Genomic DNA, 72,089 nt, shown 5'->3' with positions numbered 1-72,089 from the left:
CATTTCCTCTCTATGCCCCAATTTCATCATCTATGAAATGGGAATTATAAATGGTAACTGACTTAGATGGACAAGGGGGAGACCGAATGAGATTCATGCATGCCCTGCATTTCCACGATGTTGGAACATAATAAAGGACCAAGACATGTTTGCTATAATCTTTCTTCTTCCTTGTGTCACTCACCCCGCTGAACACATTATTTACGTTATCTTTGGTCCTCCCATCTCTATGAAGGTCCTCCCATGTCTATTATTCCACTTTAATAGATTAGGAATCTAAGGGTAAGACCTGGATCTTGAACAAGGGTACTCAAATATCTCCTCATGTGGAAGACATTGGTGTTCCGGGACCAGTCTGAGAATCATCCATCTAGGTGACTCTGTTTTATTCATACTTCTCTGAAAACACTATGCAATTTGACGTGATTAGGCTTTCTGCACTCTTTACTTTCATGTGTTCTCCTGTATGCATTCACCCATCCATCCACTGAACTACAGATTCAGTTCAATAAGCATTTATTGAATGCCTACTTAGCGTCAGGAACATCAAAAAATCACTTCGATTCTCTGAAGATTAAAGAGCCCTTCAGGTAAAGCATGGGTGTTAAGATGAACTACAGTGTAGGATTTTTACATAAAATGAAATAGATTATCTCAAAAGGTTTTGTCACCTACAAGTGTTCTCTCCATATTAGGACTTCTTAGAGATAAAGAAGCATATACTTCGGTTTGCTTGGACATTTCTGGCAGAGTTATTAGCAGCATCCTTTTTATTCTCAAAAAGGTCCTGTTTGTAAGTTAAATCCTAGAGTCACCCTAGATGTGAAGATGGTCATAATGATCGTGTATATTTATGTAGGTTCATCTAGAAGAAGGGACTACTTGTCCCTCTGCAGAAGTTTTGAGACTAGATTAGGGATAAAATGGTTCTCTCTGTGTTTTGAAGTATGGGTTTCATGCCCATTAAAAAGATGGAAAATCCAGTCTGCTTCTCCGTAGGAGCATAGCAGCCTTACATTGTGAGGGCTTGGCAGCAGGGAGGGAAAGAATTTACAGCCAGCATTCCACCACCAGCAATAAGTGAGTTATATGGGAAAACTTTTTATAAACCAGTGTAACCTGATATTTAGAGCTTCCCTAGTGGCTTAGACAGTAAAGAATCTACCTGCAATGCTAGAGACGTGGGTTTGATCCCTGGGTCAGGAAGTTCCCTTGGAGAAAGGAATGGCAACCCACTTCAGTATTCTTATCTGGAGAACCCCATGGATAGAGGAGCCTGGTGGGCTATAGTCCATGGGGTCGCAAAGAGTCAGATACAACTGCATGACTGAACAGGCACACGCAACCTGATATTTAAAAACTCACATTTCCTGGAAAGAAGGGCCCCCTCCAAAGGATTTGAGGGAACCCATAAAAAAAAGTATTTCCCATGTGCTAATTAAAGAACATCATCAGCTATGTCTGCAAATTTACTCCTCTTCTCCAGGGCTCTTCCCCACCCCACATCGTTTCTTGATTGTCCTCAGTGACTGTTACTTCCTCCAAGCCACAGGGCTTCTGCTAACAGTACGGTTACTTCTGCCAGACATGGTGAGGTCTTCCCCAGGGCCCTTCTATCCACTCTTGGGGCCCCGAGATCCTACTCTGTCATCCTGGGTCCCAGAGCTTACAGAGTGGGAGCAAATGTCTCCCCTTCTCCTTTTATTATCACTTTCTTTCAGGGGAGCTCCACAGTCAGTTTTCTTGGGTCCTATATCTCCTGGCATCTTCTAGTCAAATAATTTTATCCATTCACACTCATCATAGGTTCCCAGCACAAGATTACAGACAGACGAGCCCACAGACAAATCTAAGACACTCACACGAGGAGGTACCCTCAAATAAGTCCCTAAATCATACTTCCTCAGTGTTTTATGGGACAAAGCTTGGTAAACCTGACATCCTATGTCTATGCGATGAGTTCACTCCTGGGAGGTTCCCTAGGATTTCATTCAAGGAGATTTGAGCCAGCTTTTCTGTTCTATAAAATATAGCACTTAAGAATACAGGCTCTGGGGGCAGATACATATGAACCTAATTCCAGGCTGGGCGTCTTACTCACTGTGATCTTGAGCAAACTGCAAGCCCCTCTAAGCCTCAGTTTCTTCATCTGTGAAATGGGAATAATAAAAGCACCAATCAGTTAGGACTGTCATGATGGCTATAGTACACATTCCTGTAAAGTCTTTGAACAATGTCATGAAACAATACACATTCATCTTTATTTTGATGTCTTCATTATTATCATCCTAATAGCAAGTCAATCTTAGTCTGCAATCGGAAGGATAGGTGCTCTCCTATGAAAGGCAGAGGGCTTCCCTGATGGCTCAGTGGTAAAGAATCTACCTGACAAGCAGGAAATGTGGGTTCAATTTCTGGGTCGGGAAGATCCCCTAGAGAAGGGAATGGCAACCCACTCTAGTATTCTTGCCTGGGAAATCCCATAAACAGAGGAGTCTGGCAGGTTACTTCTACGGGGTCCCAAAAGAGTCAGACACACTTAGCGACTAAACAACAAGAATGAAAGGCAGAACAAATGTGTTTTCTTTCTTTTTTTTTTTTTCAGCCCTCAAGCCTTAGCCCCAGAGCAAGCTACTCTCCAGAACTCAGATTTCATGGAAGCAAGGCAGAATATTGACTTCCTTCTGTCTTTCCACTGAAAGTTCATTCTGTAAGGGGGTGTAGGTGCCCTCCCCACCACGTCCATCTAAATATTTCAATTTCTGTCTGAATGTTTGCCAGTCCATTAGGAGAGCATTGATAACAAGGAAGATAAAACATGTATTTAGAAAGAATGTGAGTGAGTGTGTGTAGATGTACAGGAGTTTCTAGACATCTGTGTAAATGAACTCCTGATTCAGGGTATGTCTGTGCTGGGGGCAAAGGCTGTCTTACGCAAGTCTCGTTAAGAGAGTGACTGGTTGAAAGCCAGACCTGGATTATCACAAATGGATGCAGAGGGAGGCTGAAAATCAGGCCTCCTGCCCACTCAGCAGTTCTCAGCACTGGCCCCATCTCAGCCATCTAATGCTGTTCCTGCATTAGATGCTGCAAACACAATTGACTTCTATTACTTATAAAGCCAACCACTTTACTTCATTTAAACATTTAGGCTGAACTTGAGAGATTTCTGAGGCGCTGGACAGCACAACCAGCCCCAACCAGTCCAGTGCTCCAGCTCCCACTCAGACTACATAACAAGAGAAGAATATTCCTTCATTCTACAGTCAGCATCCAGTCTCCATTAGCAGATGGCTTTAAAGGTTGTTATTTCTGCACTTGAAAGATCTGATCCAAATACACATCCTCAAACACATTGTTCATTTCATTCATTCATTAGACCCATGTTCAATGCACCAGGTCTCCATTGGGCCCAGGAATATATGCAGAGATCATATATCAAAGAAATCTTTAGGATGCTCACAGTCGATCACAAGAAATAGAGGGCAAAGAAATGAGAAAGATATAGCAGTATTAATGCTGTATGTGATGATTGCAAAAAAAAAAAAAGGAAAGAAAGGAAAATAGTACTGCTGCTGCTGTTGATAAGTCACTTCAGTCATGTCCAACTCTGTGTGACCCCATAGACAGCAGCCCACCAGGCTCCCCTGTCCCTGGGATTCTCCAGGCAAGAGCACTGGAGTGGGTTGCCATTTCCTTCTCCAATGCATGAAAGTGAAAAGTGCAAATGAAGTCACTCAGTCATGTCCGACTCTTCGCGACCCCATGGACTGCAGCCTACCAGGCTCCTCCATCTAGAACTCAGCAAAGAAAGTATGAGATAAATCAAAATGGCTAGAGAGTTGAGGACATGTTCAAACTAAACCCTGAGGAATGCTTTGTTTTTCAGGAGGAATATGGAATGAAAGAGATGGGAATACCAGACCACATGACCTGCCTCTTGAAAAATCTGCATGCAGCTCAGGAAGCAACAGTTAAAACTGAATATGGAACAACAGACTGGTTCCAAATAGGAAAAGGAGCACACCAAGGCTGTATATTGTCACCCTGCTTATTTAAATTATATGCAAAGTACATCTTGAGAAACGCTGGGCTGGATGAAGCACAAGCTGGAATCAAGATTGCCGGGAGAAATATCAATAACCTCAGATATGCAGATGACACCACCCTTATGGCAGAAAGTGAAGAGGAACTAAAAAGCCTCTTGATGAAAGTGAAAGAGAAGAGTGAAAAAGTTGGCTTAAAGCTCAACATTCAGAAAACTAAGATCACGGCATCTGGTCCCATCACTTCATGGCAAATAGATGGGGAAACAGTGGAAACAGTGACAGACTTTATTTGGTGGGGTCTCCAAAATCACTGCAGATGGTGACTGCAGCCATGAAATTAAAAGACGCTTACTCCTTGGAAGGAAAGTTATGACCAACCTAGACAACATATTCAAAAGCAGAGACATTACTTTGCCAACAGAGGTCCGTCTAGTCAAGGCTATGGTTTTTCCAGTACTCATGTATGGATGTGAGAGTTGAACTATAAAGAAAGCTGAGCACCAAAGAATTGATGCTTTTGAACTGTGGTATTGGAGAAGATGCTTGAGAGTCCCTTGGACTGCAAGGAGATCCAACCAGTCCATCCTAAAGGAAATCAGTCCTGAATGTTCATTGGAAGAACTGATGTTGAAGCTGAAACGCCAATACTTTGGCCACCTGATGCGAAGAACTGACTCTTGAAAAGACCCTGATGCTGGGAAAGACTGAAGGCTGGAGGAGAAGGGGAGACAGAGGATGAGATGGTTGGATGGCATTACTGGCTCGAAGGACATGAGTTTGAGCAAGTTCCAGGAGTTGGTGATGGACAGGGAAACCTGGCATGCTACAGTCCCTGGGGTCACAAAGAGTCAGACACGACTGAGTGACTGAACTGAACTGATGGGATGAAAAATGCTCTAGGCAGAAGATATTGGAGAAGAGGCACAGACATGGGGTTCAGGCAGATCTTTGGTTAAATTACATGACTACTTGGTGGACCTCGGGCAAGTTATTCCATCTCCCAGAGCCTCAGCTGCTTCTCCATAAAACCGAGCTGATTGAGCTCCCTCCCATTATGGTGGAGCTCAGACAGCTCATATCAGCAAATGGCTGAGAGAATGTAACTTACGGTGGATATTCATGACATGATGCCTGTTTAATATGACTAGAACTGCAGGAGGGGCAGACTATAAAGAGTCTTAGGGGGACTGATTCTGCAGACAAAAGGCTCCTGTTGATGGTTTTAAGCCAAGGAGTAACACAGCCATTATTGGCTTAGAATAGATGTCATTGATGGTGAGGTTAAAGATGACCTGAAGGTACTGCCAAAGGAAGCAGGTGACAAAACCTGGAAAATAGTCAGGAAAAGTAAATAGTAAGGAAAATAGGCAGCTTATCCTTGGTTGTTAAAGGGTAAATTTCCTAAATAGAAACCTTCAGTCACAAGATCTTTATTCTTCATCATGAAGCAAGCACCCATCTACCTTTAAGGTTGAAGCATAAATCCTGTTGCAGGGCTTCCCTGGTGGTGCTGGTGGTAAAGAATCCACCTGCCAATGCAGGAGATATAAGAAATGCTGATTTGATCCTCAGGTCAGGAAGAGCCCCTGAAGAAGGGCATGGCAACTCACTCCAATATTCTTGCCTGGAGAATCTCATAGACAGAGGAGCCTGGCAGGCTACAGTCCACAGGGTTTCAAAGAGTCACATATGACTGAGCGACTTAGCACACATGCATAAATCCTGTTACATGCTTTGATCAACATCTGAATTTCATTCTTCTCACAGAAAAATGGACTTATAAATCAACATCAAAGTCATGAGACAAGAGTCACTTTCTACTCAGTATTTCACCCTCCCTGCTTCTTCATTCCAAAGCCTACTTAGAGTCAGACAAACAACACTGATTGAGAGAAAAGACATTTTTCCTGACATTGTGCTCCTTACCTTTTAAAAGTCTCAGTGGGAGAACCAAGGAAAAATGTTCTCCCAACATTTCCCCATTGTATCCTCCCTGCAAAGAAAAAAATAAATTGTAAAGACAGTGTATGTGCCCAAGTGTGATGATCCTCCACCTTGGAGTTCAAACATCATCTCCTGGGAAATAATCAACCCAAGCCCAGATGACCACTCCCTCCCCTGTGGACCTACCACCTACCCTTCATTGGTTGCATGGTATCAGTCTTCTCAAGTGGCTCAGTGATAAAGAATCCACATGTCAAGTAGGAGACACGGGTCCAATCCTGGATCAGGAAGATTCCCTGGAGAAGGAAGTGGTAACCCACTCCAGTATTCTTGCCTAAGAAATCCCATGGACAGAGTAGCCTGGCTACAGTACATGGGATCACAAAAATGTCAGACACAACTTAGTGACTGAACAGCAACAGCATTGCAATTAATTCCCCATTCTTGTCTGTCCCCATAAGTAAGCTAAGAGCTTGTCTAAGTCTGAGATAAGATCTTATCTACATCCTTATGTCCCCCACTTGGTACAACACCTGTTACCTAACGGATAGGTGGCAAGGTTTGCTGAGTGCATAAATATGGATCTAATCTCATTTCAAAGTCTCCTAACTTCCAGTTTTCTCTAGAGTGATCTGGGGCCTTCATGAATACACAAGTCATAGATATGAATACACATGTCAGGGAACTCCAAGGGGCAAGACAGGATTCTAATGACTCCACCCGCCACTGACTGTATACGTGAATAATCTGTTCACTTACTGAGCCCATGTGGATTAGTCAAGACTAGATATGTGTAAATTCTATTTCTGGCAGCAACTCAGGATCTGTAGGGAGGTTGCTCTGTGCATCCTTCATGCCCTCAGTCACCCAGGGGTAGGGCTACGTAAGTTGTATTTGAATTTACCAGGTTCGTCTGGGAAGGAGGTGTTCTCCATGTATATATATGAGCTTCCTTTTGTTGTTGCTGTTTTTTAGTTGCTCAGTCATGTCCCACTCTTTTGAGACCCAATGGACTGTAGCCCGCCAGGCTCTTCTGTCCAAAGGATTTCCCAGGCAAGAATACTGGAGTGGGTTGTCATTTCATTCTCCAGGGGATCTTCCTGACCCGAGGATCAAACCCACATCTCCTGCATTGCAGGCAGATTCTTTGCCACTGAGCCAGCAAGGAAGCCCTATGAACTTCCCTTGAATCTAGGTATATTTATGTCTGTATTCTCTCTGTGGAGAGCTGTTTCCTCAACTTTTTCACTTCCCAGAACAGGTGTCAACAAACCATGGTGTACAGGTCAAATCAAATGCACAGCTTATTTTTAGAAATAAAGTTCTATTGGAACATAGCAACCTTCATGTCTCCATAGATTGTCAGTGGCTGTTTTCATGTCAGAACAGTAGAGTTCAGTAATTTGCCATAGAGACTGCAGGTGCTGCAAAACCTGAAATATATACTCTCCAGGCCTTTACAATAAACATCTGCAGCCCCCGTTCCAGGGTTTAACTTCAGTGGCAGTAGTTGTAGTAACCCGTGCAGGCTCAGTGCTAAGCAACTGAGACCCACAGAGCTCAAAGGTGGCCACTATGGGGACTTCCCCAGCAGTACAGTGGTTAAGATTCCACTTTTCAGTGTAGAGACCACAGATTAAATTCCTGGTGTGTGAACTATTTAATAAGAACACATATGCAGAGAGGTAGGCCCCCCCAAAATTTTTAAAGGTGGCCACTGCCATGATGCCCATTTCATGGATGAGGTCACTCAGCCTGCACCTCACTTAGCTACGCACTGATGCCATCACAGCAAGCAAGGCACACATGATGCCCACCTCAAGTCGGCTCCCAATCTTGCTTCACTGGTTCAAGGCCTCTGAGCTGCGGTCCAGAATTCTTCTCATGTATCACCTTTTGCTAACTCCTCCAAATGACCCTGTATATACTTCTTCTGACCGCCTGTTCCCTCCTGCCTCCCAAGAGCCTGAATCAGAGCCAAAGCACTCATGGAAAATCCACGAATTTCCAAACTTCCTCCATGAGATGTTTAGGCTGTGGGAGAAGCATCCTTCTCCAGGTTGTGCTGCAGCCAGAGCTCCTCCCATTCTATAAGTGGGTGTGGTCTGGTCCACACCCATCTGCCGGGCCAGGGTCAGACCCGTGGGTCACCTCCACCCAGAGGCTGATGACGCTCTGGGACTAGGAACTGAGAAAGTGCCCTGGCTGGGTCTCCCGTAACAGTGGCTGGATCTCTGGGCGCCACTCAGGGCAGGGTCTTCCGCTGGCTCTTGACAGGTAAAGATATTAAACAAGGCCTGCATCCTTCCAAGGGGGCGTGGCCGGGACGTCTTCCATCAGCAGTGCTATGGGTTTGGGCTTCTCTTCCCTTCCTCCAGAGCATCCCCGGGAGCCCACTGTTCTTTCTCTGTTATTTTAAATGGGCCACGATGAAAAATGCTCACGATGGGACTCTGCTGCACAGGAGGAAGACCACGGAGGGACAGAAGGGCCACAGAAAAGTCCTGACCGCCCCAGCTCGGGCGGCTCCGAACGGATCCTAATTAGGAGAAGGGCCGAGCATCTCTCTGCAGGAAGCCCGGATCGTTAGCGCTGGCACCGCATACACTCTGCCTGCGGTCTGCTGCCATGCGACCGTGCTGGCACCACGCAGGCCCTGCTGTTGGCTGCCGCATCAGAACAGATGTCCAGAGAGGGCTTTCGTCTTTGTTTTTCGTTTCTTGTGTTTGAGAGAATTTTTTTTAAGCATTACATGACCCTCTGCCAGAGACTTCTTGTGCCAGGATAATGAGTTTGGCTGGGTCAGGAAAGCATGACAAGAGGGATTTCAACAGGGCTTGTGTGGGCTCTCGGGGTGAAAAACAGTGAGATGTGGAAAGAAGCTGGATTGCTCCCTTGCAGTTTGAGAAGTCGACCGAGAGGTGCCTTCCGGCATTGTCCTTAGCAGCCACCAGACTCCTCCTGCAGAGCCCACCCCTCTGTATAAACCACTAGACCCACAGTCCAAGGCACTGATGTTGTATTGTGTATCTACAAGGGCTTGGCAAGGATTCATGGCAATAGTGTGTTCTTGAACACACAGACACAGTGTGTTAATAAGTGTGTGTGTTCACACATCTCTAACACGTGGTAGATTTACCCAGAATGCCTTCCCCCAGCAGCAGAAAATGACACAGTGACTCCTCTGTTTTATCAATGGGACACCTGATGAAAAGTGCCATTGTATGTTTTAGAGTAAATGGAACCAGATCCAAAATTTCAATGTAGGCTTTCTCATTCTTTTTGGGATTCCATGTAAATATGGACTGTGACAAAAAATTGGGATGTGTCAACTGGCCAGCAAAAGGATGGATTTAAAAAAAAAAAATCAGGGCTATTGGGGAAAATCCAAGATATACCATTTCTGTAACTATAACATTAGAATTTAGCAAATTTTCTGCAAGTGGATTGAGACAGTAAACCCACCCACACAATCTGGCCTCGAAATTCAAGGTGTGGAACTTCTATTTGGGGACTGGCTTTGAAAAGAAGACCACATGACATCAAAACGTTCAATTAAAATGCCGTTGGTCCAGATGTTTGGCCATACAATGCCAACAACTAGTTTGACTGTTTTGAATTTAATTGACCAGATGTTTTCGTGGTAGGTGTCTTAATGAGTAGGAGAAATGTTTGCAGAGTTGAATCAAATTTCTCTGGGAAGAGCCAGACTCCCTGGAAACAGGGACTTAAATGCTATCACTGCCATTAACCAGAACTTGTCAGAAGTTCCAAAACTGTCTCACCCCCTTCTTACCTAGTCCTTTAGGATACTGTGCTCTTCTGTTGGCTAAGCTCAGAGAAGATGGACAGTGCCTTAGGATTCTCCCAGAAGCAGATCCTAAAACAAAAAGGCAAAGGCAAATTTAGAAGCAACTGGTAAACCAAGCACAGATTAAACACAGGCAAAACAGTTTTTCAAAGAGTAGAAAGTGGATGGATATGAGGGTAGAGGTCTCAGATTCAGTGTCAGGCCTGCTGCTTTCTTTGAATGTGATGATAGAAGCAGCAGCTTACATGGAGGGCTTACTCTGCGCCCAGCACACAGCATCCTTCACCTGTTTCACAGATGAGAATGTCCAGGACCTGAAGCATTAAGTCATGTGTCCAAAGGTACCCAGCTGGGAAGTGTCAGAAGTAAGATTAGTTCTCAGACATTGGCTGGGAGCCGGGGCTGTCAGCCACCCCTCTATACTGTGTGATTCAGAACTTGTTAGAATGTCAGTTTCCCCACCTCTAAGTCCAATGTCTGTCTTAGAGGGCAGTCGTAAAGGGGTTAAACAGGACAAACTAGGAGAAGATAGAGAGTTTGTAAGGAACTCCATTCTTTGTGAGTTGAGTTCCCCACAAGTGCTAGTTATGACACCCTTAAAAGAGCTGATTGTCAACTTATATGCTCCTGCCTCCTCTTTACAAGGTCTCTCCACGCAGATGGCATGACATGGATCCCTGAGACGCAGTAGCTCTTCCTTTAACATAAAAGCACCTCTCCCTTTGAGACTCAACACTGTGGCAGAGGAAACCAGTGGCCACCCTCCCATGTCTCCACCCTCAGCAGCTCCTGCTTTTTCCACAACCTTGGGTTTCCCTAGCCATCCGCATGATTCATATTAATGTGGAGAATTAGGACGCACAGGCCTGGCATGGCCAGGCAGCCTGAAACCCGCATACACACAGGGTGGATTAGTCTCTAGGACAAAGCCAGGTGGCCAGCCAGTGAGAGCCAGGATCCAAGGTGAGACCCCCAGGAGGTACCAAGGGGCATGTGGAACCTGCTCTGGGAGGCACAGGGCAGCCTTATTTGTAAGTCTGCACAGGTCTGAGATCTCAGGAGCTCTTCCCACTGGATTCACCCACTTTTATTTCTCTATTCTCCTAATTATGTGCTGGGCAGGAGGGAAAGGTCAGTAGTAAATGAGGCTCCCTCTATATCAAAGGCCAGGCCAGACAACACACAGGACTTTTGTTGTTAATATATCCACTAAGATGATCCAGAAACACAGCAAGAATTCTGTCTTTACTCTAAAATAAACAATCCTTGCAAACTTATGGTTACCAAAGGGGAAATGTGTGTGTGGTGGGGGCAGGGAGGGGGAGTCGTGGAGGAGGGATAAATCAGGAGCTTGGGATTGACATACACCCATTACCATATATAAGATAGATTGCCAACAAGGACCTACTGTGCAGCACAGGGAACTCTACTAGATATTCTGTTATAACCTATGGAAAAAGAATCTGGAAAAGAATGAATGTTTGTATATGGATAACTGAATCACTTTGCTATACACCTGAAACTAACACAGCATTGTCAATCAACTATCTTGCGTGTATGCTCAGGGGCTTCAGTTATGTCCAACTCTCTGTGACCCTATGGACTGCGGTCCACCAGCCTCGGAGATGACTCTTGCTTTCAGGCTGTGTGGACTGCGTTTGTGCAGAAGCCTTGTTGGGGCCAGTGAGGCTGTGTAGGCCAAGAGTCCCTCTATGGGAAAGATCGGTTGAGGATTTCTCTCTGGTCTAGAATGTGAGGGGAGGGAGGAAAAGAGTTATCTTCTTGGGAGCTGCCCCCTGGGGGCCCTCTGGAACATTTAACATGTGACAAGGGGATGAGGTGGAAGATCAGAGCAGCCACCAACACTCTGTTCTAGTAGGAGGGATGAATCTAAAGCACCAGGACTTCTCTCTTGTTCCTCAGGGAGGAGCTGCCTTTTCAGGATAGAACTGACCTGATCAGGGCTCTTTCTCCTAGGGCCCTGATCTGAGAAAATAGCATTTATCCCACATCAGGCAGGAGCCTGAATCCCCATCTCTTCACAGCCTGATGCTCCTCCAGATCAGGGATCTGGTCATCTAGAAGGTTCCCTGGCAGTCCCAGTGGACCTCTGCCAAATGCTCATTTGCTGCAAAAAGATATAAGAATAATTTTCAAAACCTTTGAATATGTCTCAATATTTTTTGTCTCTGGGATGTATACTGCTTCCTTAAGTTATGAAGGTGTCTTTCAGCCAACAGAGCTTTCATTATCTGAGCTTTTCTCTCATGGGAAATAAGCTGGCTTTCATAATAGCCAGAGATGCTTTCAAATTTTTCTGAAAGAATTTTGATTTGCATCTTATAGGTGCCCAGCTCATCATGTACATTGCTGAGCTTGTCACCTGCTTTTGAAAGATTCTTTTCTACTTTACAGGGTGAAACTGAAAGTTGCTCAGTCGTGTCCAATTCTTTGCAACTCCATGGACTGTCTCCAGGCCAGAATACTGGCGTGGGTAACCTTTCCCTTCTCCAGGGGATCTTCCCAACCCAGGGATCTAACCCAGGTCTCCCACATTGCAAGTGGATTCTTTACCAACTGAGCCACAAGGGGAGCCCAAGAATATGAGAGTGGGCAGCCTATCCCTTCTCCAGCGGATCTTCCCAACCCAGGAATTGAACCAGGGTCTCCTGCATTGCAGTCAGATTCTTTACCAACTGAGACATCAGGGAAGCCCTTTACAGGGTAAATTCTCTCTAACTCAAATATTTGGTGAGAATTTTTTCCACCTTGATGCGGTTCTAAGAGAACTTGAAGTACCCATAGAAGCTGTTATCTCTATTTTCTGTTTTTGTTTTGTTTTTCTGTGTAAAGCTTTATCAGTTTAGAGACTTTGCATATAATTTTCAGTTCAGTTCAGTTCAGTCGCTCAGTCATGTCTGACTCTTTGAGACCCCATGAATCGCAGCACACCAGGCCTCCCTGTCCATCACCAACTCCCGGAGTTCACTCAGACTCACGTCCATCGAGTCAGTGATGCCATCCAGCCATCTCATCCTCTGTCGTCCCCTTCTCCTCCTGTCCCCAATCCCTCCCAGCATCAGAGTCTTTTCCAATGAGTCAACTCTTCGCATGAGGGGGCCAAAGTACTGGAGTTTCAGCTTTAGCATCATTCCTTCCAAAGAAATCCCAGGGCTGATCTCCTTCAGAATGGACTGGATGGATCTCCTTGCAGTCCAAGGGACTCTCAAGAGTCTTCTCCAACACCATAGTTCAAAATCATCAATTCTTCGGTGCTCAGCTTTCTTCATAGTCCAACTCTCACATCCATACATGACCACTGGAAGAACCATAGCCTTGACTAGACAGACCTTTGTTGGCAAAGTAATGTCTCTGCTTTTGAATATGCTATCTAGGTTGGTCATAACTTTCCTTCCAAGGAGTAAGCGTCTTTTAATTTCATGGCCACAGTCACCATCTGCAGTGATTTTGGAGCCCAGAAAAATAAAGTCTGACACTGTTTCCACTGTTTCCCCATCTATTTCCCATGAAGTGATGGGACCGGATGCCATGATCTTCGTTTTCTGAATGTTGAGCTTTAAGCCAACTTTTTCACTCTCCTCTTTCATTTTCATCAAGAGGCTTTTGAGTTCCTCTTCACTTTCTGCCATAAGGGTGGTGTCATCTGCATATCTGAGGTTATTGATATTTCTCCCAGCAATCTTGATTCCGGCTTGTGCTTCTTCCAGCCCAGCGTTTCTCATGATGTACTCTACATATAAGTTAAATAAGCAGGGTGACAATACAGAGCCTTGATGTACTCCTTTTCCTATTTGGAACCAGTCTGTTGTTCCATGTCCAGTTCTAACTGTTGCTTCCTGACCTGCATACAATTTTAAGAACATCACTTATTCAATCTTTGTCAGTGAGTTTAGCATATATTTCATTTCCTTATTTTTCGAGAGTTTTTAATATTTAACTCAATCACATGAATCGCTGATTTCAAAACTTGGTTTTTCACTCATTCTATGTGTTCTCTGTATGCTGATGAATCCCAAGCTCCCACCACACTGTCTCCTCCAGGACCTGCTGCACAAGCTCTCATACTCTTGGATTCCAATGTCTACCCAAAGACTTGGCCTGACTCTCCTTAGAAGTTTCTGATATTCTCTTCTGTATAGTAAATTTATCATTCTCCCTTTCATTCCTTCAGCTTCTCATGAAAGAAGGTTTAGACATCCCTTAAAAATTGGAATCTTTTTTCAAAGCATCCTTTAGCACTGCCTGATGGATTTTGAAAGATGTCATAATGGCAGCTATTTGATTTTGGATGTATCCTGATTTATCTTAGAAAGACCAGATCTTTCTGGAAATGTCAACTTGCTCTTTGTTAATATCTGTTTACGCATTCACTCCCTAGGTAGTAAAATAATATAAAATTTAAATTTTAACCATTTTAAGTGTATAATTTAGTACTGTTGCCTGGAAAATCCCATGGATGGGGGAGCCTGGTAGGCTGCAGCCCATGGGGTCGCGAAGAGTCTGACAGGACTAAGCGACTTCACTTTCACTTTTCACTTTCATGCATTGGAGAAGGAAATGGCAACCCACTCCAGTGTTCTTGCCTGGAGAATCCCAGGGACGGGGGAGCCTGGTGGGCTGCCATCTCTGGGGTTGCACAGAGTCGTACACGACTGAAGTGACTTAGCAGCAGCAGCAGGTACATTCATATTGTTGAGCAATACCTCATCACTATTCATCCCCAGAACTTTATTGTCTTCCCAAACTGACACTGTATCCATTAAAATACAACTCCCCACTACCGCCTCCCTCTATTCCCTGCCAGCCACCATTCTACTTTCTGTCTCTATGAATTGAACTACTTGAGATACCTCATGCAAACGGAATCATACAGCATTTGTTCTTTTGTCTGTGGCTTATTTCACTTAGCTGACCCTCTGCACAGTTGAAAATCCACAAGCAACTTTATAGTAGGCCTCTCTACTGATGAGAGGGCCTACTATCCTCTATAGAGATAGAGACAGAGTTTTCTCTATGATGAGGAAACCATCATACGGATGTTTCCCCATCTGCAGATTCAATCAACTGCAGATTGTATAGTGCTATAGTATGTATTTGCTGGAAAAAAAAACCCACATGGAAGTGGACCCACCCAGTTCAAACTCATTTGCTCAAAAGTCACTGCATTTAATAAAGCAAAACAAGTGATACAAACTCCTTAGTGACCAAAAAGTTTAAGGGGGTGTAGATGGCTTCAAGTATAGCTTGATCTAGGGTCAAGCAGTTTATTGGCAGCATTCTCTCTTGTATCCCTTGTCATTTCCTCATCTCTGAAAACATGTATTCACACAAACAGTTGTACATGAATGCCCATATCAGCTTTATTTGTAATAGCCAAAAGCTGGGCAAGAACAGGGATTCTACTCCTGATGAGGTTTCCATGGAGATGACAGTGGAAGGCGTGGTATCCATGACTGACTGGCAGGGATGGAAGGACCAGCTCCGCATCTGACCTCCTCTGACATGAATCCAGGGGAGGCACTAGGACACCTCTTGCTGCCACCCACGGACGTGAGTCTGTGCTCCCCACCAGCCTTCGTGGCATCCTCTGTAGTATTTGACTGAAGCAGTTATTGTCTGAAAGTTTTACATCTTGACAGTCTGCGTCTTCTTGGTCTCTGGCTAGAGAGAGCAGGCGTTGATGTTTCCAGCTTCTTCACTGCCATGTCTAGAGTATATGAGGTGGAAAGAAACTCAAAGGAACTCGCCACCATGTCCTTCCTCGGGTTCTGAGGTTTTAGTCAGTCTTCTCTTCTTTCCAAATATCCATGTATTTATTTTATACACAATGTCCAGGATTTATTTTTGTGCTTAATGGGAGAAGTAATGACACCTACACACTCTATCTTCCCACTCTGTGCATTTCATGTGCAGGACAGTCCAGGGTGCCAAGGAATGAATTCCTCAGGAGCAACCCTCAGTTAGTGATGGAGAGACATTAGTGGAAAAATACCCCAGAGCCCTCAATCCTGGGTGCTCCAGGCAGGAGCTCTGTAGTCTCTCAGAAATTTCTAGTAAGAATGAGCCCAGTTGCCCCCAACAATAACTTGTTGGGAGTTTGGGCTTAAGAGGTACAAACTACTAGGAATAAAATAAAGATACAAAGATGTAATATACAGCATAGGGAACACAGTCAATATTTTATAATAACTTTAAATGGAGTATAATCTATAAAAATATTGAATTTATATGTTGTATACCTAAAACTAATATTGTAAGTCAACTATTTTGTTGCTACTGTTGTTGCATAGTCACTAAGTTGTGCCCGACTCTTTGCAAACCAATGCAAGCTAGCCCACCAGGCTCCCCTCTCTATAGAGTTTCCCAGGCAAGAACACTGGAGTGGGTTACCATTTCCTCCTCCAGGGGATCTTCCCAACTCAGGGATGGAACTCATGTCTCCTGATTGGCAGGCAGATTCTTTACCACTGAGCCACCAAATAAACTATACCTCAACTAAGAAAAATAAAAGAATTTATCAACCCCCCCCCCAAAAAATGCCCAGTAAGCTCAAATTTTAGGTCTAAAATTGAAGGAAAATCCTAAAATGAAAAGATAGACTGAACTTGAGGGCAACATTTGCAAGAATTCCACAGAATTAAAAAAAAAAAAAAAAGAATGTTATTATTTTTAAAACTCTATCTGAAACTTTTTTGTAAGTTTAGAGTTATTTCAAAATAAATATATATATATATATATATATATAAGTGCCTTTGATATATGAAGAATTCATACAATTTGATAAGAAATCACTAAGACCCCAGTAGATGAATGAGTAAGAATATAAACAGGATACACAACCACAAACACACATGTACTCACAAAAAGACAAAAAGGTGGTTAACAGATAAGGCAGAAAAACATTCAACAGCAAAGAAATGCCAATTAAAATAAGATTTCAAGGAATTCCCTGGCGGTCCAGTGGTTAGAACTCAGGGGCATTTTCACTGCAGAGGAGCATGGGTTCAATCTCTGGTTGGGGAACTAAGATCCTGAAAGCTACATACATGGCCTAAAATACAAATAAATAGATAAAAACAATTGTTTTTAAAAAGTAAAATAAAACTTCAAAATCTGTCAAATTAGATGTTGACTTTCTACTTTTCTCTCTTCTTCTTTGCCCTCCCCCCACTTCTGCTGGAGTGTTTCCTGGTACCCCACCCCAAATCAACTACTTACACTCACATTCTTATCTCAGGGTTTGCTTCCGGGAAGCCCAATCTAAGACAGTTGGCTAAATGAGTAGGAAAGATGGCAGGGATCATCCTCCCAGTAGAAAGAAAGAGTTAAGGGAAGACGTAGGCAGGAGATAAGGGGGAAAGCCAACGAGGGTTTGAGATGCTTCCTGCTTCAATGTAATCAGTCTCTTATCCTCATCTTCCCCCAAAGAATTTCAGATGCGAAGACTGGGTATCGCTGTGTCCTTAAGTGGCATCTGCCTTCCCAGCAACTCCCCAGTCGGCATTGTCTGCAGACTTCATTAGGGAGCCACAATTCCCATCCCACCATCCTCCTATTTCATGCAGGCTTCAGAAAAGCCAGGCAGAGGCAGGAGCGGCCATCTCCCTCCCAGTAACCTGGAGTTGGCCCTGGGGGCGGGGGCCGGGGTGTTGGAGGCCTCCGAATGTGCTGTGACTGACTTTTAATAAACATTAACACGGAGGAGGAGATTGGTTAGAGCAAAATTTGCTTCAAATTAGAGCTGCCAAAGCAGGATCCAGTTATCCACGGGAAAGAGCAACTTGTGAGCTGGCCAAGATTATCACGCCATCATCAATCAGGGAGAAAGAAAAACACGCCTTCCCTGGCCTCCTCCCTCCTCCTCCTCTCGTTAATGCTTTCCAGCCCCAACCGTGGAATGTTTTGTTTAAGGAAAAAGTTGTTGGGACATAATTAGTAATTCTATTAGAGTAATACATCTTTATCTAAATAAACACAACCTGCTTTTCCACCATGAGAAATTACGTGGCAGGGATGGGGGAGGAGAGAATCAGTCTGAGGTTTTGAGGGCACTGAGTGAATCTGCCCCCCGGTCACATGAGAGTCCTGGAGTCAGTCTGTGGATAAGCAAATGGGCCGATAGGAGATGTGTTATCGGAGGCTGAGTCAGCTCAGCTGCTTTGCTCTGACCCCTGGCAACATCCCCAGCGAGCATCGCTCCCGCAGCCCCCTCTGTTAAAGATGTTTCCTCCTTAGCAGAGAGCCCAGAAGGATGTACAAGACTGAGAGATTAATACCAGTGAGCAACCCACCTTCTTTACAGAGAGCAGAAAAGAGAGCATGGGAAGAAATCCGCAATCCCAAATACCTGCCTGGGATCTGGAGTTCAAATCATTTTCACACTGAGGATTATACTAACCTGTGTAACATCCCCTGTCATTTGCCCCTAAAGTTGTTGCTGGTGAGAGGTGAACAGGGCATCAGGATGTAAGTCAGAGAGGTTGACATAACATTCTCAAAAAGTGAAACCAACAAAGCAGTCTCTGAGAGCAAAAAATCATCTGGTACTTCTCTCCAGCTAACCTCTTCCAGGGAGTTCTCACGTTTGCCTCTGGGCAGTGGAAGACAATTATGCATGCATGCTCAGTCACTTCAGGTATCTCCGACTCCTTGTGACACTATGGACTATAGCCCACCAGGCTCATCTGATCATGGGATTCTCCAGGCAAGAATACTAGAGTGGGTAGCCATTCCTTCCTACAGGGGATCTTCCCGATCCAGGGATCGAACCCACGTATCCTGCATTGCAGGCGGACTTTGTACCACTGAGCCACCAAGGAAGCCTGGAAATTCATTAATTTCTTTCAATTAATGAATCTTTCTTTTATGCAAAAGGGATTGTTCCATATTATAAATAAATTCACTACAGGCTCATTCTAGAAAGTTTTAGAAGAAAAACTAAACTTATGTGTTGTTGTCAAGCAATTCTTCATCACAATGAACTGTAGAGAAAAACTTGGCTACATTTTCTTCCAGTCTTTTTTCTATGCAAGCTATTTTGGTTTATTTGTCTTATCTAGTTATGACCAAACCATGTAGACCATGTTTGTTGAATGGTAGCTGTATACTGATCCAAGGTGAATCAGGATCCAGGTGCCCTCTGAAAGGCTGGAACTACCTGAAGATCTGTAGTCACCATGATCTGCCTACCCATGTCAGGTAAAGACAAAAAATGACACTCTGACTATAGTCATTTTTATGGATTGGTGGTTATCTGTGTGCTTTTGTTTGCAAAGCCAATTCTGGAAGATGAGATGAGCAGAGAATATATGAATGGGATGAAGGTTTACGAACACAACCAATAACATCATCATCATCAAAATAATAAAACATAATGACTGGCCCAAATTATTCTTAACAGATACCAACTCCCTGGAGCATTAGTTGTGAGGGAATGGATTCACCACTTATCATTCCATGAGGGACCAACAGGAGAGAGTTCACGTTCTTATCAGCAAAAAGGAAAGCAAAGATAGATTTCTAAGCTGCAATGCCTCCCATGCCTGTAGCTCGTCTTTCTAAAGCAATAATAATACCCAACATTGTTAAGCACTTTCTAAACACCAGGCTAAACAGATTCTGGTACCAATTCTGATGGGGGATGGTCCTCATACCAACAAGCAATTCTTGGGATACCAACCAAGTGTCTTACAGGTCAACCAGGTCCACTCAATTCTGACACTGCTTACCCAGGGAAAATCAGATTCCACAAGTTCATGGTTCAGTCCTACAAGACCGCCCACCCCTTCCAGATGCCAGTCACTAGTCCAGATTCGTCACCTGTACTTCTGGCCAACTGGCTATAAATCAGAGGTTCTCAAGAGCCCCTCCTTGGGTTCTATTAATTTGCTAGAGTGACTCTCAGCACTCAGAAAATTTTTACTCTACTAGAATGCTCGCTAGATTACTGGTTTGTTGTAAAAGGATATAACTCAGGAACAGGCAGATGGAAGACATGCATAGGGCAGGGCATGGGGAAAGGGGCATAGCACTTCCATGCCCTCTCTGGACTTATCATTCACACGTCCCCATATGTACAGCAACCCAGAAGCTCTCTCCAATCTGTCCTTCTGAGGTTTTGTGGAGGCTTCTTTACATATCCATAAATGATCAAATCATTGGCCACTGACAATTGATTCAACCTCCATCTCCTCCACCCTCCCCAGAGGGGGGATAGGGTAGGTACTGACAGTTTCAACCCTCTCATCACTTGGTTGGTTCCCTGGCAACCAGCTCCCAGCCTTAAGTTACCTCAAGACGCCTTTACAGAGCTCATTATAGGAAATTCCCAGGATTTAGGAGCTCTGTGTCAGGCACATGATGGAAGATTAAAGGCTTCCCTGTTGGCTCAGATAGTAAAGAATCTGTCTGCAATGTGGGAGACCCCGATTCAATCCCTGGGTTGGGAAGACCCCTTGTAGAAGGGCATGGCTACCCACTCCAGTATTCTTGCCTGGAGAATTTCATGGACAGAGGAGCCTGGTGGGCTACTGTTCATGGGGTGGCAAAGAATTAGACACAACTGTGACTAACACTTTCACTATTATAAATCACACTATGATTATTATGCCAAACTCTTCATGTGCTGTATCCCCTTTTATTCATACAACCACCTCATGACTTAAATACTATTATCCCCATTTTTAAGGACTAGAAAATATGGACTCAGATGAAGCTAAGCAAACTGCCTGGTGGAAATTTCCAGCTTTTATTAACAATATTTTGATCTGTTCTGAGGGTTGCTGTGAATGGAGCCCAAATGTCCTCTGTCAAGTTGAAAGTCAGCCTTTAATATGGGCCCCGGAGCCAGTTCCCAGCCTCTTTCTGCTGTTCATCATTTGATACATGTGTACACTGGTGACATTTTTATGGCCATTACACTTTCCTCAACTAGAACATTCCTTTCCTTCATAGATTTTCTTAATATTTAGTGTCAATATTGCCCACTAGCCTGCAAATTCCATGAGAGCAAGGACCATGACTCTCCTTCCACAGCGTATGTCATGTGGCAGGAACTGGGTAAACATTCACTGAATGAATGTACCCCATGGATAGAAATGGTGCCACACATTTCTCTTTTGCACCTTGCTCAGGTAGAACCCCGGAGAAGGCAATGGCAGCCCACTCCAGTACTCTTGCCTGGAAAATCCCATGGACGGAGGAGCCTGGTAGGCTGCAGTCCATGGGGTCGCTAGGAGTCGGACACGACTGAGCGACTTCACTTTCACTTTTCACTTTCATGCATTGGAAAAGGAAATGGCAACCCACTCCAGTGTTCTTGCCTGGAGAATCCCAGGGACGGGGGAGCCTGGTGGGCTGCCGTCTATGGGGCCACACAGAGTCGGACACGACTGAAGTGACTTAGCAGCAGCAGCAGGTAGAACCCAGTCAGAGTCCAGAAAAAACCTGCTTCACCCATGTTTCACCCCCGCAGTAGTTCCTTTGTGTCTCTATAAATTCTACCATCTGTTAAGGTCAACTTCAACTTCCGTCTTCTCTACAAAGTTGTTCGTAGACATTGCAGTGTCATGAAGAGCACAGGCTTTGACATCAAATACGCACGGGTTGTAATACCACTCCATCACCTAGTTGTGTGACATCTGCTCAGGTTCTCAATTCTCTTAGCCTCAACAGTCACATCTGTAAGGTGAGGTAACGTTAGTCCCCACCATACAAGGTGATGATTTTTGAAAAGTGCTTACAACATAATCTAGCTTGTCATAAATGCTTATTTAAGGCAAGTTGTTGACATTCAAACTTAATAAATTGCCTGATTTTTTTTTAATCCTTTCAGATCAGATCAGATCAGTCACTCAGTCGTGTCCGACTCTTTGCAACCCCATGAATTGCAGCATGCCAGGCCTCCCTGTCCAGCACCAACTCCTGGAGTTAACTCAAACTCACGTCCATCGAGTCAGTGATGCCATCCAGACATCTCATCCTCTGTCATCCCCTTTTCCTCTTGCCCCCAATCCCTCCCAGCATCAGAGTCTTTTCCAATGAGTCAACTCTTCGCATGAGGTGGCCAAAGTACTGGAGTTTCAGCTTTAGCATCATTCCTTCCAAAGAAATCCCAGGGCTGATCTCCTTCAGAATGGACTGGTTGGATCTCCTTGCAGTCCAAGGGACTCTCAAGAGTCTTCTCCAACACCACAGTTCAAAAGCATCAATTCTTTGGCACTCAGCCTTCTTCACAGTCCAACTCTCACATCCACACACGACCACTGGAAAAACCATAGCCTTGACTAGATGCACCTTTGTTGGCAAAGTAATGTCTCTGCCTTTGAATATGCTATCTAGGTTGGTCATTACTTTTCTTCCAAGGAGTAAGCGTCTTTTAATTTCATGGCTGCAGTCACCATCTGCAGTGATTTTGGAGCCCCAAAAAATAAAGTCTGACACTGTTGCCACTGTTTCCCCATCTATTTCCCATGAAGTGATGGAACTGGATGCCATGATCTTCGTTTTCTGAATGTTGAGCTTTAAGCCAACTTTTTCACTCTCCTCTTTCACTTTCATCAAGAGGCTTTTTAGTTCCTCTTCACTTTCTGCCATAAGGGTGGTGTCATCTCCATATCTGAGGTTATTGATATTTCTCCTGGCAATCTTGATTCCAGCTTGTGTTTCTTCCAGTCCAGCGTTTCTCATGATGTACTCTGCATAAAAGTTAAACAGGGTGACAATATACAGCCTTGACGTACTCCTTTTCCTATTTGGAACCAGTCTGTTGTTCCATGTCCAGTTCTAACTGTTGCTTCCTGACCTGCATACAGATTTCTCAAAAGGCAGGTCAGGTGCTCTGGTATTCCCATCTCTTTCAGAATTTTCCACAGTTGATTGTGGTCCACACAGTCAAAGGCTTTGGCATAGTCAATAAAGCAGAAATAGATGTTTTTCTGGAACTCTCTTGCTTTTTCCATGATTCAGCACATGTTGGCAATTTGATCTCTGGTTCCTCTGCCTTTTCTAAAACCAGCTTGAACATCAGGAAGTTCACGGTTCACGTATTGCTGAAGCCTGGCTTGGAGAATTTTGAGCATTACTTTACTAGCGTGTGAGATGAGTACAATTGTATGGTAGTCTGAGCATTCTTTGGCATTGCCTTTCTTTGGGATTGGAATGAAAACTGACCTTTTCCAGTCCTGTGGCCACTGCTGAGTTTTCCAAATTTGCTTGCATATTGAGTGCAGCACTTTCACAGCATCATCTTTCAGGATTTGGAATAGCTCAACTGGAATTCCATCACCTCCACTAGCTTTGTTCATAGTGATGCTTTCTAAGGCCCACTTGACTTCACATTCCAGGATGTCTGGCTCTAGGTCAGTGATCACACCATTGTGATTATCTGGGTCATGAAGATCTTTTTAATCCATTAGCGCTATCCTATTTTCTATAGCAGCATGTACTTGTTTGGGTTTTTGAAAAAGGTGGCAGGTCCTTCCAGGTAAGTCCTAGACATGGATTCTGATTCCCTCCTAAATCTTTTAGTGCCACATAAATGGTCATGAGGGCATCCCTGGTGGCTCAAATGGTAACGAATCCACCTGAAATGCCGGAGACCTAGGTTCGGTCCCTGGGTTGGGAAGATCCCCTAGAGAAGGAAATGGCAACCCACTCCAGTGTACTTGCCTGGAGAGTCCCATGGACAGAGGAGCCTGGTGCGCTACAGCCCGAGGGGTCACAGAGCTGGACACAACCAAGCAACTGACACTTTCAAATGGTCATGACATTAGAGTAGGTACCCAACAAAAGTATGAATACTTCTCAAGGCTTTATTATTATTTTGGCTTTGGTTTGCTAGAGAATTTAGTAAATGTTTGAAAATAAAAGAAAAAAAATTTAAATTAGCCACAACTTCTAGAACCACTCAGAAATGACCTAGGCTCTTTCCTTTTCATCCTCCCAAATATGCGTGAGATTACACTGTAAAAACAACTTCATGACCTTTATTCTTTACACATTAACTATACATTTTCTCATAACATTAGAAATAATTAACACCATTTTAAGTGACTCTTAAAGGAAAATGCAGAAGGAAACGGCAACCCACTCCTGTATTCTTGCCTGGAGAATCCCATGGATGGAGGAGCTTGGTGGGCTACAGTCCACAGGTCGCAAAGAGTCAGACACGACTGAGTGACTTCACTTGCACTTCACTTTCACTAAGTGACTCTTATTGTATGCCACAATTTGACATTGTTTATTTAGTTATTCCCTTGTGGTGTGTACTTCGGTTGCTTCCAACTTCCTGATATTATGAGTAACACTGAAATTAGCGGCTCTGTGCTTAAACTGTCTGCATTTTAGATAATAATAGATAAAATAGAGGATCTTATATTAGAATATTAGTTAAACCATTTTTGATCCCCATTTCTTGTTTTCCTTTCTATATGCTTCCAAAAGACCCCTCCTGTTGTTGTTCAGTCACTCAGTCATGTCTGACTTTTTGCAACCTCATGGACTGCAGCACACCAGCCTTCCTTGTCCATCACCAACTCCCAGAGCTTGCTCAAACTCTTGTCCATTAAGTTGAAGATGCCATCCAACCACCTCATCCTCTGTTGCCCCCTTCTCCTCCTGCCCTCAATCTTTCCCCGCATCGGGGTCTTTTCCAGTGACTCAGCTCTTGACAACAGGTGGCCAGAGCACTGGATCTAAAGACCCCTCTGCTTCTCCTTTATAGCAGCACCACACTCACCACCACTTGTTTAAGCTCTTCCTTCCCTGATAACAGTAAAAACATCCCCCTCCATATCTGACACAATGACTTGCTCAAAATACTAGCTCAATAAATATTTTCCTACAAATGATTAATAAATCAGTCAGATCCAAGCTGGACTACTGTACTTACTATCTGCATAAACTCAGACAAGCCCCTTAACCAAGATCCCCCATAGATGGAGATGCTCAGAAAGCTTAAATGACCTGCTCATTGTCACACAGCTGGTGAGTGCTAGACCGAGAGCTCGCACCCACATACTCCTGTTGCACAGACCAGCTCTAACCCTCGCGATGCTCTCCTCTTGGTTGTCCCAGTGCAGAATCCTTCCCTCACATGCTGAAGCCACACTCACATCTCAGTACATGACACCAAACTCAGTCCAGAAAACACGTGATAGGCTGCCAGCTGGAGGGGCTGACAGTGAGCTCTCCATTCTCCTGTGCCTTTTAGCCAAAGGCACGAGGACAGCCAAAGCTGTCATCGCCTCTGTTCAAACCAGAGAAGACAGAACCAAGAGCCCATCAGACAATGAACAACCAAGCACAGAAATCAAATAGGAGGAAGGTTGGCTATACAGCCTGTATTTATTTCTGAGCTGCTTTAATAAAGTATTACAAATGTGGTAGCTTAAAACAACAGGAATATTTTCTCCAACAGTCCTGGAGGCCAGAAGTCAAAACTTAATGTGTGTTGCAAGCTCAAAAAATTCCTCAACATTCCAGGGAAAATCCTTGACTCTTCCAACTTCTGGTGGCTCCAGGCACTTCTTGACTTATGGCCGTGTTCTTCCAGTGTTTGCATGCTGGCCACATCACCTTCTCCTCCATGTAGCTCTCTTAAAACACCCTCCGCTTCTTTCTTATAACAGCGCATTTCATGGCATTTAGGGCTCAGGTAGATAATAGAGGATAAATACCTCCTCTCAAGATCCTTACATAAATCTCCAATTTTACCATATAAGGCAACACCCACAGGTTCTAAGGATTTGCTATGGTTTGAGTGGGCAGCATTATTCAGTCTACCCTATGGCCATACTTCAGTAACCCCACTACCACCCCCACCAAACACTGAGGACAGCAAGGCTGCCAGCTCCTCCGCTCTTAGAACTGGATGTTTCTCCTGTTGCTTTGCCATCACCACCCACTCCAAAGTAGTTTCTCCACTGGCACTGTGTCTTAGCTTCCCCACATCCCAGTGCAAAGCCTTGAAACAGTATGTCTGGCTGAGCAGAGGTCATGCGCCCCAGCACTGCCTTAAAAGAAGCAGGGATAGTGAGTACACGTCCTTTGTGATTCTCCAGGCAGAGGAAGGCTGGGCCTTTCCCCAAGTCTCATACAGTGGGGAACGCCCAGCATCAAAGGGAGTTCATGCCCTGGACATGGAAAATGACCATGTCCACTAGCTTCTCCCAGATCTTCTCAGGCATCCACAAGCTTCTTGCAGGATCACACAGGCAGATCTATCTGGTTCTTCTGTGCTGATTGCTCATCAGGGTTCCATGATTGTGCTTGAGGGTAATGTCTAACCATAACCACTATGGCCACTGTCTGCTCTAAAAGTGCTAGAATCTATGAGCTGTTCACCTTCTCCTTATAACCCCAGAGCTACAAATACATGTGATAACAATGCCTCACAAGATATAAAGCAGATATATATGTCCTAGGTTATCCCACAGGCAGACTACAGTATAAGCAAGAGAGAGTATAAGCCCTTTCTCTTCTTCCTTTTGAGCAGCGCTGTGCCCCCTGAGCCCCCAACAGCTCACTCCTGGGTTTCTATGGAGCTCCACATCCTTGGCTCTTCCTACTTCCCCTCCCTCTCCACAATGCTCAGATGTGAGTCTTTGGCTTTGGCCCAGGAAGTCTCTCCATGAAAGTCTCAACTCTTCTACCATCCCACTTCAGGACAGCTGTGTGTGCCATCTCTTCCCTCTTCCTCATTTAGCCAAATGCCCTCCTGTATAACATGGACCTTCACTCCTGACAGTCTTCCTTCATATATAACTCTGCAGTGCAGTGCTCAGTCATGCCCAACTCTTTGCAACTTCATGGACTGTAATCAGCCAGGCTCCTCTGTTCATGGGATTTTCCAGGCGAGAATACTGGAGTGGGTTGCCACTTCCTCCTCCAGGGGGTCTTCCCAGCCCAGGGATTGAGCCTGTGTCTCCACATCTCCTGCACTGGCAGGCAGATTCTTTACCACTGAGCCACCAGGGAAGACCCAAACCCAAGATAGTCATACGTTTTGTGGTATCTCGTTCTTTGGGAACTTCTTTCCCAGGTGATCAATGTAAACCCCTCAGCAAGTACCTTATCCCAGACTAAACTTTCCTTGCCTTTAAACCCAGTACCTGCCATTCCTTCTACCTACAAGGCCCCTCCCTTGTGGAAAAACTCTTAGCCTGCCGGAGCTCTGTTAAGTGCAGCTTTTAACACTTGCTCCCTTTTTCCTGGAGGCAGCACTGTATATGATTCTAAAACAGGGTAAAACTAAATACAGGCCAAGTAAAGGTACAGCCAAAGGCTAGGGAAGCACAAAGAAAAGGAGTGGCTTGCAGGGCATCACAGAGGGTATAGAATGTAAATTACATTTAGAATGTGCATGACTGGTCCTGTCTGTTTGGGGCCAAACACATCTGGATACACCCACTTATCTCCAAGTCAGCCGCCACCATCATCTCACACCTGGAAGTCTAATCCCTGGCTTCACCTGTTTCATTTTCTAACAGAAACCAAAGGGATTATCCTCAAAGTAAAATAGAAAGAATTGCCCACTCCTGAAATCTTTTAAAAGCTTCCCCTATCACTTTGGGTTATGGGTCAAATTGTGTTCCCCACCCTCTCAATGGAAAAAAAAAAAAAGAACAGTATATACATATATATGTGTGTGTGTGTGTGTGTGTGTGTGTGTGTGTGTGTTGACGTCCTCACTCCCAGTACCTGTGAAAGTGACATCACTTTATTTGAAAATAGATTCTTTGCAGATTTAAGGAGGTGGAGATGAGGTCATTAGGGTGGGCCTTGGTCCAAAACTGGTGTCTTTATGAGAAAAGGGGTGTTTGGAAACTGATGTAGTCACAGAGGGAAGACAACCATATGAACACAGGGAGGGGTTGGAGTAATGCTGCCATAAACCAAGAAGTGCCCGGGCTACCAGAAGCTGGACAAGGCAAGGAAGAAGCCTTCCCTAGGGCTTTGGAGGGGGTACGGCCCTGCCAGCACCTTGATTTCAGGCTGCCAGCCTTCAGAACTGTGCAGCAACACATGTCTACTGTTTTAAGTCTGGTTTGTAATACTTTGTTTCAGCGGCCCCAGGAGGCTTCCCAGGTGGCGCTACTGGTAAAAGAACCTGCCTGTCAATGCAGGAGACAGAAGAGACATAAGTTCAATACCTGGATCTGGAAGATCCCCTCGAGAAGGGCATGGGAACCCATTCCAGTATTCTTGCCTGGAGAATCCTATGGACAGAGGAGCCTGAGAGGCTAGTCTATAGGGTTGCAAAGAGTCGGACACAACTGAAGTAATTTAGCACACACACGCAGGAAACCAACACAGTTGGGGTATAATTCAGACCCCTTCCATGGCCTGCATAGTCCCACATGACCTGGCATTTGACTTCCTACCTTCATCCCCTGATGTTAAAAAAAAAAAAAAAATTCCCTATATTCTAAATGCATTGGATTTCCTAGAGTATACTGTCTCTCCCACCTTGGCTTTTTAGAATCACTGTCCCCTCTGCCTGCTCTGCTAACAAGTCTTAAATACACCACCCCCCAACCTGTGCCCACATCCTTCCCAATTCAGGTTAAAGGCTCTCACTTTGAAATCTCATCCCTGCCTTCATGACTGGATACCACCCCTTCAACCCTGCCCCAAGCCTGCATTATCATCACCATATTGACTTCATTCACAAAAGTACCACATTCTGTAGGCTTCCCAGGTAGCACAGTGGTAAAGAATCCACCTGCCAATGCAGGAGACACAGGAGATGTGAGTTCAGTCCCTGGGTGGGGAAGATCCCCTGGAGAAGGAAATAGCCACTCCAGTGTTCCTGCTGGAGGAATCCCATGGATAGAGGAGCCTGGCGGCCTATGGTCCACGAGGTCACAAGGAGCTGGACACGACTTAGCAACTAAGTAACAGTACTACAGTCTTCATAACACTACTACTTCTTCATTTCTTTATCTATTTTAAATAGCTCACCTCTTCACTGGAATGTCAGCTCCAGAAGAGCAGGGGCCTCCTGCATTAGACACACCACCTCTCCCCAGCTCACATAGCATTGTCCAAATGAACACTTGTCAAGAGAATAAATGCATGTTGGAGACAGGGTAACTAGCATGGGCACAGCCACAGAGACTGGGAGAGTGCAGTGGGATCGCAGAGTGCTGAGGGTGGAATCTGGAAGGAGAGGAGAGAATAGTATCCTCCTGGGAGACACGTAGAGGATGTTACTTGCTGGAAAGGACATTACTTGCTTGATTACAGATGTCTCAGGATGCCCCCTGGGGCATTTGGACTCAATTCTGTATTAAAATCGGGATCATCATAGATTTTTGAGCAGCAGTGACCCAAGATGACCTTGCTTTAAGGAGATCTCTCAAGTCAGAGCACAGAGAGTGGATTAGACAGGTGGGCAACCACAGCCAGGGAGACGAGCACAGCGTCTATTAAAATGTTCAGGTGAGAGGTGAAGGGGGCTTGGCCCAGGGCAGGAGCCATGGGGATGGAGAAGGACAGACAAGGCAGGGGTTGAACTGACAAGCTTCAGCAGATGATGGCACGTGGAGGCGGAGGGCTTGGGAGGGCAGGACACAGCTCCAGCTTCTCTGACAGGAGTAGTCGACTGGATACAGAGAAAGGACCTTCAGCACCTGTAGGAGGTAACTTTTAAGGAAATGTGTCCAAAAGTAAGGAAGTCAATTTTTTTATTGGTTCCCAGTAAATGAAATGGCTCAGGCTTAACTAGAATGGCTGGTTGCAATTTTAGAGCTTTCCTGCTCAAAAAGCAAGCAATGAGAGTTGATTTTTCCATGTGCCCTCCCTCTCTCAGGGAGGGCTTGGCCATCTGGACCACAGGGGAAGGCACAAGACGTTGGCCAGCTAAGCAAGGCCAGAGAAGCCCAGCCCGCCTCTCAAGCCAAGACCCCTCCACTCAGGATGTTCAGGACCTCTCTCCCACCCCTCACTGAGCCAGGATGAATTTTTAACTCACTATTGATCAGGCAATTTTAAAATCAATTTTAATTAAATGAAAGATTTCTATCAGGATTGCTTCTTTCTGGACAGTAAATTGGACCTTGTAATAACACTTACATTGGAACATCTCTCATGCAAGTAACAGAGTTCATCATAAATAAGTAAAGACCCTTCTCCTTATTATGCGTTTGGGGAAAATCTGAGGTTAGAGGTTTTGCCGAGGCCCAGCAGTCATGGGGACAGAAGTGGCGAACCTGAGTTATGAGGATGGTGACATCAAATCCCAGTCGTACCACCCTCAGCCTCCAAAATCCCTCTCCTTCACATGGAATAAAGAGAAAATAGATCCTTGTCAGTTACCGGTAAGGGAAATAGGGAGAATTTAACTGACAAAGATGAAGCAAGCACATTGAGTGGTGTGCATAGAAGATAGTTCATTATCGGAAGGCACGTTCCTGGTTAGAAATGGTCACGCTTGGTTGGCTCATAGAAATACTGTCCCAACAGAGAGAGCGCCTGAGCTCATCACTGCTTCATATTGCCTATATCTCTGTTTCTTACCTTACATCATTGCCTATATCTCATACTGGGGAGACTGGGAAACACAGGCCCTCCATCAGGACATCAGCTGTCAGGTTTTGTCTTCTCCAGACTGCTTCAGCTGGACTTTATCTCATCACCTGTTTACAGATTCAGCACTTTTCCAGTTCCTGTACCATTCTTGACAAGGACTTGACCAACTACACATAGGGTACAGACTTTCTCTTGGTATCAAAAGCCCAGACTCTGTGAGGCAGGCATGAGGTCTGATTGGTGGAGCCCCCTTTGCCTGCTCTCTGTAATTGCATACTGTCCTTCTGAACTGGATGGCTCGGGAGATGGTCCTTCATTGGGTATCCCAAGATACAAAATACCCATAACTTCACTATAGTGAAACTTATTATGATACATTTTTAGTATAAAGTGTTTCCCACTTTTAGCAACACTGTCAATTATCTGTCCAGCCATTTTTCTTCTCCTTTGGTAAGAGAACCCTGATTTTGTTCATCCTCATCCTAGAGGTCATATCCTTCATCCTAGAGGTCATATCCTTCAGGGTAAGCCCAACCCCAGTCAGTTTGTGAATCCTGGTTTCTCCTCTTAGACTTCAATTGTGGCTCTGATGCTTACGAGTTGTAGCCCTGCATAGCGACCTAAATTCTCAGAGTCTCTGGTTCTCGGGGATAATTGTAGAATCTACACTGAGAGTTGCTTTAAGAGCTGAATGAATCAATGCATGGAAGGTCTTTGTTTTGTCCCCAGTACATAAATATTATCATTATTATATTACCAAATGATTTCTCATTCCCTGCATTTTCCTGACTAACTCTAGTATTGAAAAGGTTACTATCCCCAGGCAAGAGGTATTTAAAGACAATTAACCAGATTAAAATCTCACACAGATTTTTCAAAACCGTTTACTTGTCTCTTGAACAAATAAACTAACAAATTTAAGAGGGCTTTGTTCTCTGAAAAAGAAGTCACCATTCTAATAGGCTCATTGAAGAGATGCCTGGCTAGTTCCTTTGCATCGACTGTTTCCCTGATACGGGTCTGCACAGACATGCACACGTGGCAGCCACATCAGACTCTGACATCAACAGACAAGGCTTGGTCTGCAATGGTTTCTTCTCTCACCACAAGCCCAACCTGGGCCCACTCCTGGCCCCTAGGATTCTTGCTACCCATTAGAATGAGGACTCTCCTCTTGACTAAAGAACTAAAGGGGCATAATTTCATTTTTGGACCATTTATCTTTTAACCTGGGTGGGTGATGAGACATCTGTCTTCTTAAAACAACTGTCTAATCCTCCCATTCAATTTAACTTCTAATAATACAAAGACTATTCCAGATACCATCCAAATAAAGGGAAAGTACTTATGCCAGGGTAAATAGGATATCAAGAAATTCTGACCTCTGCTTGTTGAGGCTCTTGCCCTATATTCCAGGAAGAGTTTTTCTAGAAGAGTTGCAGGTACCTCCCAAGGGTAACTAATTCACCAAAATATTTTAGAAGTGTCTCTCAAAAAAAAAAAAAAAAAAAGATCACTATCTTTATTAGAGCCATCAGGAGGAGGGCTCAGGAATCTGAAATTTAACCTTATTGTACATAGTCACAGTTGAAAACCACTGCTTTAGAGCAGTTGGTGGGCTTTCCAGATAGCTCAGTAGCAAAGAACACACCTGCCAATGCAGGAGATACAAGAGACGTGGGTTCCATCCCTGGGTCAGGAAGATCACCTGGAATAGGAACCAGCCACCCACTCCAGTAGTCTTGCCTAGGAAATCCATAGACAGAGGAGTCTGGCAGGCTACAATCTATGAGGTTGCAAAGAGTGGGACATGACTGAGCAACTGAGCACTCACATGCACGCATGCACACACACACACATACACACATGCACACACACACACACAGCAGTTGGTAAAGTGTGGCCCATGGGTGAAACACTGTCAGTTGCTTGTTTTTGTAAATAAAGTTTTATTGGCACACAGCAGCTTGTTTGCATATTGCCTATGGCTGTTTTCATGCTAAAACAGCAGAGTTGAGCAGTTGTAACAAAAACTATATGGCCCACAAAACCTAAAATATATACTATTTAGGTTCCTGGCCCTTTACAGGAAAAGTTGGCCAACCCCTGCTTTCAGGGAAAGTCCTGGTGTTATCTGCAATTAAATTCATAAGAAATAGAAAGATAGTCTAAGTCTATTACTAGTGTATTGTCTTCCCTCCTTTCATTCTTTTGTGTATATATTTTAAATAACTATGTCAGATAGCCTATATATACATATGGCATCCACTAAGGACCAGACACTCTGCTATGTGTTAAAAAAATACAATGATCCCCTTGGAGCCCCTGTGAGGTTTGTAGTTATGACTTATTTTATCAAATCTAAGTCATCATTGATTAAAGACATCATTATTTTATGCACTATTAAGAAAGAAAAAAAATGCCACCAATTAAATCATGGCACAGTATTCCCTGATGCCTTAGAAATTTTATTTTCTAATTATTAAAAAGCTCTTTCAGATTTATTTTTATGGCTCTTGGCATACATAAAAAATTATATGCAATACTACTGGTTAAGAGCTACAGTCTCTGGGGTCTTCTTCCAGGTTACTGACCACTCCCACTCTGCCAGTGACTTGCAGACGCTCTCCTGATCTTATCAGAAAGTATCAACAGAGTTTTCAGACCAGGTTTATGTATGTAAAGGCAATGACAGCTATGTCCCAACTGTTACCTGGCCAAAAGTGTTTATAAGAGGCAATCAATCATAACCTGTTTTCAGATTTGGTAAATGGCTTTTAAAATATGCACAGCATAGAATTGATAAGATAGGGTTTATTACTTGATGAAAAAGAAGTCAAGAGAGACAGAGTGGGTCCTAGTGAATATGACCTCCCAAAGATGGGTTGAGCCAGAAGGAGCAGGAGGGGTTAGATCTCCTCTGTAACCGGGAGAATCAAGAATGGCCTCCAACTACCCCATGTCCTCACTACATTGTGACACATGTACTTCAGGAAGTGGTCTGTTTCCACTTGACACTGTGATGCCTTTCAGGGTCCGGGTGTGACCTCATCAATCTCTGAGCTCTAAGAGACATCACAGAGTGTCTGGGAGATAGCACAGAGCCGCAGTCCTTGTTCCTTAAATGAGCAAGTGAAGAAACTTACACAGGTGGGCAGAGAGGAGAGTCTTTCCCAGTGAAAGCTCTAGAAAACAATCCTCAATGCCACCACATGTGATCAAGGATGTCTGAAAGTCACAAGTGGGAAGATGTACCCCTCCAGGAGCCTGACCCAGCCTAGAGTCTGCTCAAGGGATGGACGTGGAGGAATTTCTCAGGATAAGCTTGGGCCTGTGGCATAACAGGGCTGTATCTGCAGCTAGACCTTGGGCTCCAGCCCCTGAGAACCCTAGAGGGCTTCCTGGAAATCCCCTGATTTTATCTCAGGCCTTGCCTTTTCCCTGAATGACCTCAGGAATGGGCATGGCCAACTTATTTCCATAAGTCACAATAGGTACTGAGTCTACTGCCCAGAATACCTTTGGGAGACCAGGGAATGTTATGACCTCTATGGAAATCAAGAGAAAAAAAAAAAAGGATATAAACCAGACTGTATTACATTTGTCCTTATAACAATACAGTAGTAAAATATAACTCTCAATTTTTTTCTGATGGAAAATGGAGCCCTCAAAGGCATAATCGCTCCAGGTCCATAAAAGTTATGAGGGGCCCTGAGAGTAGGCATGTGACAGAGGTCATGCCCATCAGAAGCAGTCCCAAGAACCTGGCTCTAGGGACATGAGTTATACAGACAGTAGGGCCAAGAGAGAGACTTGTCTGCCATATTGGTCTTAGAAATGCACGTAAATCAGGAATCCTGGAAGGAGGCACAAGCTCACACCACTGTTTACCTCTGAACAGTAGAGAGAATAGGACTAGAGCCTGGGAAATTAAGTTGGTTTTGTTTGTTTATTCAACCAAACAAAACAGGAACAAAATAATAATAAAAACTCCACCAAAAGCAAATAGCAAATATAGCAAATGAATACTATTATCAAAACTGGATTGGGAGAGAGATTAATGTTTATTTAGTATTTCTGTGTATATATTATATTACATTACATTATATTATGTTTCTGTGTATTTTTAATTTATCAAAAAAAAGTGCCCATTCATTCACCCTTGAACCAACAATCACAGGAACCACTCTGGACCCTCTTCTTTCTGAGGCTTGGTGGCTTAATTTTTCCTTTGATTCTGCAAACTACTTTTATAATTAGGTTCTTTCTTCACTTCCTTCCATTTAATCAAGATGCTGTTTCTGTTGCTTGTAGTCAAGAAATCTTAATCCAATCAAGTGTACTTGTACTGCCAATACTGATGATAGAGATGAAAATTTTTCTAGGGTAGCGAGGCCCTTTAACTTGGCTTTCACCCAGTCTGGAGGCCCTTAAAATGCCAGTTACATGTGGCAGGGGTGGGCTTGGATAAACAGTGGTCTAGGCTTACTGGTCTACCTTGACATCATCTCAGGCTGCATCCTGAGCAAAGAGTTCCACAAGCAAAAGGAGCCTTCCTGACCAGGGGAATTGGGATTGGAAAATACGAAGTTGCATGCAAAAGGGACAGTCACATTTACTAAGTACCAGGTGGCTTTAGGGGTACTTCTCCAGCATCTCCTGAAAACCCTGAACATCTTGTGATTCAGATCTGAAAGTAATGCAGAGTGATCACACAATTTATCATTCAAACCAGGATTTCATTTAAGAATGAAAGAGGGTTCTCTTATAATTATGTTGGGACAATAGATATAAACAAAAAATTCCAGGCAAATTGAGACCTGTGGTCACCCTAATAATGAAGCTGAGTTACTTGCCTTGTGTAAGGAGGTCACACAACTACCATTGGCTGAGTTGGGATCTGAGTGCAATTGGTTTTATCTCTAAGGAAAGAACATTTCTTGGGAATTCTGAGAATCTCATGTATTTGTATAGGGCTTCCCAGGTGGCGCTAGCGGTAAAGAATCTGCCTGCCAATGCAGGAGACTAAGAGATACAGGTTCAATCCCTGGGTTGGGAAGATCCCCTGGAGGACAAATGGCAAATGGCAACCCACTCCAGTATTCTTGCCTGGAGAATTCCATGGACAGAGGGGCCTGGCAAGCTACAGTCCACAGGGCCACAGAGTCAGACACAACTGGAGCAACTTACCGCTTTATGTGCATAACTGTGTTCCTCCCAAATTCATATGATGAAGCCCTTGTCCCCAGTACCTGAGAATATAACCATATTTGGAAATACAGGTGAAAGGGGTGGTTAAATTAAAATGAAGTCTTCAGGGTGGGCCTTAAACCAATCTGACTGGTGTCCTCATAAGACAAAGAAATTTGTAAACACAAAAAGACACAAGGGATGTGCTTGCCCAGAGAAAGAGACAATATGATCTTACAGCCAGCAGTCACCGTATACAAACCAGGGAGAGAGGCCTCAGGAGAAACCCAACCTGCAGATATTAATACATTGACTTCTAGCCCTTCAAGAAGGTAAGAAATAAATATCTGTCGTTTAAGGCACTCAGTCTGTAATACTTTGCTCTGGTGGTCTTAGCAAACTAACACACCACATATGAGTTGGAAACAAAAAGCAGTGCTAGAGCTTCCCTGGTAGTCCAGTGGCTAAGAATCCGCCTTGCAATGCAGGAGACACTAGTTCAATCTCTGATTTGGGGAGATCCCATAATCCGCATCCTACGCCAGTACTCTTGCCTGGAAAATCCCATCGACGGAGGAGCCTGGTAGGCTGCAGTCCATGGGGTCGTTAAGAGTCGGACACGACTGAGCGACTTCACTTTCACTTTCATGCATTGGAGGAGGAAATGGCAACCCACTCCGGTGTTCTTGCCTGGAGAATCCCAGGGACGGCAGGGCTGGGCTGCCGTCTATGGGGTCGCACAGAGTCGGACACGACTGAAGTGACTTAGCAGTAGCAGCATATACCACAGGGCAACTAAGCCTGTACACCACAACTACTAAGCCCGAGCTCTAGAGCCCGTTCTTTCAACAAGAGAAGCCACTCCAATGAGAAGCCTGCGCACCATAACTAGAGAGTATCCCTGCGCGCTGCAACTAGAGAAAAGCCTGTGCAGCAATGAAGACCCAGCGCAGTTAAAATACTACTACTACTAATACAAATAAAATAAATTTAAAAGAAAAAATTTAAAGCGATGCTAGAGAATCTCTGGGATTCTAAAATCTTAGCCCCTCACCTTTGCCTGCATCCCTATCTATCAACAGTAAAGTCCAGTTTACCATCAAGAGACCCATGAGCTTGCATCCTTAGACAGCAAAGGAGGGGGAGTGTGCCCACCAAACTGTAGCTGTATCAGGTGCCAGGAACTTCCAAAGGGACAGGATGAATGGTGGCAGTCCTGAAGAGGAAAGAGAAAGAAGCTGTGGCCAGGGAGCCGGCTTAGCTCCGAGCAGTGCGGCCCCCTCCCCGTCCCTTCCCTCCCCTCCCCGGTCCCATGTCCCACACCCCACCCCCGCAGACATTAAAGTCAGAAGGTCTTCGCTCCATCCCCCGCCCCCACCAGACACCAGGGAGATTCAATTACATTTAGAGACACAATGTCTGCCTCCCCTGGATTAATTTCCGGATCCTGCCAAAGCTTGTCCTTATCTCTTTTCTCTTGCTGAGAGTAAGAACCCTATAAAATCATCTCTATCAGGGACCAAGAAATGAGCCAGGGCCAGGCACACACAAGGATCAGGACCCTGTATCTCTCTGGGTTCAAACCTTACTTGTCTCCTCACATAGATCTGGGAAGGGCCCAAGCATGACAGTCGGCCACAGGACTCACATACCTCCTTTCTGTCTGAAACAGTCCATCCGGTCAGGGCAGTGGGTAGGAGTTTGACACACTGCGGGCATGAGTGACATAGTAGTATTGGCTAAAAGTCCCCCAAATGCCAGCCCTGATGCCATTCTCCTTTCACAGAGCTTTATTGTTGTTATACAGTAAGTTATATCCGACTCTTTACAACTCCACGGACTCAGCACACCAGGCTCCTCTGTCCTCCACTGTCTCCCAGAGTTTGCTCAAATTCATGTCCATTGAGTCAGTGATGTTATCTAACCATCTCATCCTCTGCTGCCTCCTTCTTCTTTTGCTTTCCATCTTTCCCAGCACCAGGGTCTTTTCCAATGAGTCAGCTCTTCGAGTCAGGTGGCCGAAGTATTGGAGCTTCAGCTTCAGTCCTTCCAATGAATATTCAGGGTTGTTTTCCATTAGGACTGACTGATTTGGTCTCCTTGCTGTCCAAGGGACTCTCAAGTGTCTTCTCCAGCACCTCATAATAGTAATTAAAACAGCAGGAGCTAACACTTACAAAATGTTTAGGAAGCAACCACTCACTTACATTGCCTTGTTTAATCCTCGCAACAGCCCCATAAGACAGGGCTGCCTATCTACCTATGATGATATATTCATCCCCATTTTGCAGATTGGTAAACTGTGGCTTACAGAAATTAAGCAACCTGGCCTGAGTCCTGTAGCTAGCAAGGAGAAAAACAAAAATCTTTTAATGCTAACACCAATGTATCAGCAATTGTCATAAAAATCAGAGTGTAAGGCACTCCATGGGGTAGCAAGTGATGTCCAAACTTTGATTGATATTGTGAATCAAAAAGTGAATAAATAAAACATTCTTTGAGTAAATCTATAGTCACAATTTTCAGGCATTATTTTATTTAATCTGCACAGCAAGCCTGAGTACTTTTATTGCCACCACCACCATTTTACAGATAAAAAAATTGAAGCTTCCCAGGGCTCCCCAGCAGAGAAGCGGAAAAGCTCAAATTTGAACCAAGGTATCCTGAGTTCAGAACTCCTGTTCTAAGCACGACACTCTCTGACCCTTCCTGTGACTGAGATGTTTTGCTGGCTGAGCAGTGAGCTCTGAGTGTGAAGCCAGAGATATATGAAGTGGTAGGAGCAGAGCGCTAAGTTGTAATGTGTACCCTGAGGCTTAGCTTCAGAGTCTGAGATACCCCAACTCCAATTTAAGACGTGTGTCTCCCCTCCCCAGCTCAAATTCCCCAGGCTGGCTGGATGGGATTGGATTTCTTGGATGTTGTACTGTTTAATGTTCTTTCAAAGTGTGTTAGACCCCATCGCCCGCAGTTACTCCCAGGTGCAAAATTGTATGCACAAACAGTTACAGCAGCAATTTACTGACTGTGAGCTCAATCAGCCAATTGTGAGCACAATTAGCTGCTCTCTGCTCATTTGGAAGGAGCCAGGGTGATGATTGCCTCTGCAATTAGCCAGTTGTGGGCAGCTCTGTTTGCTCGTGCAATTGTGCACCCTCAAACATTGGAATGTGCAAAAGTGGTACATGCTCTTTGGGCTCCAAGCATGCAACCTGATGTCCACTCACCAGTCTCTGTACTTATCCATGATGGCCTGCCTCCTGAAGCAGTTTGGAAGCTGCAGCCTTAGGGAAAGATAAGATACCATGACTGAGATCAAATCTCAAGGAATGTATATAGCCAAAAAAACAAATCTTTCCATATTTTGGCACAGGACAAGGGACAGAGATGAGACACTAACTTGGGCTGGCTTAGGATAAGTCATGGTCAGGGTTGGGAAGACCTAAACATGAATATAGGGTACTCTTGAAAGTGAAAGTCGCTTAGTTGTGTCCAACTCTTTATGACCCCATGGACTATACAGTCCATGGAATTCTCCAGGCCAGAATACTGGAGTGGGTAGCTGTTCCCTTCTCCAGGGGATCTTCCCAACCCAGGGATCAAACCCAGGTCTCCCATTTTGCAGGCAGATTCTTGTAGCTCAGAGGGTAAAGGATCTGCCTGCAACACAGGAGACCAGGGTTTGATTCCCCAGGTCGGGAAGATAGCCTGGAGAAGGGAATGGCAATCCACTCCAGTATTCTTGCCTGGACAATCCCCATGGACAGAAGAGCCTGGTGGGCTACAGTCCATGGGGTCACAAAGAGTTGGAACCAACTTAGCAACTAATACACAAACATGAATAATCTATGTCCAAGAGAGAACCATCCAAAAATGTATCATCTCAGAATGCGGAGCCTTTGGCATTATCAGAAGGACTTAAGTTCAAGAGTCTGAAAATACTAGAAACTGAATCAACTGGGGGAACTGAAGTGTCATGTAAGTCACTGGTGCAATTTTTCTCTCCTCTCTTCCTGTTTCCTGCTTAAAAAAGAAAACACATCCTCCCACTAAAATTGGGCAGATTCCTGACCACCTGTTTCTACTGAGGGAAACCTGGAAATTTAGAGATATTTTATTGCAGGTGTCCACAAAATGAGCTTCACTGTGACTGGATTTGTTCTAGTTTTCCCTTTGCTTTGAATTAATTAAAAAGAAAAGTTCACTATAGTTTAGCAAGATTTTTCTGCATTGATAGTCTTTTCTACCTAGAAGCAAGGCATCTGTAGGTTTGTGAAGGAAATCAAAAGGAAATGAGACTTAGAGTTTGGTTAACCCAGCTGTTCTGTGAGCCTTCCGTAACTTGAAGGGTACATGTCTACTCACCAACTATTCTTAAAATTGCAAGAACAATGAAACATTTTTTATAATAGCCAAAATGTGCAAACAACCTAAAAGCCCATCAACTGACAGTGGATAAATAAAATGTGGTATATCCATACAACAGGATACCATTCTGCCTTAAAAGGGAATGAAGTAATGATATACCATGCAACATGAGTGAACCCTGAAAACATTGTTAAGCGAAAGAACCCAGACATGAAAGGCTACATAAGGTATGATTCCATATAGAAGTGTTTAGAAGAAGTAAATCCATAGAGATAAAAAGCAGATTAGTTGTTGCCACCATGTAGGAGGTAGGACTAATGAGGGATTCCTAATGGATTTGGGGACCTTCTTGGGGTGATGAAAATGTTCTGGATTTAGGTAATGAAATTCGATAATTGAATAACCTTTCGAATATACTAGCATCATGGAATTGCATGTTTTAAAGGGTTGAGTTTCATGGTAAGTGAATTATATCTAAGTTACAAAAAACTATTAGAGTAGAGAAAATTTGCGCCTTGGAAGTAGACTGAACCAGTCTGAGAACATTCTTGCATTGACTTGTCCACCAGCCACTCAGAGAACCCTGGGAAAGAGCCATTGCAGGGAAGAAAGAACTTAAAAATCATTACCAGTGTAGGTCACAGCCCAAAATCATTAAAACAGTTACTATATACCAGATTATTTAGTAAGCATTGAGAAGAAAGACTCAATGTCTTTTGATCTAGTGGTAAGGTCACAGGGTGAGGCAGATTTCAAAAACATTGGTAGACTACTCCCTGGGTCAATATTTCCAAATTTCCATTCCAAATGTTGAGGCACGTAAGACAACATTTTCCTGGACTAGAATGGAAAGCAAAGGTTTACAAGAGAATTTTCCTGAGCCAATGCCTTTTAGCCAGGACCAAGCCAACTCAGTCAAGAGGGTGTTTTGGGTTTTTTATTTCCTATATTGAGTATGCTGAGCTTTTTACTCTTCTTTACATGATATGGATTCAAAGATAGGCAGACAGGCAGACAGTTGGATAAGCCAGGAGTCTCAAGTTAAGTACAAAGGGAGGCATAGGTATCCTAAATTAACATTCACCTTCTCCTGTCGAATGGCTCCCCAAGGAGCTATAGACACGAAGGACAACAGTTAAGTGCAAAGCAAATTCTGTGCTATTAATAGCTAGACAAGCCAGCATCCCAGCTCGCCCTACATCACACCATTCTGAAACGTACTTCTTGAAAGTGGTACCTTTGCACACTACTCCATTTCATCACTTCACTGTCATTCACTCTTCCCTCTGATAACTGCCCTCGTGACTCCCCCATTCAGTATTTGGTTGATTATGTAAGAAACTCATGAATCCTATTAACCTTACCCCATCCCCACTGTGCAATTCATGATTCAGATCTATAATCCCTGTGTTCAGTCTCTTAAATTTCCCTCAGACACATCTATTCTTGTGCCACCTTAATCCAGGCCACCACCAGCTTGTCCCAAACGACCTCAGAGACTTTCTCGTTGGCCTGATCTCATCCACATTTGCCCTGCATCATAACTGATCCAAGTTAAAATAATTCATTGGTCCCTTGGTTAAAACTCTAACCAAGAGAATCGCCCTGACATATACACACTACCATGTGTAAAATAGATAGCTAGTGGGAAACTCAGAGAAGGCAATGGCACCCCACTCCAGTACTCTTGCTTGGAAAATCCCATGGACAGAGGAGCCTGGTTGGCTGCAGTCCATGGGGTCGCGAATAGTCGGATACGACTGAGCAACTTCACTTTCACTTTTCACTTTCATGCATTGGAGAAGGAAATGGCAGCCCACTCCAGTGTTCTTGCCTGGAGAATCCCAGGGACGGGGGCGCCTGGTGGGCTGCCGTCTATGGGGTCGCACAGAGTCGGACACGACTGAAGCGACTTAGCAGTAGCAGTAGCAGCAGTGGGAAACTGCTATATAGCACAGAGAACTCAGCTCACTGCTCTCTAATGACCTAGAGGGGTGGGATGGGGGTGGAGGGAGGCTCAAGAAGGAGGAGATAAATATATATACATACAGCTGGCCAATGGAGTGTGAGCAGAAGTGATATAAGCTGCTGAGTCTTACATTCAGCTACACATTGGAATCATCTAGAGAAATTTAAAACATACTGATACATGAATCTCAACCTGAAATTCTGATTTAATTGGTATTGGGCACAGCCTGGATATTGAAAAAAATTTAAAGTTCCCCTGATGATTCTAAGATGCAGCAAAGTTTGAGGTCTGATGAAAGTCATTCCCAGGTCTGATCCTTAAAAGCATCTGTTTTTTTCATACCCTCCTTTGGAGACCTCAGAGACCAGCCAATCCAAACACAGTAAGCTGTCAGCTTGAGAATCTGAGCAATGTGTATCTCTTGATTGGACTTGTAATCTGAACAAGGAGTACATCTCCATTCATTCTAAAATTAATCTGCTATCACAGCACAGCCTTCCAACTAATACAGTGAAAAATCATAGAAAGTCAAAACTACCTTTATCCTGCCTTAAGGAATTGTCCTCAATGGAGTGGCCAACACAGCCCTGTTTTTCTTCACCACTGACACAGATCACTGCTTCTTCAGAGCATAGAACTGTTGGCTGACTTTTAGAAGGTATAGCCTATAAGACATGAATTATAAATACTAAAATCACAGTGAGATATTCACAGCATAAAGAAGCAGGTAGAAATTGCAACCTGCTAAAAGAACAGTAAGTTCACGTTGCCTTTCTCACACTCATGACAGGATAGTAGTTCTCCACCTGGGTTATGTTATTTAGACGTACCTTTGGAGTTTTTAAAATACACCCATGGTCATGGCATTATAGATATTGCAATGACACATTAATACTGCAGCTACTTCTACAAGGCTTGATTCATGGAGATAAAAATGAGAAGCATCTATCCCTTTAACCAAGTGTTTCTAAATCTTGATCTGGATACTTACCAAATCGGTACCACGCTTTGTCTCCAAGCCACTCAACGAGCTTAGACTGTATTCTTGATTTACCTTTATCGTGTTGTTAGGTATTGAACAAGCACAAAATACAGGGAAGGTAGCTGAATCTCATAAATAGTATTTTTAACAAAAGATGTCATAAAATGTACCTACCATACAATGTCATTTGCATGAAGTTCAAGAACAGGTCAACTGGTCTATAACAATAGTAATCAGAACAGTGGTTGCCTATTTTGGGGATAGGTTGTAGATATGACTGAAAAGGAGCATGAAAATTTTTTTCTGGGGTAATGGAAATGTTATTTTTCTTGATCAAAATGGGTATATTCCTATACACACGTGTATCAAATATCAGTTGACATTTAGTGGATTGTTACACTTCACTTAAGATCTATATATTTCACTGTATATAAATGTTATCTTAATTTTTTAAAGGAAAGGAAAATTTGAAATAAATAATACAGTGAGGATTATGTGTTCCTTGAGACCAGTGACCTTCATTGGTTGCTCATCATCTTTTTTTTTTTTCTGTTAAATCTTTAGGGCTGATGACTCTTTGTGGTCCATAATCAATGTATGTCACCTAGAGTGACAAGCATGATAATTTACAAGTCACAGTCATTGGTCATAAGGAATCAGAAACAAATTGAGAATAAACTCATCTTTGATACTATTACCTGCTGTGCACGTGTGCTGAGTCACTTCCATCGTGTCCGACTCTTTGTGACCCCATGGACTGTAGCCCACCAGGCTCCTCTGTCCATGGGATTCTCCAGGCAAGAATATTGGAGTGGGTTATCATGCTCTCCTCCAGGGGATCTTCCCAACCCAGGGTCAAATCTGCATATACTGTGTCTCCTGCATTAGCAGTGGATTCTTTACCTACTGAGCCACCTGGGAAGCCCCACTACCTGCTGCACCTATATACAAAAATTTGAACACATATGGAAAAAAGCAAGACAGAGGAAGATTTAGAGAAGCTTGGCTAAAATGACTCTTAATGAAAGCCTTTGACAAAGCTGAAGGCTAAGACCAAATGGAGTTACAATCTATAAGTTACAGTAGAATTGTGCAGAGAAAGCAGGGCCAGCTTTGCTACTTGGAGAGCACAAGATAAGAAACTGATGTTTTCTTACCAAAAAGACTTCCCAGTGCTGGTTGAAGATCACCAATTGGAGGTTTTTTTGGGAAAAGATATTTTTCTTAGGGTTAGGAAGAGAAAGAAATTTTGTTATCAAGTTGTGCTCTCAGTCATTCACACCTTAGTATAAAATATGTTCATCAATCAACTGATTGCCATTAACTGCCTTGAATCAGCCTCACTCAATTCACTCATCACCTGTAACACCAAAATAAGGACTAGCTCTGCACTCAGTCCTTCATAATGACTCTTCCTCCAGAATATCCATTTATTTATTCATCTACTGTTAATTGTTCTCTTTACAGAAGTATCTCCAACAAATATGTACCTGGCAGGACTTATCTGGCAGTCCAGTAGTAGAGACTCTGTGCTTCCAATGAAGGAGGCATGCACTGTGTCAGGGAACTAAGTCAGGGAACTAAGATCCCACATGCGCTGTGGCACAGACAAATGAATAAATAAGTAAAATGTCTGATTTGCAAAAAAAAAAAAAAAAAGTACCTGGCACATAGTATGAGCTTAGCAAATATTTGTGGAACAAATAAGTAACTTTCCGAAACATAAGAGTTTCAGAGATCTGATGGGAAACTTAATAAAGGGAGATAATAAATGCACCCCTAACGGTAATAAAATTCCTAAATATAAGTCATAAGATTATAGCTGGGGACAGGGGGCAAGAAGGGGTAGAGAGGAAGTGGGGTGGAAATTTTCTTCAGGAGAGTCGATTAGGAAAAGAAGGCAAGGTCAGACAGACTTTGCAATCCTTCCTTCAGAGATCTCTTTGCCTCCAGGGTCTAGATAAAGAATGGTAAACTAAGAAAAGCGGGTCTGTTATTTTTATCTGAAGAAGCAGAAATAGAGGGTCAAATAATTTGACCCCCCACAGACTTCCCTGTGGTTAAGACTGTGCTTCCATTGTAGGGGGCATGGGTTTGGTCTGAGAACTAGGATCTCGCATCCCCTGCAATACCAAATTTGGCCTGACCAAAAATAAATAAATTAAAAAATAATAACAAAATAAAAATCATTGTGCCTTTTAAAAAAAAGACAAGGGATTTTCTAAAAGAATAATAATAATTTGACCCCCAACCAAAAAAAAAAAAAGAAGACTGATATGAAAGAGGCAATCAGATTAAGGCATACATTTTACACTTTAAGGTATATTTTGGTCACCAACAAGATTAAACTGATTCTTGCCAATTGGGTTGGCAAGAGGAGGTGTTAGGTGTGTTGCAGAAACCAAATGAAGACCCCCTATGGTGGAGAACTAAGTTTCCAGGCTCATCCACACCATGACTGCCAAGTTGGTCTTCTCAGGCTTAGTTTAGAGCCCTCTGGCTTAGTTTAGAACTCTCAGAGATGAATTTAAGTTGGTATCTGAGCCCAAGGATGACAAGCCCAGAGCTGGGTTGCTGCTCAAGCTAGCTTGGCTGTTGGAAGGTCCATCCCTGCCCACTTTTAAATAACACTTGAAGCCACTCCTTTCTCAGATGTAATTTCTCTTTTAATCACTTTCAGATTCTGCAGAATGTTAAAAAGAGCCATCTTTAGCTTGACTTTGAAGTGTGCTATTTGTTTTTGGCTAGCTGCAAATTAGCAGATATTTTAATTGTTAATGTTTGTTATTACGGTTCTGTTCAGTGGTGTGTGCGGTTGCTTGGCTGAGTGAGAGCAAATGCTCTGTGAATAAAACTCTAGTCCTCAAACAGATTTGAGGAGGGGGTACCCCAGCAGCAGTGTGGGTGCTATTCATGACTCAAGCTCTGTTTCAACCACACTTGGGACTGGAAAACCCAAAACACATTTGGCCCTGAGCATTTTTTCCCCCGATTTTTAATCTTGCGAGCAATTTAAAGGAAATTTAATCCATATGTTTCTTATTCATTTAAATCACAAAAACATTGCATTTTTAAGAGTTATTTGATGTCCAAATGTCTTTTGAGACTTTTTAATAAACTTTCCAAGTCTTATTGCTTTAAAAACACATACTTACGTTTTTTTCAGGAGTGAATGGATTCAGTTTCCAAAAGATTTGGATTGAATTTTAAGTCCTGAACTCGTAAATTATGGCCATGTTAAGATAAGGCCTGTGTCTACACAATACCAAACAGCCCCATAGAAAGCCAAAATCCTAGGTTGTCATCCAGACATTGCACAACTTCTAAATGCATGGCCAAGCATCAACAAAACATCCGGATGGTTTACTGACTCTTTCCCTCTTGATTCAGATGTTTGCTGTTACAGAGTTAAGGACATGGATAGCAGCTGTGATCCTGGCACACTCCAGGGAGTTTATTTGAAAAGGGTCTCCTTATTCATATGCGGACCACAATGTTCATGGGATGGGGGTAGGGGTACGGATAGAACCTGTTTTCCTTTGCAAAAACAGGTTGTGCAGAGTATGTTGCTGAGATTTGGAGGGAGGAGAAAAGAAGCTATCCAGATGTGTCTGATCATCCCTTCAGGAGAGTGAAGAAAATAGATGAATTTAATAGCAGGCTCACTACATTTTTCTAAGTGGAAGGAATATATGCTAAAGCAAAACTGATGAGAATTTAATTCTTTATGATCCTTTCTCCTTAAAGGGAGAAAGTGCATGTGTAAAATCAAGGCAATTTCAGGTCTTTCAAGAGATGAAAGGAATGACAATAGATTAACAACAACTCACTTCTGTATAGACAATTCATGAGATAAGGAGACTAATAATTCAAACAAATGGTAATATTAACAATAACTGACTCATAATAGACCTTTCATGTTCTATGTCTTATTCATTTACAATAATAACTAAAATATTAATAATAATACCTAACCCACATGACAACTTTGATAAGACACATATGATTCTAAAGATGTTCCAGTGTTTACATTGAATCCATCCAAACATATTTGAGGTGGCCCTTGTTGTTGTTTTTTTATAGGAGACCATTTACTTTGTGAACATGGAGAATACTCAGTAAGATAAACTCTCAACTAATGCAAATAGATCAGGAGTCCTCCCCCAGCGATGATCTTGCATCCAAGGGGATATTTGACACTGTCTTGGACTGCTGGGAAATCAAACCAGTAAATCCTAAAGGAAGTCAACCCTGAATATTCATTGGAAGGACTGATGCTGAAGCTGAAGCTCCCCTACTTTGGCCACCTGATGCGAAGTACCAACTCATTGGAAAAGACCCTGATGCTGGGAAAGGTCGCAGGCAGGAGGAGAAGGGGGAGACAGAGGATGAGATGGCTACTTAGCATCATCAATTCAATGGACATGTGTTTAAGCAAACTCTGGGAGATAGTGGAGGATGAAGGAGCCTGGCACAATGTAGTCCATGGGGTCACATAAAGTCAGACATGACAACAACAACAGAGACAGTTTGTCACAACTTGGGGTAGGGGGAGCATTGTTGGCATCTAGGAAGTAAAACGGAGAAGGCAATGGCACCCCACTCCAGTACTCTTGCCTGGAAAATCCATGAACAGAGGAGCCTGGTAGACTGCAGTCCGTGGGGTCACTAAGAGTCAGGCATGACTGAGCGACTTTACTTTCACTTTTCACTGTCATGCATTGGAGAAGGAAATGGCAACCCACTCCAGTGTTCTTGCCTAGAGAATCCCAGGGGTAGGGAAGTCTGGTGGGCTGCCGTCTATGGTGTCACGCAGAGTCGGACATGACTGAAGCGACTTAGCAGCAGCAGCAGCAAGAAGTAAAAGCAAGTGATGTTGCTTAACAGCCTACAGTGCATGAAACCAGTCATGACAACAAAGAATTAACCAGTCCCAAATGCCATTAGTACTCTTAGGCTGGGGAATGCTGAGATAGACAGAAGAACAGGGAAACCTCTGACATTCAAGTTCAGGCTCTTAGTCACTGATCTAGGCTCTTGGATTCTAACCTGCCAAATTGATTGCAAACCTTCTTAATGGCAGAGCACCATGTGTCACAGAAAGTCACACTGCCCTTGAGCCAGTTCCAAATTTGAAATCCTATGAGGATCACCTGGAGCAATTGTTCAACCACAGAGGTTTGGGACCCATCCTCACAGCTTTTTATTCAGATCATCTGGGCTGGGGCCTCAACATCTGCATTTCTAACAAGTGCTGAGGTGAGGTTGATGCCACTGGCCAATGGACCACACCTGCAGAATCACTGCTTTTGAGCATGAGATCTGGTATACAAAGGCATGAGGACTTCCTAATACTGAAGCCCAGGACTGGAGAAAGAACATGAGAGTTCTGCCCTTGTGAAACTAAAGCACAGGATCTTCCCTCGAGGTCCAGCGGTTGGGAGTCTGCCTACCGATGCAGGGAATGAGGGTTCATTCCCTGGTCTGGAAGGATCGCACATGCTCCGGGGCAACTGAGACCCTGTGCCACAACTGCTGAACCCGTGTGCCTAGAGCCCGTGCTCCACAGCAAGAGACACCACTGCAATGAGAAGCCCACTCACTGCAACTAGAGAAAGCCTGCAAGTAGCAAGGAAAACCCAGTGCAGCCAAAAATAAATAAATAAAAAATTTAAAAGACAACACAACAACAACATAAAAAACAACCTTAAAGCACTAAGAAGCGTCAATATCAGTTCAGTCGCTCAGTCGTGTCCAACCATAGAGCTGCTAGAACTTACACAGGACTGGGGAAACAGACTGCTGGAGGGCATAAACAGAAACTTGTGTGCACCAGGACCCAGGAGAAAGGAGCAGTGACCCTACAAGAGACTGACCCAGGCTTGCCCGTGAGTGTCCAGGAGTCTCTGCTGGAGGCCTGGGTTGGTGGTGGCCTGCTGCAGGGCTGAGGGCACCGAGTGTAGCAGTGCCTGAATGGGAACTTTTGAAGGAGATCACCATTATCTTCATTCATTATCTCCACCATAGCTTGACCTCAGCTCAAATAACAGGGAGGGAACACAACCCCACCTTCAACAGAAAATTGGATTAAAGATTTACTGAGCATGACCCCACCCATCAGAACAAAACCCAGATTCCCCCTCAGTCTCTCCCATCAAGAAGTTTCCATAAGCCACTTATCCTTCTCCATCAGAAGGCGGACAGACTGAAAACCACAATCACAGAAAACTAAGCATTCACTTCAGTTCAGTTCAGTAGCTCAGTCATGTCGGACTCTTTGTGACCCCATGAACTGCAGCATACCAGGCCTCCCTGTCCATCACCAACTCTCCCAGAGTTCACTCAAACTCATGTGTATCGAGTCGGTGATGCCATCCAGCCATCTCATCCTCTGTCGTCCCCTTCTCCTCTTGCCCCCAATCCCTCCCAGCATCAGAGTCTTTTCCAATGAGTCAACTCTTCGCATGAGGTGGCCAAAGTATTCGAGTTTCAGCTTTAGCATCAGTCCTTCCAATGAACACCCAGGGCTGATCTCCTTCAGAATGGACTGGTTGGATCTCCTTGCAGTCCAAGGGACTCTCAAGAGTCTTCTCCAACACCACAGTTCAAAGGCATTAATTCTTCAGCATTCACAGTCCAACTCTCACATCCATACATGACTACTGGAAAAACCATAGCCTTGACTAGATGGACCTTTGTTGGCAAAGTAATGTCTCTGTTTTTCAATGTGCTATCTAGGTTGGTCATAACTTTCCTTCCAAGGAGTAAGCGTCTTTTAATTTCATGGCTGCAATCACCATCTGCCGTGATTTTGGAGCCCAAAAAAATAAAGTCTGATGCTGTTTCCACTGTTTCCTCATCTATTTCCCATGAAGTGATAGGACCAGATGCCATGATCTTCGTTTTCTGAATGTTGAGATTTAAGTCAATTTGTTCAGTCTCCTCTTTTACTTTCATCAAAAGGCTTTTTAGTTCCTCTTCACTTTCTGCCATAAGGGTGGTGTCATTTGCATATCTGAGGTTATTGATATTTCTCCCAGCAATCTTGATTCCAGCTTATGCTTCTTCCAGTCCAGCGTTTCTCATGATGTACTCTGCATGTAAGTTAAATAAGCAGGCTGACAATATATAGCCTTGACGTACTCCTTTTCCTATTTGGAACCAGTCTGTTGTTCCATGTCCAGTTCTAACTGTTGCTTCCTGACCTGCATATAGGTTTCTCAAGAGGCAGGTCAGGTGGTCTGGTATTCTGAGCATAGTAGATACGTATTCTTTGCAGATACTTCATTCTGCCCTAAAAGAGGTAAGGAAGTTAGCTGAGCAATGCACACACAAGTCTGGCTCCCAAATTTCCCTGTAGAAATTGTTGTCTGGAAGAGAGGAGCTTATGAAGAGGTAGGCAAGGGAATGGGCCAATAGATCCACCACATGAAGTGAAACGTCAGTGCTGGCTGAGAACCATCCCACAAACAAGTCTGGCCTCCCTTCAGCAATCAGAAATGCCCTTCCTGACCACAGGACCCAAAGGAAGCTCCATCACAGACCCTAAGCCAGTCTCTAGCAACTCAGCCAGTGTTGTCTTCTTCATATTAACTGAAATTATGCGTTTGATATTTTGTTACCTTTCCCCTCCCATACGCCATAGAATATAAGATTCATGAAGGTTGTGACTTTGTATTTCTTAGTTATTACAGCATTTCCAGAACCTAGAAGAAAGCCTGACACACAGTAAGCATTCTATAAACATTTGTTAAGTGAGTGGATCTTGCAGCAGTTGAGGCAAATGGATAGTACCTCCTTTGCACAATAAGCTCCTCCCTTCCATGCCTCCTCGCTCTCCTGCCTACCTGTCAGCTCGCTTCACTTCCCTGTCCATCATTGTTTTCTTCCCTTTCTCCCCACAAGCTCCACTGGGAAGTCATAAAACTATAAATGTTGAGTACATCAGATAGACTTAACACGCTCAGGGCACCGCTTTGGACATTTCTTTGAAAATCACCCATTTCTGGGAAACACATAAAATCATTCTGAAAAAAAGGAAACTCTATTCAATAACCTGGAGGTCACCAAGAAGTGATAATGATCATGCAACAATAATAACAACAGCAAAAATATCAAAAACAATGAGAGCAATAGTACCTAACACTTACTGACTCACATCTCAACCGGTCCCCGTAACAACCCATTGGGCTAAATATAATTCTTTTCCTCATTCCCTAAAGGAAGAAATTGAGGCTCAGAGAGGTTTTGGAATTCTCCCAAGGATAAGACATTAGTACACAGAAAAACTGGGTCTTGAACTCAGGCATCTGATTCCAGAGTCTGTGTTCTTAGTCAAAATAGGAGATCAATAAGTAGTTGTTGATTAATTGATTGATTGAAGCAGAATTCCAGAATGAGGATTGTCACCATCTGTCCTCATCTGTCATTAGGTTGCCATGTGAAATGAAGATTATTTCTCTTTCAAGAGCCAGTCCTCACACTGATCTTTCAGAAAAACTCCCATCTAACCTGTCACATTGATGTTATTTTTGCCACTCAAAGTTTACCAAGTAACAAAGTAGTACTGTATTCCAATTATAATGCCAAAAAAGAAACCATCTCTGTGGAATACTGTGTCTTCCACAGCTTTCTGATGCCTAGATGAAACTTCCAATGGAGGAGAAAGACAGCTAAATTCAGATGTATCAATGTCTTTGTTCATGTAGCTTCCCAAGGAACTAGAAAGCAACAGGACAATCTGATTTAAAAAGTTAACTTTGGTTCTTGCCTTTTTATTTAGATTTCCCAGAAGCTCTATGACCCTAGGACTTTGGCCCAGGGATAGGCAAGGTTGACCTTCAGGTAAAAAGCATTAACAGTAAGCCCCTGAGAGTGTTACTTTAGTGATTCCAAGCTTGTCTTTATCAGATACTTGGACTGATATGGTTTGAATGAAGAACATATTCATCTTTAAAATGTAAACATTCCTGGAAGGATCAGCAACCTAGCCCCTGTCCACTTGGTCATCTCTTCTCCATAGATCTCTCCTGGACCCATGACTTTTCTCGAAGAAGGCAATGGCACCCCACTCCAGTGTTCTTGCCTGGAGAATCCCAGGGACGGGGCATCCTGGTGGGCTGCCGTCTATGGGGTCGCAGCAAGTCGGACACGACTGAAGTGACTCAGCAGCAGCAGCAGCGTGACTTTTCTGCCTCCACCCATGGATTCTTACTGTTGTTGCTTATTCACTTGCTTTCTTTCTTTCTCTCATAACAATCTTTCTCATACCATTTTCTGTTTAGTCTCACCAAAAAAGGCGATCTTGTTAGTCATAGTTTCTGTAACTTGTTTTCTAAACATTAGCTGTATTGCTGGAACATGCTTGAATGTTATGCCCTCTCTATTCTATTTTGTTTTCCCATCACTCTTCTACAAGCTGCTCTCTGGATGATCTCATCCATTCTTATTGTTTTCATGTTTGGTGAGTTTCTGAGAGTCCCAGATCCCTATCTGCAGCACAGATCTCTGTGGTAAGCTGCAGACAGCCAACACATGCCAATTGGTGTCTCAAAAGAACCACAAATGCACCGTTGCATCACATTCTGCCCAACCTCCTCGCCTGTGCTACTCCTCCTCAGTTCTCCAAATCAGCTGGTGAAACCTATATTTACCAATCCTTTGAGCCAAAATCTGAGGATTCAATTTCAACATCCCATCAGGCACTGTATGCTAATGATTTTTCCTCCACATCTCTCAAGCTTCCTCCTCTTCTCCATTCTTTTCACCATTACCTTAGAGGAGACTATCATCATCTCTTCCCTGGACCACTACAGTTCTTTCCTAACTGATCAGACCCTAGTCCTGTCTTTCTGCCTCAAACTCACCCTCAAAATGATCATCAGAGCATTTTACCTAAGTCTTACCTAGATCTTTGTTTAAAAGCATTCAACTGATTATTTTAACAGAACATACTCCAAACTTCTTAACATGTGATGCAACCCTCCATGATCACACACCTTCGGAATGCACCACCTCTTGCTTGGGTTGCCCCATCTTTCATGTTCCAGCAATACTGAACTTCTCAGAGTTCTCTAGATCCTCTACAATATTCATACCTCAGCACCTTTGTTCATGCTCTTTTCTTTACCAAGAATATCTTTCTTTTTATTTTCCCCCGTGGTTACCTCCACATCTTTTGAGATCAAGTTCAGAATCTCCTCTTTCTAGAAGCCTTCTTTATGTATCAGCCTGTTTATGAGGTTAAATGACCCTCCTCCTGTCTCCCATTATGTTCTACACTTTTCTTAATCACAGCATTCATCACGTGGTGTGATCATTTTCTATTATTGCATAAGATAATGAGTTTCTTCAATGAAGGAAATGTGCGTATATTTTTATATCCCCAGGCCTGGCACATTTGCCTCATAACCAAAAGCACTAATTTTGGAAACAAGAAAACCAGGATTTGAATCTTGGTTCTGCTACTAACTAACCATGTTGCCAATGAGCTTTACATTTCTAGGTTTCATAATACTGGTATGTAAAGTGGAAACATGAACAGCCCTCAGCTTATTGTGTCATTGTAAGGGTTCAATGAGAAATGTATATACTATATAATATACACAGTCCCTAGCACATGGTAAAGATCAGATATTCAATATTCAATAATGGGGTATTATTATAATTACAATAAACATTTTGAACTGAACATAGGATGAATCTATTTAAAGTGGTAATGTCTTTCATGAATGACAAAGATCATACTATTTTCCACACCCACTGGGAACCTCTGCCATGTGCTAACAGGCCACCATGAGTCTACGCGAACTTTGAATCTCTGACCACCCAGGAAGAAATGGCACCGAAAATTAGGTTCATTCAGGCTTCTGATCCCACATGCCCTCCCCAAAGAGGCCTCCCACTTCCCACATCCAAAATTGCAAACCCTGTCATTCACTTTCCCTTGTGAGCTTTGTTTTCTTTGTTGCATTTTTCACCACCTGAAATTATTTCCTATTTTAAATTGTTAACTTTTTATTATCTTCCTCCCCAGCTGGAATGTCTAGAAAACCGATGGCTTTGTCACATTCTCTGCTGTTCTCCCTAATCCATAATAATTAGGGCATGACATACAACAGGTATTCAGTAATATTTCTTGAGTAAATGAGTATATCAAAATCCATTAAACTTTTTGGTTCAAGATTATTTACATCTTTAAAAAGCATTGAAGACATCAATACTTATGGGGATTATACCTATGTATATCATAATAAAATTTTAATTGAGAAAAAAATTAAAATGTAATCTCAATGACAGTAATTTGAGAGAAGAATTGGAAGATGTGGCTCCCATGAGGGAGAATAATTGGAAGAAGCAGGGGGAAAAAGATAAAACTTTAGTAGGGAAGGAACATTCTCAGAGAGATGTCATTGAGGACAGACAAAGGCTTTGTAGGGGAAAATGTCTCAAAATTGAAAAATTCAATGGAAGATTTGAAAAAGTGGAGAGTTGCTCCTGAAATCAAAATTTATGTTTGGAAAGACCACTTGGAAGAAATATCTTACAAATCAGTGCAAAGACAAATGAAAAAATGCATAAGAGAATTTTAAAAAGGAGATTCAAGAATGAAACGGGGAGAGACCTAGAGGATTGATCGGGGGTCTTCATAATTAGCAGGAGAGCCAAAAGAACAACTGAAGATGGATGGGAGAAAAGTAGTAATCAAATAACTGAAGAAAACTGTAAAGTGGAGCATGTGACTGGTCTAGTCTTCAGCTGGAAAGAGTTCAGGGAGCCTCAGGCAGAACTAAGGAAAAAAGACATACACTCAATGTGTCTTGTGAAATTCCCAAACTTCAAAGATATAGAGAAATCCTTGCAAGTTTTCAAAAAGAAAACAAGATTTTTAAACCATTTTTACTTATAGCCCTCAGGCTCAAGCAGCTTGGGGGAGCAAATGTTAAACATTTAACTAGCTGTCTCCTGAGCTGGCTGAGAATAGGACTAAAGGATCAGATAACAGATTCCCAGTCCATGTTTGATGCAAGAGACAGGGTGCTTAGGCCTGGTGCACTGGGATGACCCTGAGGGATGGGATGGGGAAGGAAGTGGGAGGGCGGTTCAGGATGAGGAACACATGTACACCCATGGCTGATTCATATCAATGTATGGCAAAGACCACTACAATATTGTAAACTAATTAGCCAAATCAGAGATACCAAAGGAACATTTAATGCAAAGATGAGCTCAATAAAGGACAGAAATTGTATGGACCTTACAGAAGCAGAATATATTAAGAAGAGATGGCAAGAATACACAGAAGAACTGTACAAAAAAGATCTTCATGACCCAGATAATCACGATGGTGTGATCACTGACCTAGAGCCAGACATCCTGGAATGTGAAGTCAAGTGGGCCTTAGAAAGCATCACTACGAACAAAGCTAGTGGAGGTGATGGAATTCCAGTGGAGCTATTCCAAATCCTGAAAGATGATGCTGTGAAAGTGCTGCACTCAATATGCCAGCAAATTTGGAAAACTCAGCAGTGGCCACAGGACTGGAAAAGGTCAGTTTTCATTCCAATCCCAAAGAAAGGCAATGCCAAAGAATGCTCAAACTACTGCACAATTGCTCTCATCTCACACTCTAGTAAAGTAATGCTCAAAATTCTCCAAGCCAGGCTTCAGCAATATGTAAACCGTGAACTTCCTGATGTTCAAGCTGGTTTTAGAAAAGGCAGAGGAACCAGAGATCTAATTGCCAACATCCACTGGATCATGAAAAAAGCAAGAGAGTTCCAGAAAAGCATCTATTTCTGCTTTATTGACTATGCCAAAGCCTTTGACTGTGTGGATCACAAGAAACTGTGGAAAATTCTGAAAGAGATGGGAATACCAGAGCACCTGATCTGCCTCTTGAGAAATTTGTATGCAGGTCAGGAAGCAACAGTTAGAACTGGACATGGAACAACAGACTGGTTCCAAATAGGAAAAGGAGTTCATCAAGGCTGTATATTGTCACCCTGTTTATTTAACTTCTATGCAGAGTACATCATGAGAAACGCTGGACTGGAAGAAACACAAACTGGAATCAAGATTGCCGGGAGAAATATCAATAACCTCAGATATGCAGATGACACCACCCTTATGGCAGAAAGTGAAGAGGAACTAAAGAGCCTCTTGATGAAAGTGAAAGTGGAGAGTGAAAAAGTTGGCTTAAAGCTCAACATTCAGAAAATGAAGATCATGGCATCCAGTCCCACCACTTCATGGGAAATAGATGGGGAAACAGTGGCAACAGTGTCAGACTTTATTTTTCTGGGCTCCAAAATCACTACAGATGGTGACTGCAGCCATGAAATTAAAAGACGCTTACTCCTTGGAAGGAAAGTTATGACCAACCTAGATAGCATATTCAAAAGCAGAGACATTACTTTGCCAACAAAGGTTTGTCTAGTCAAGGCTATGGTTTTTCCAGTGCTCATGTATGGATGTGAGAGTTGGACTGTGAAGAAGGCTGAGCGCCGAAGAATTGATGCTTTTGAACTGTGGTGTTGGAGAAGACTCTTGAGAGTCCCTTGGACTGCAAGGAGATCCAACCAGTCCATTCTGAAGGAGATCAGCCCTGGGATTTCTTTGGAAGGAATGATGCTAAAGCTGAAACTCCAGTACTTTGGCCACCTCATGCGAAGAGTTGACTCATTGGAAAAGACTCTGATGCTGGGAGGGATTGGGGGCAGGAGTAGAAGGGGACGACAGAGGATGAGATGGCTGGATGGCATCACTGATTCGATGGACATGAGTCTGGGTGAACTCCGGGAGTTGGTGATGGACAGGGAGGCCTGGCGTGCTGTGATTCATGGGGTTGCAAAGAGTTGGACATGACTGAGCGACTGATCTGATCTGAAAATAAATAAATTTTTTAAAAAAAAGACAGGAAAGCAAAAGGGGGTGGTGCAAGAAGAGTCGTTGGCACGAGAATTTATGTTCTCTTAAAGTAGCGCAGTGAAACTCTTTGGGGAACTTTTCTAAGATGGTGTATGTGTACACTTGACGAAATGTCTCCCCATTTGAAAAGCATTGCTTGGTGAGCCTCAGTTACTGATGGGAGCATTTTCATCTGTGCAGATCTTCAATCATTTATTTACTCAACTTTTGTTCATTGAGTCAGTACTCTGTCCCAAGCATTGGGACTTGACTCCCGCATGGAGCTGTGAACAAGCCAGAGAAATCTCTACATTTAAGGAGATACTCCAGTGGAAGCAACAGATCAGCAAGTGAATGCATTAGCAGACAAGATAACTGAAGTCAATATTATCTAGGAAATAAGCAGAGTGATGTGAAGGAGAGAATGAAGGGCTACTGACACGGGCTAGGACGATCGGGGAAGGAGATAACATTAACCAGAGTCCTGAAGGACAGGAAATAATCAGCCGAGGAAAGAGCAAGGGTCACAGGTCTCCAGGCAGATGGACCAGCAAGGGGAAAAGCCAGAAACAAGGAAGGTTCTGGTGTGTTTAAGAGCAGAAGGAGATTTTTGAGGTTAAGGTAATTAGAGAGCCAGGGGGCAGGAGATGAAGACCGAGAGGACAGGGACAAGATGGTCTCATGGGTGAGACAAATCCAGATCCAGGCTGCAGAGGGTCAGCTACCTGTGAGCCCGAGACCCTCGTGGCTGGCAGAAGGGGCGTCTGCCCTGAGCTGACTCCATCCTGAATCCAGGACTGGGGTCTGGAGGGGGAAAGGCAGCAGTGAAGGTGGAGACCGCCAGTGGCGGCTGTCACACCTGGTGAGGCTGTCATCACGGAGCATTAGCATAAGAAAGCGAGGCCCTCTGTGTTTGGGCTTGTCACCCTGCGGTGACAGGGTGCACACATGTGGGCCGGCACAGGAACCATGCGCTGACAATGTTGGGTTCCACAGCTCTCACCCTGCTGGGGCTGGCCCGCCCCCTGCCCACGCTGCCATTAGCAACGGCAGCCACTGCCACCGCTCTTATTTCCACACAATGTGTCAGTTGTCACTTGGCAGGTCTTGGCTGAGAGATGGGGCGGGGCACACCTGCTCACTGGGGCAGAAGAGGCTGTTGTAGCCTCCCACCTCCTCTCCACTCCGGAGCTGGGGGCCTCTCTGCCCGCACCCCCCCGGGGGGCCCAGCCCGCTGTGCTGTGGGCTTAAGACCAGTGCGGGAAGGAAGTGCCTTGACTTTACCTCTCCCTCCCTGGTTTTCCTGCTGAGACAAAAACACACAGGCAAATAAACACCAGGTTCCATGGGGCCAACCATGATCCCAGAAATGAGTTTGTTTAGAGAAGAAACTTTTAAATGACTCAAGAAATCAGGTTATGTTTTTGTTCTGCTTTGTTAATGTCGAGATCTCCCTTGAGCATCTGGTCAACATCCTCTTATAAACAAAAAAAAAAACTAAACAATGATGTCCAACACCCTAGGAAGCTGGAAAAGCATAGAATAGAATAAAGATGAATGGAGAAAACCAATATTCACTGATCATTTGCTATAACCAACAATAGCAAGAGTAGCAAATAGACTACTGTGGTAATATTCCTAGTGCTCACTAACATAATATTTACAGGCTGCTTACAACATGCAAAGGACTTTGTATTATCTCTTTGAGCCTCACAAAACCCTAAAAGGGGAAACACAGGCCCAGGTTAGGTAAGGAACTTACTCAAAATCACGGTGAGTGAACAGCCAGGCAGGGCTATAATTCAATTCATCTTCCTTCATTGCTTTGCTCTTTCAATCCTCGGGTGACCCGGTGAGCTAGGAGTTAATGATGAAGAAACGGAGATCAAGTGAGGTTAAGTGGCTGGTGCCAGGAATCAAACCAGACCTCGCTCTTTCGCTTTTCCTGGCAGCCTCTTGATTCTTCACATTTTACCAGTTGCTTAAGGCACCAGCTCCCCTGTGGCCAGTTTCTTGCTTGGATCTTTGATGTTGTGCTCTTCTTTCAGATGTTTGACAATAAGCAAGCTTCAGCTTGGGATTGAAACAAGGAGCCAGTGCAGGCAAGAACTGGAACTCCAGCTGAAGCTATCCTGCATTCATCCATGCTACAGACCACCCCATTTTGAAATCAACCCTGAAAGTTCATTGGAAGGACTGATGCTGAAGCTGAAGCTCCAATACTCTGGCCACCTGAGGCAAAGAGTCAACTCATTGGAAAAGCTCCTGATGCTTGAAAAGATTGAAGGCAGGAGGAGACAAGGGTGACAGAGAACAAGATGGTTGGATGGCATCATTGACTCAATGGACATGAGTTTGAGCAAACTCCAGGAGATGGTAATGGACAGGGAAGCCTGGTGTGCTGCAGTCCATGGGGTCGCAAAGAGTTGAACACGACTGACCGATTGAACAACAAAAACACATTCCTCTTGTGTGTAAGATGAGGGCATTGAGGTATGAAGAGGGAACACACAATTTTGAGCCTGCAAAATTCACCCAGAGCTGGCAGGCCCACTGGGACCAGCCAATGCAACCCCTCATTTTACAGCTGAGGAAACAGGACCCCAGGGTTAAGTAACTGCCCTAAAGTCATATAACCCATTAGCAGCAGAGCCCAGATGGGAATCCCCAGACCCCAGTTTGGGCTTGAAGGAGCAAGCAGAGTGGAAAAATAGATGCAGATGCCTTTGTGTGCCTCTGGGATCTGGGGCCTGGGTGATGTCCTTAGAAGGGATGGAAACCACCCCTTTTAAGGCACTGCCCTAAGCGTGCTTCCTGCCTGCTGTGTCTGGCTGCAGCATCGCACCCAGCACCAGCATTTTAGGGTATTCCTTGAAGAGCTGCTGCTGGGCATGTGTCCCAGAAGGTCATAGATTGGACACCAGCTGTGATGGGCAGAATCAATGAAGGTAGCTTCCAGAACACCTATTCCTGAAAGCTTTAGGGTTCTCAGCAGATCTTCAACAGTCAACAGCAATGAATATCCATTTGAGACAGGAAGGGAGCAGGACAAAACCTTTAAGAGGAGGACAGTCCCTGAGGACACAACATAAACTGGTCAGAACCAACTAGGTCCAAGTTGCTGAAGGATTTGACTTCCAGTGGACCTTGAGCCTCATTATCTGCTCATTGTAATACATTAGCTAAATGACACACTCACGGGCGCCATGACAGTTCCGAGGTCAACCAAAAAAGGCCCAAAAGTGGGCAGTGGCCCAATTCCTGGAGACCTTCTCCCCTTCTTCAAAATAGCTAAACTAGTCCTCATTAGCCTATGGAATTAACCTATGAAATTGCCCAGCCCATAAGTAATCACCCCACATTTGGGGGCCTCTTGCCTTCTAAGATGCCCACATTCTGTCTGTGGAAATGGCTTCTCCCAAGACTGTCCTTCCTTTTGAGATGGACCGCACTCTGTCTATGAAATGTGTATCTCTCTAAATAAACTCTGCTTTCACTTGACTATGGCTCACTCTTGGATTCTTTCTGGCATGAAGCCAAGGATCCTCACTTGGCGACCCGTCCTAGACACTCACTCAAGACCTAGGACATGGCCCTCTTCTAGCACCCCATTATTTTGCTTGTACAACACGTTGACAGCTTCCCCTATGCCTTACAACCCAGTGTATTATGATTTTCCCTAAAAGGAAGGGGAATATATGAGCAAATAAAGCTGTAATGTGTGAGTTTAATGTGTTTTTTCCTTTCTTCTTGGTCTTATAAGACTTTTCAGAGGCTTCAATATAGTAACCTTAGCATGCTTAAAAGGGGAGAGGGTGTGCAGTCTCTCCAAAACTGTTTGGACCACAGTTTTTTACTTTTTTCTTCTAAATTCCATTCAGGGCTGTTCTGGGGCCCAGTTTTAGGGTATCCTGGACCGGACCAAGAGGAAAGGTTATGAGCAGGTAGAGATGCAGGGGCCAGTCTTATAGGAGACACATTCTTAACCAACATACACAAGTACTCAGGTTTATCGTAATTCAGCTTCCCCGGTGGCTCAGATGGTAGAGTCTGCCTGCAGTGCAGGAGACCCAGGTTCTATCTTTGGGTCAGGAAGATCCCCTGGAGAAGGACATGGCAACCCACTCCAGTATTCTTGCCTGGAGAATCCCACGGACAGAGGAGTCTGGCAGGCTACAGTCCATGGGGTCACAAAGAGTTGGACACGACTGAGCGACTTCACTTCCTTTCACGACAGAGCTTTCTGCAAAGGCATCCCTTCTCTTCCCCCAAAACATTCTTTCCCTTCACACTTCCTTTCTTTCTGAATGGATGAATTCTATTGCTATGAAGGTATGTGTTGATATTTTTGTTTAGTCACTAAGTCATGTCCAATTCTTTTGCAACCCCATGAACTGTAGCCCACCAGGCTCCTCTGTCCATAGGATTTCCCAGGCAAGAATCCTGGAGGGTTGTCATGTCCTTCTCCAGGGGATCTTCCCAACCCAGGGATCAAATCGGCATCTCCTGCATTGTAGGCAGGTTCTTTACTTTTGAACCTCCTGGGAAGCCCCCAGAAGGTGTGGCTGAAATCAAAATTGGAACCTCTGAGGTCACTGCATGAGTCTTGACCTGTAAGTGTTCAATGCCATAAGCCATGTTTCCTCAAGCTAAGAGAAACTACAAGTGCAGAGAACTACACTGATCACACTTGATAAAACTGCACAGCTCTCTGGTTATAGTAATGGCATGTCTCTCAGCATGAAGCAGCTCAGTGTGACACCAGGAAGTAAGCCCACACTCTGACTCCCATCCTCCTCTCAGCAAAAGTAAGATGTCATTAAGGAAGAAATCTGCTGCTAAACACCAATATGCTGTTATTTAAACTCTCTCCTGCCTCGGGTTCCCTGAAAAATAAAATCATAGTCTCTCTAACGTAAAGTTTGCCAAGAGACTCAAGACATCAAGCACAAAATGATGGACACACCCACATTGTCCATAGAGAGAAGCAACTTGGAACAAAAAGGGGAAAAAAAAAGAGGGAGGGAGGGAGAGAAGATAAATTCAGCCTTGCATTGTAACTTTTCATGAACCTGTTTTCTTTTTCTTCTGAGCTGGAAGGTCTCAAGGGCAAGGACTGTTTTATTCTTTGCTGAATTCCCACTGTGCACACCTCGTGTCTAGCACACAGCAGGCACTCAATAAATATTTGTTTAATGATGGAGCTGAGAAGCAAATGAAGACAATTAATGCAGAAAGCTCTGTTGCACCCAGTGGTTGATGTGGCAGTAGGAAGAAGAACGGAATGAAGGCAAAGCACATGTCCAACTCGGTAACTCCTACTAATTAGAGTTACCTGGGTATGTTGGTATGCAGTAAAATGAGACTTCAAAAGATTGTACTTGGTTGCTCAGAGTACACAGCTATACAAGCAAAGCAAATACTCAGGCCCTCACATCTATTTAGGACTTATTCTCAGATGAGATTCTGCTTTCTCTAAGACAGTTCTGCAACAGATACCAAGACCCTTTTCCAGAAGGCTCTGTTCTGGTCTGGTCACAATTGGACTAAAGCACTGAAATCATCAATTTCTCAGCATTGATTCTCATTGAATGGAGGCTGAAAGTGGACTTACTACCATAAAAGCTTGATGGAAGGCTACTGTAGTGAGCTGGTCATTCTCCCTTTGCCTCTCCAAACCCATTCTTTGCCCTCTTCCATCCTTCTTTAAGCTCTCCCCAACCATCCCATCTGAGAATGCTGTCCATACCCTATTAGGCCCCTGACTATTTGCAATGGGGGCTTCCCTGGTGGCTCAGAGGTTAAAGCATCTGCCTGAAATGCGGGAGACCTGGGTTCGATCCCTAGGTCAGGAAGATCCCCTGGAGAAGGAAATGGCAACCCACTCCAGTATTCTTGCCTGAAGAATCCCATGGACGGAGGAGCCTGGTGGGCTATAGTCCACAGGGTCGCAAAGAGTCGGACATGACTGAGTGACTTAACTTTTCAACTTTCAACTTATTTGCGATGGGACCACCAGAGTAGTAGCTTTTCTTTTTCCACTCATATTTACACAGTCCATATAAGTGAGATTATTTGGGGGACTTCCCTGGTAGCTCAGCTGGTAAGGAATCCACTTGCAATGAAGGAGACCCCAGTTCGATTCCTGGGTCAGGAAGATCCCCTGGAAAAGGGATAGGCTACCCACTCCAATAATCTTGGGCTTCCCTGGTGGCTCAGACAGTAAAGAATCTGCCTGCAGTGTGGGAGAACTAGGTTCGATCCCCGGATTGGGAAGATTCCCCCAGAGGAGGGCATGGCAACCCATGCCAGTATTCTTTCCTGGAGAATCCCCATGGACAGAGGAGCCTGGTGGTTACTTTTAGTTCCTTTATTTTGCTACTAGAAAGTAGAATTTTATACACTAACTCTATTGTCTTTATCCACTAAACTTTGGCCACCTTCTTACTCCAGTTATCATTACCTGAGGTCCCAACTGCTAATTTCTTTCTTTTTTTTTTTTAAAGAAAGTTCTTTTTCAAACATTATTATTTATTTATTTATTACCATACTGCATCTTCGTTGCTGTGAGTGGGCTCGCTCTATTTGCGGCATGCAGAGGGTACACTCTGCTGTGGACATGAGCTTCTCATCGCACTGACTTCTCTTCTTGTGGCCCGTAGGCTCTAGGGCACACAGGCTCAGTAGCTGCAGTGCACAGGGTTTGTTGCTCTGCAGCATGTGGGATCCTCCTAGACCAGGGATCGAACTCGTGTCCCATGCGGTACCAGGCGGATTCTTAACCGCTGGACCATTAGCAAAGTTCCCCAACTGCTAATTTATGGAGATGTTGATGCTACATTTAACTGGCTAAAACCACTGTCCAATCCTTATGCTGCCAATGCTGTGTTTTCCCCAGAGGTTTGGTGTTCTTTGGAAATGACATCTTTACTATGGATCTTACTATTCATGAACATAATAAATTTCTCCTTAGATTTTTTCTGTGATGTTCAGTAAAGTATTAAAATGTTTTCCCAAGGTATTGCACATTGTATTCCTAAGTTGTTTGTAGTTTTTGTTTGCTGATAAAAATACTATGCATTTTATATTACATTTTCTAATTAAGACATAATGAAGTTTTAAAATTTGTATACATTGCTTTTATATACAGCAACATTGCTAATCTTTCTTATTTGTAGTAATAAGTATAAGTAGATTATCTCAGTGTCATGTGAGCAATCATATTCTTTAAAAATAATGACTTTTTGTCTTCCTTTTTAATCCTTATACCTTTATTTCTTAACATTGTTTTATTGCGCTGATTGAAGCTTCCAAGATGGTGTTGGGCAATGTGACAAGAATAGGTACCCATATATTTCTCATAATCTTAAAGAAAATTGTTTTATGCTAGCTACATTGATTATAATGTTTGCTGTCATTTCTAGGAAGGTATTCTATTTTATCTTAACACAAAAGAAAAGGTGAATAACTTTATCAAATTTTATTTCTACATTTATTTGTATTAAAATATTTTCTCTGTTATAGCATGTTAATGTGGTGAATTAGATTGAGACTCAAATTCAACATTCTTCTATACTGTAATATGTCACATTAATTTACATTGATCACAGTCACAGATGATACAATACTTGAAGAAACAGTGAAAATGGTGAATAATTAGAATTAATCTCCAAGTACATCCACTATTGTATTTTCAGTTTTAGGCAAAAGAATAGGTGCTTGGCATATCTTTGTTAAACAAATGAATGAACACACAAGTTCAAAGAATACTTAAATGCATTAGAAGAATGGATCAGATCTAAGTAAAAGCAGATGATAAGGACTTTCCTGGTAGTCCAGTGATTAAGAATCTGCCTGCCAATATAGGGGACACGAATTGGATCCCTGGTCCAGGAAGATCCCACATGCCGTGCATGCCGGAAGAACCATGCACCACAACTACTGAGCCTGCGTTGTGCAACTACAGAAACTACGAGCCCTAGAGCCTGTGCTCTGCAATGAGGAAGCCACTGCATTGAGAAGTCCATGCACAATTAGAAAGCAGCCCCCTCTCGCTGCAACTAGAAAAAGTCCATGCACAGCAACAAAGACCCGCTGCAGCCAAAAATAAATAAATAAATAGATTTATTTTAAAAATAAAATAGTTGAAATAAACAGAAGATAGAAATGTAAATTACTGCACCTAAGTCTGTCAGTTGTGAATGGACAGACAGGAAAGCACAGTTTAAAAAAATGTGAGTAAAACTGCTAAGGAACTTAAGCTGATGGTAACATGCTAGCTGTGAGACCATCCCATGATTGCATGATGAAGGAGCTGCTTCTGCTGCTGCTGCTGCTAAGTCGCTTCAGTCGTGTCCGACTCTGTGCGACCCCATAGACGGCAGCCCACCAGGCTCCCCCGTCCCTGGGATTCTCCAGGCAAGAACACTGGAGTGGGTTGCCATTTCCTTCTCCAATGCATGAAAGTGGAAAGTGAAAGTGAAGTCGCTCAGTTGTGTCCGACTCTTAGCGACCCCATGGACTGCAGCCCACCAGGCTTCTCCGTCCATGGGATTTTCCAGGCAAGAGTACTGGAGTGGGGTACCATTGCCTTGTCTGGGGTGACTGTTTACTCCTTTGCTATTAGTACCTGTGCCAGCCATAGGACTCCAGAACATTCCATTTACATTTCAAAATAGCTGTTGCTAACACTCAGCATCAGTTTGAGGTAGATGAAGTGTCTGGAAACCATGAAGGAACTGTCACTGTTTTGCAGGGAGTTCATAAGACTTGGCATCTTTAGTAACATTATTGAAATAATTAGGACCATCAAGCAGGAGAGGAATCAGATACTGTTACAGAAATCCAAAGGGTCAATAAGAATGCTTAACAGGGAAATTGGATTTGTTTAACATAATGAAAACCTCTTAGATAAGTGAAGTGCTTTGTAATGAACTGAACCACCTTACGTGGTGTTGATTTTCCCTGTATTAGATGTGCATTCTTCATCGCTGGGCTTCCATTCATCCAAGAGGTATGCATGCTAAATGGCTTCAGTTGTGACCAACTCTTTGCAACCCTGTACATTGTAGCTTAGGGATGTGGGTTCAATACCCTACCCAGGGATGAACCCACATCTCCTGTGGCAGATTCTTTACCGCTGAGCCACCAGGGAAGGCCTTTATCCAAGATGTTATGGCACAAAGACACACTCAGGGTGGAGTTGTGAAGATGGCTGTTCAGGCTCCTTCAAATTCCCAAATTATGTGAGCTCACAATACATAGTTGCAATCATGTACCTACACATCACACATAATACAAACAAAAAGTCCTAATCAGCATGAACTCAGTGTCATGGCCCAACCATGGTTTGTAGGCTGTTCAACAGATTTAGTAGCAAAAAAAAAAAAAAATCCTGCATCTGATTTAAAGATGCAGACTGTCTGCTAGGTAGTCATTCTGAAAATTTCATTCCAATCTACTTCCTAGAGTAAAGATTTAAACTTTCAGCCTGAGGGACATATTCAATCCACAAAAATTTTGACCCCCATAGTGTGTGTGTGTGTGTGTGTGTGTGTGTGTGTGCAGGAAACAAGGTATATACAATGGCCTTCTCTGGTGGTTCAGACATTAAGAATTTGCCTGCAATGCAAGATACCCGGGGTTGATCCCTGGATTGGGAAGGTCCCCTGGAGAAGAGAATGGCTACAACAGAATAAAACTATTAACCATAATCAGATAGTCCCAAGCTCATCAGAAATACAAGCTCTGTGTGTCTTCAGCAAGGAATCAATGGGCTGATATAAATCCACTTTTGACAGCTAAGAACAGCTCTATTAAAAAGCCTACCCTTGGATATTCATTTTGCATTGCTAATAAACCTTAGCCCTACAGCCAGAAATGCTTTGGCTCTGCCTGGAGTGGCTGGAAGGGGAGGAGAGAGAGGACTTCATTATACTCTTCAATCAGTGCATGTCTTCACCTCAAGAACAACCGCACAGGCAGGAGATTCTAACCACCCGTGGGATTTTCCCTGGAGACAGGACCACACTCAGAGAGGATTTGAATTCCTTAAGTCTTTAACAGATGACGCTACTTTAAAATGATAATTTTACCTGCAAGATAGCTTTTTTATTTTATTTTTAGATTTTATTTTAATCATTTTTTTTAATACAAAAAACTGGGGGGAGAAGAGCTGCTTAGAATTCCCTGTGCCCTGCTGCTCTGTGCTGTGCTCAGTCGCTTTAGACGTGTCCGACCCTTTGCAACCCCATGGACTGGAGTTCACCAGGCTCCTCTGTCCATGGGATTCTGCAGGTAAGAATACTACAGTGGGTTGCCATTTCCTCCTCCAAGAGATCTCCCTGACCCAAGGATCGAACCTGCGTCTCCTGTGTCTTCTGCATTGCAGGTGGATTCTTTATCCAATGAGCCACCAGGGAAGCTGCAGGATTCCCTAGATCAAACTGGTTTTCTCTTTCTTCCAAGTTCTTCTCTTAAGGAGTTAATGAATCTTTTCAACAAAATGAAGATGTATATAATTTTCATACAACAGTAGGGTACAGATTCTATTCAAGTTCCCATAGACTAGATAAGTTAATGTATTTTTAATCCAGAAAATATAGGTATAATTGAGACTTTAATTAAAATTATGACCTACATATGTTCCAATTGGCTATTGTCTATAAAGCAGTTCTTTTTATAATTGTGAAATAATTACTACCCACTAAATTAGATGTTGGCAAACTTTTTGTTAAACAACCAGTTGGCAAATGTTTTAGGTTCTGCAGGCTATGTGATCTCTATACCAAATACTCAACTCTGCTGTCTTAATATAAAAGCAAATATAATGTGCAAACAAATAAAAAGGCATGTTTTATTTACAAAAAATAAGTGGAAGGTCCAGAGCTACAGTTTCAACACCAAAATCATAATCAATAAAAAGGAAAAAAAATCATAAATTGGACTCCATCAAAATTAAAAATGTTGCTCTGTGAAGTAGGCTGTTATTATTGTTGTTCATTTGCTAAGTCGTGTCTGACTCTTTGTGATCCCATAACTGCAGCACGCCAGGCTTCCATGTCCTTCACTTTCTCCCAAAGTTTGCTCAAACTCATGTTCATTGAGTTGGTGATATAGTCCAACCATCTCATCCTCTGTCTCCCTCTTCGCCTTCTGCCTTCAGCCTTTCCCAGTATTAGGGTCTTTTCCAGTGAGTCAGCTCTTCACATCAGTGGCTGAAGTATTAGAGCTTCGGCTTCAGCATCAGTCCTTCCAATGTATATTCAGGGTTGATTTCCTTTAGGATTGACAGGTTGGATACCCTTGCTGTCCAAGGGACTCTCAAGAGTCTTCTCCAGCACCACAGTTTGAAAGCATGAATTTTTCAGCACTCAGCCTTTTTTATGGTCCAACTCTCTCATCCATCCATGACCACTTGAAAAACCATAGCTTTGACTAAACCAACCTTTGTTGGAAAAGTGATGTCTTTGCTTTTTAATATAATGACTAGGTTTGTCATAGCTTTTCTTCCAAGAAGCAAGCATCTTTTAATTTCATGGCTGCAGTCACCATCCGAAGTGATTTTAGAGCCCAAGAAGAGAAAATCTGTCACAGCTTCCACTTTTTCCCCTTCTATTTGCCATGAAGTAATGGGGCTACCATGATCTTAGTTTTTTTTATATAGAGTTTTAAGCTGGGTTTTTCACTCTGCTCTTTCACCTTCATCAAAAGACTCTTTAGTTCCTCTTCACTTTCTGCCATTAGAGTGGTATCATCTGCATACATCAGATTGTTATTTTTCCCAGCAAACTTGATTCCAGCTTTTTACTCATCCAGTCCAGCATTTCGCGTGATGTATTCTACATGTAAGTTAAATAAACAGGGTGACAATATACAGCTTTGTTGTACTTCTTTCCCAATTTTGAACTAATCAATTCATTCCATATAAGGTTCTAACTGTTTCTTCTTGACCCAAATACAGGTTTCTCAGGAGACAAGTAAGACGGCCTGGAATTACCATTGCTTTAAGAATTTTCCACAATTTGTTGTGACCCACACAGTCATAGGCTTTATTGTAAGTCAAGGAAATAGAAGAAGATGTTTTTCTGGAATTTCCTTGCTTTCTCTATGATCCAGTGAATGTTGGCAATTTGATCTCTGATTCCTCTGCCTTTTCTAAACTCAGCTTGTACATCTGGAAGCTCTCAGTTCAACACTGTTGAAGCCTAGCTTGAAGGATTTTGAGCATAACCTTACTAGCATGGGAAGAGAGCACAATTGTCTGGTAGTTTGAACATTCTTTAATACTGCCCTTCTTGGGAATTAGGATAGAGATTGACCTTTTCCAGTCCTGTGGCCACTGCTGGGTTTTCCAAATTTGCAGACTTATTGAGTGCAGAACTTTAGAAGCACCATCTTTTAGGATTTTAAATAGTTCAGCTGGTACTCCATCATATCCACTAGCCTTATTAGCAGCAATGCTTCCTTAGGCCCACTTGACTTCACACTCCAGGATGTCTAGTTCTAGGTGAATGATCACACCATCACGTTTGTCCAGGTCATTAAGACCTTTTTTGTACAATTCTTCTGTGTATTCCCTAGTGGCTCAAACAGCAAAAATATGCCTGCTATGTAGGAGATCTGGGTTTGATCCCTGGTCAGGAGGATCCCCTGGAGAAGGAAATGGCAACCTACTCCAGTATTCTTGCTGGGAAATCCCATGGACAGAGGAGCCTGGAAGTCTATAGCTCGTGGGGTGGCAAAGAGTTGGACATGACTGAGCAACAAAAGGTTTCATTTTCTGTGTATTCTTTCCACCTTTTCTTGATCACTTCTGCTTCTGTTAGGTCTTTACTATTTCTGTCCTTTGTTGTGCTCATCTTTGCATGAAATGTTCCTTTGGTATCCCCAATTTTCTTGAAGAGATCTCTGGTCCTCCCCCTTCTGCTGTTTTCCTTTATTTCTTTGCATTGAAGAAGGCCTTCTTGTCTCTCCTCGCTGTTCTCTTGAACTCTGTATTCAGTTGGGTATACCTTTCCCTTTCTCCATTGCCTTTTGCTTCTCTTCTTTCCTTAGCTCTTTGCAAAGCCTCCTCACACAACCACTTTGCCTTCTTGCATCTCTTCTTCTTTGGAATGGTTTTGATCACTGCCTCCTGTACAGTGTTACAACCTCTGTCCATAGTTCTTCAGGCAATCTGTTTACCAGATCTAATCCCTTGAATCTATTCGTCACCTCCAGTGTATAATCATAGGAGATTTGATTTAGAACAAATCAAACAACAGAAACGTGCTGTTAAGAGGATGAAAAGATAAGCTACAGACTGAGAAAAAATATTTGAAAAACCACATAGACGACAAAGGATTAACATCTAGAATATATATTCTCAAAAGAGTAAAAAACAACAGTCAAATAGAAAATCGGCCAAAGACGTGTACAAATATGTCAAAGTACATAAGATGACAAATAAGCATATTAAAAGATGTTCACCCTCATTAACCATTATGGAAATGCAAACTAAAACCGTGATAGGATATTACCACACACCTATCAAAATGGGCAAAGATTTTTTTTTTTTTTTAGTGTTACAAGATTAGATGCTGGCAAGGATGCAGAGAAACTGGATTACTCACAGTTTGCTGGTAGAAATGAATAGTGGTACAGCCACTCTAAAATATAGTTTGGTACTAGATCTTAAATTAAACATGAAATTATTTTATACCCTAGCAATTGAACTCTTGAACATTTATCCCAGAGAAGTGAAAATTCACTTTCACACAAAAATCTGTATATGACTATTTATAACAGGTTTTTTTTTTTCATGATAGAAAAAGTGGAAACAAACCAGATAACTATCAGTGGGTAAATGGTTTAAAACAGTAGTACATCAAAAGCATGGACTACTCATCAATAAAAAAAAGTATGCACTATTGATACATGTAACAATCTGGATGAATTTACAGAGAATCATGCTAAGTGCAAAAAAAATTATAATGGTTATAAACTGTATGATAGTATTCCTATGACATTCTTGAAATGAAGGACTTACAGGGAAAAGGACAGATTGGCGGTCACCTGGGGTTAAGGATGGAATACAAGGTGGGTTGGGGCAGAAGGACATCTATGTGGTTATAAAAGCAACAAGAGCCTTGTGCTGATTGACTTCTATATCTTGACTGTGTGTGTGGTGGATACACAAACCTACACATCTGATAAAACTGCTGCTGCTGCTGCTAAGTCGCTTCAGTCGTGTCCGACTCTGTGCAACCCCATAGACAGCAGCCCATCAGGCTCCGCCATCCCTGGGATTCTCCAGGCAAGAACACTGGAGTGGGTTGCCATTTCCTTCTCCAATGCATGAAAGTGAAAAGTGAAAGTGAAGTCGCTCAGTCGTGTCCGACCTTCGCGACCCCACAGACTGCAGCCTACCGGGCTTCTCTGTCCATGGGATTTTCCAGGCAAGAGTACTGGAGTGGGGTGCCATCGCCCGCAGGAGTATAAGTAAAATGGGGGAAATCTGAAAAAGATCAGTGGATCGTATCTCTGTCAAAATCCTAGTTGTGATATTGTACCATAGTTTTAGGCTTCCCAGGTGGCTCAGTGGTAAAGAATCCACCTGCCGAGCAGGAGATGAGGGTTCAATTCCTGGGTCAGGAAGAGCCCCTGGAGAAGGAAAGAGCAACCCACTTCATTCTGAGTCCTCTTTTCTTGGCTTTCAAGTGACTTCCTCCTCATCCTGGGAAAGGAAATAGCAACCCACTCCAATATTCTTGTCTGGGAAATCCCTTGCACAGAAGAGCTTGACACACTACAGTCCATGCGATCACAAAGAGTCAGATGTGACTTAGCAACTGAACAACAATAAACCATAGGTATGCAATATATTATCACTGAGGAAATGGAATGAAGAGTACATGGGTTCTGTCTGTATTTTATCTTATAATCACATGCGAATATAGAATTAACTCAAACTTAAAAGTTTAAATAAAGGGGGGATAGGGGATACCCAAAGAAATACATGTTTTATTGCCAGTGATGAAGAGATATGGACATGCGGTGGGGGGCTACTGTTGTCAAGCAGATATTTGATAAACAGTATCTGCTAGACAATTCATTACACTAGCCCCACATTTAGGCTTGCATTTTTATCTAATATTTCATGTAATCTTTATAGTGAGAATTGCATTATAATCTCCATTTTATGAATTACAGAATACAAACTTAGAGGCAAGGAAACTCATTTGAAATTCACAGCAAACCAACCGTGCAGACAGTACTGACACCCTGATCTTTCTGGCTACCAAACCTAGAGGCATTTTACTTCCTTGTAAATGG

At 43.3% G+C, this 72,089-nt stretch overlaps 1 long non-coding RNA gene across 1 annotated transcript; it reads right to left on the bottom strand.

Moving 5' to 3' along the window:
* Positions 1-37,340: 37,340 nt before the first annotated feature.
* Positions 37,341-42,551, bottom strand: LOC129625160 (uncharacterized). The gene is made up of 3 exons (XR_008701290.1): positions 42,423-42,551; positions 38,775-38,831; positions 37,341-37,593 (listed from the first exon to the last, which is right to left on the bottom strand). It is a non-coding gene; the product is annotated as an uncharacterized LOC129625160 (long non-coding RNA).
* Between the last annotated feature and the right edge of the window lie 29,538 nt (positions 42,552-72,089).

The sequence above is a fragment of the Bubalus kerabau genome, chromosome 13 (genome assembly GCF_029407905.1).
Source record: "Bubalus kerabau isolate K-KA32 ecotype Philippines breed swamp buffalo chromosome 13, PCC_UOA_SB_1v2, whole genome shotgun sequence".
Classification (NCBI taxonomy): Eukaryota; Metazoa; Chordata; class Mammalia; order Artiodactyla; family Bovidae; genus Bubalus; species Bubalus kerabau.
The sequence above is the reverse complement of the archived record's forward strand: the minus strand, read 5'-3'. Positions and strand labels throughout refer to the sequence as shown.